This window comes from Cryptomeria japonica, chromosome 8 (assembly GCF_030272615.1).
Source record: "Cryptomeria japonica chromosome 8, Sugi_1.0, whole genome shotgun sequence".
Classification (NCBI taxonomy): domain Eukaryota; kingdom Viridiplantae; phylum Streptophyta; class Pinopsida; order Cupressales; family Cupressaceae; genus Cryptomeria; species Cryptomeria japonica.
The window spans coordinates 341,009,196-341,081,284 of record NC_081412.1 but is presented as its reverse complement, the minus strand read 5'-3'; the positions used below and the strand labels follow the sequence as shown (position 1 = coordinate 341,081,284).

At 36.4% G+C, this 72,089-nt stretch overlaps 1 long non-coding RNA gene across 1 annotated transcript; it reads right to left on the bottom strand.

Moving 5' to 3' along the window:
* Positions 1-21,392: 21,392 nt before the first annotated feature.
* LOC131079172 (uncharacterized) lies at positions 21,393-27,852 on the bottom strand. Its single transcript, XR_009113942.2, has 2 exons — positions 27,568-27,852; positions 21,393-21,828 (listed from the first exon to the last, which is right to left on the bottom strand). It is a non-coding gene; the product is annotated as an uncharacterized LOC131079172 (long non-coding RNA).
* Positions 27,853-72,089: the final 44,237 nt, after the last annotated feature.

Genomic DNA, 72,089 nt, shown 5'->3' with positions numbered 1-72,089 from the left:
ATACTTTTTACTGCAGAATCTGGAACAAACACCATAGAGTGAGAGTGCAGAATATAATACCTGAATTGTTTAACTGCTTTAACTATGGAAAAGGTTTTTCTCTGAGAGTGAATACTTAAGTTCATGTTTCTTAAGAGGGACACTCATGAATGCTATAGGTACTTCAGTCCCAGATTCATCTACCTGTAATAATATTCCCGACATTGTATGTTCTGAGGCATAATAGTATATGACAAAATTCTTTTTAAAATCTAGGTTGATGAGGGTTGGCGCATTGGCAACTGAGTTCTTTATCTTTTCAAAGGCTTCTTTGGCCTCATCAGTCCATTTAAAAGGATACTTCTCACTCAACAAGCTGATGATGTGCTTAGTAGTTTTTGCAAATTTGGGTACAAACCTTCTCAAGAAGTTTACCTGACCAAAAAATGACCTTACTCCAATCTGGTTTGAAGGCAAGCTGAGGTGTTGGATTGCATTGACTCTTTCTGGATCAATCTTGACACCTTTCAAAACGATGTGCCCCAATAATTTGCCCTCAGTTACACAAAAAACTGACTTTTTTGGATTCAAGGAGATACCATGTTCTCGACAAAGTTGTATAACTTCCCTCAGATCTTTGAGATGATTTTTCCTATCTTTAGAAAACACAGTCAAGTCATCTAGGTAAACACCAATAATTCTGTCACAGAAATCCCTAAAAGAAGAATCCATGGCCCTTTGAAAAGTTGCTCCGACATTAATCAAACCAAAAGGCATACGATTATATGCAAACGTTCCCCAAGGGGTGATGAATGTTGTCTCGTGCTGTTCATTTTCTACAACATCGATTTGATTGTAGCCGGAAAAACCGTCTAACATTGACATCATTTCTGATCTAGCTACTGTCTGCAGAATATGGTCCATATTGGGTAAAGCATAGTTATCCTTAAGACTTGCCTGGTTCAGATTACGAAAATCTACACAAATCCAAATTTCCCCATTTTTCTTCCTCACAGGTACTATGTTGGCCACCCAAGTAGAGTGATGAATTGGATATATAATTCTGGCTTTTAGCATTTTATCTACCTCCTTGAAAATTGTGTCTACCATCATGGGATTGAAATTTCTTAGTTTTTGTCTAAAAGGAGAAACACCAGGCTTCAACGAAATTTGATGTTGAAACTGACCATTCCTAAATTCCTTCAAATCATCATAAGACCAAGCGAACACATCAATGTATTCTTGCAGTAACTCATTGAGCATTCGTTTCTCCTTAGAAGAACAACATTTGTTGATTGTTACCATTTTGGGGTTAGATTCATCACCCAGATTGATCTTTTCACAACCCACCTTACTGTCATTATCAAGAACTTTCTTGCTAGTGAACACATCATTACGGGTGAAAAACCTCTCTAGGGTCACCAAACCTTTCAGGATTTTGTTTCCCTTAAGCTGAATGAAACTCTTATTAGAATCAATACCAGGATCTGGGCAAAATTCTTTACATATATCTTCAGAACCCTCAAAATATGATTGGACAAAGGAACAGGTACACTCCATGAAATCTTTAATCTGAGCATCTATATCAAATACTTGCCAATGATTCACATTGTCAGGGACACTAGGCCTATAAACCATTTCAACCCTATAAGAATCGTTCTTAAAGTCTGAGTGTGGTAACAAGAGAGAAGCAGAAACAACTAATGAATCCGCCCTAGTGTTTCTCTCTCTTGGTATAGCTTCAATTGAGAAAGCATCAAAAAACTCTATCTCATCCCAAAATCTATTTCTATAATGTTTTAGTCTATCATTTTTAACAAAATAAACATTTCTTACCTCTTTAACAATCAGCTCTGCATCACCTTTAACCCTAAGCAGTTTTATGCCCTTATATTTGGCTTCATTCAACCCTAAAAGTAATGCCTCATATTCCACAGTGCTATTTGTATTCTTGAAATCTAATTTAAAGGAAAAAGGGAAAACATTACCGTTAGGGGAAAGTAGAACTACACCTGCTCCTGAACCAGAGTTGGCACAACTTCCATCAAATTCCATTTGCCACAATTCATCTTGTTTATCAACTGCTTCTTCTAATTCTTCTTTATCAGGTGCAAGAATGAGATAATTTCCAAATTCACACTCTTGGAACAAAATCTGAGCTTTGGGATTATCAGAAGGAAAGACTGTATATTTTTTTTTCGATTCAGGTTCAAGTTTGATCTTCTGTTTTCCTAGAGGAATGATAGCTTTTGACCAATCCATCTTGATTTCACCTCCAAGATCTTTGCAGAAAGTCCTACTTAAAAGCTTCTCATAACTTGCAGGAATGCCAACAACCAAAATAGTCAGTTTCACCCTTTTATCAGGACATGCTGCAAGCACTGCTTGAACATCCTTTACCTGCCCAATGAGAGGGACCCGCTTCCCATCCATTGATTAACATCTCCCAAATGTTTTAGTAAGTGTTAAACCTAAAGCTCTGGCAACAGATGATGGCATTATGTTATCTGACGCCCCTGAATCTATAATACAATTGCTGAGCTTCTGACCGTTCAGGAGGAGAGAGATATAAAAAGGTTCGGGCTTCAGAACTTTAGTGTCAAGCTTATCTTCAGCATTATGAAAGGCACAGGGATTAATCGAATCAGAGGGATGACAAGAAGAAGATGTAGGTTTTTCAACAATAAACAAATCATTATCAACCCCACACTTATGCACTGAGGACTCTGAGGTGGGATCTCCTTTTACATCTTTGACCAACTTGTCTAATTCCCTCAGGTTCAGTTTCAAATATTCGGCAGTGGAAAGTTGAATAGTTGAAGCTTTGCAAAATTCAATTATGTCAAAGGGAGGAGAAAGAGAAGAATATATTTTTATGCCTCAGAACAACATTACCAAAAGTGAGTGCATATAATCTCTCAAAAGTGAGTGCATATAATCTCTCATGAGCCAAACGTTACCAAAATATTTCCACCTCTTTCTGAATCTGATTCATATTCAAGGTAAAAGGATCCAGAGTCGCTAGGTACTTCTTAAATATTCTCTGCTCCAACGAATTCTCCGAGTTCATCCTTAGTGCTTCCCATTTGGACATGCCTTATCATATCAGGACAAGAATTCCCATCATGATCTGAGGTAAGGTGAAAAGAGCACATAACACCTTTATCAAGAGGAGCCTCTATTTGCAATCTTTGTGGGGCAGCGGGAAGTTGCAAAGTTCTCCCATAATTATATTGGTTTGGTTGTTCTCTACTTATATCTTGATATGGTTGTGGGTAAGAACCTCAAGTTTTTGGAATTTGCCTTTTCAAGGCAATCATATCGTTGACTAATCTTTGGACAACTGGATTAGTCGAAGAAGTGGAAGCTTGAGATTGACCTTGAGAAATTTGCACGTCTTTTCTCCACTTCCCTGCTATTATTAGATCATCTGCAAGCTCTATAGCCTGGTTTTGTGCAGTATCAAGATCAAATGGCCTATTCCTTCGGAGATGGAAACCAACATCAGGAGGCATAGAGTTGATGAAGAAACATTGTTGGTTATTAGCAGTTGGTCTTTTAGCCTAGGGAATTTTATGAATAATCTTATTATATCTAGCTACATAATCTCTCATTGGCTCATGGATCTCTTTCTTCATTTGTGTGAACTGAGCCAAAAGTGAGTGCTCATTATCAACACTCTTGAACCATTTCTCAAAAGCAGTTTTCATTGTTTTCCAATAAGTTACAGATCCTGCCTGCAGATGACTAAACCAATCTACTGCTCCCTCGGTAAGAGTTTGAGCGAAAAGCTTGACAACCACATCCTCGTGCTGCACTGCCAGTATCCCAGTAGCTACATTAAAGGAATTCAAATGTTCTTCAACTGAGATTTTCCCATCTCCATTGAACTTAGGTAAAACATCCCTAGCCCCTTTCAGAAGAGAATTATGAGCACCAAGAGCAAGAGGCCCGATTGCGACACCCCATGGTTGGGCCATGATGAAAACAGGGTAAATAGTTACAAGAGGAGGAGCTTGAATTCCAGAAAGCATTAATGCTTGCCAGTGGCTAGAAGAGAGAGGTACTTTGGGAGTAGTTTTAGTAGGAGAAGGTCTGCTTTTAGTGTTCCTCTTGGGAGTGAAATTTGTGGAAAAAGATAACCCCTGCAATTCTTCAAAATAATTATCAACAACTCCCTCTCTCCTTTGTGATCTGGTATAAGGACGAGAATCCAGTGCTAGTCCTTGTAGGGTCTCTAAATGACTCTTTCAACCACAACAACGTTCTTAGGTTATGGGAATTTCTCTCAATCGTTCACCTTTTTTTTTCTTTCCTAAACAAAGCAATCTTGTTGATACTGTTGGTTGAGTTTCAGTTCTAACACATATGTAACATACTAATCTATTGAATGTTGACGTTCCCCCAGTAGAGTTGCCAAAAATCTGTTAGTGAACAGATTTTGTCTTTCTTTAAATTGAATTGATTCTAAGCTCTGTTACCCCTTTGAAAGACAAAATTTCAACTAAACAATTGGGCAAGTGTGACATACATCACTTCCCTCTGAATTTTAGATAGGTAGAACTCCCTCCATTAGTTATTTAGGGAATAATCTAACTAAATAAACTGATATGCTTTTAACCTGAAAGCACGTAAGGCCGCCTACTTCATTCTTTGATGAGAAGCCAGGTAATATGTAAAATATTTAAGGATAACTTTGTACAAAATGCTTCACCATAGATTATCAGAAGAAATTAAAGAAAAGTTTAATAACACTGATTTCTCACTTCTTAAAAATGAACAAGAGAAGCAAAGTCCCTTTTCAGCTAAATATCTTTTCAAACAACATAGAAAGAAGCGCCAAATTGATAACAACATCTACCATCAGCACAAACATTTTGATTAGATTAATATTTGCAAAGAAATACCACTTCACAGATTCAAAGTCAAAGATTTTCCTCCTCAAAATGCATATGATCTTTATATATATATATTTCATGCAACAAAGACATAACAATACATGCATAAATTATTTCCAAGTTCAAAATCTGAAAAAAAACTTGATCACTTCTTTCTGGCCAAAAACAAAAACTTCTAAAAATCTAAGTATACGATTCTAACCCTTTCACTATGTATCTTTATCTAATTTATAGTAGTCTTTAAAGAATAGAGGAGGTCTCCCGCAAAACTCTACCTCCTCTGAAGAAGTTATAAAAACCAACAAAGTATTTAGGGGACAAATGTCCCAAAGTCATTGCAAGATTATGAAAAGCATATAAAATAAAAACAAAGCATTAGCATCATGCTATGCCTCTTCTCCATCGTCATCCTCTCCTCCACTTTTTTGGGCATCATGGGCGGTTGCAAGCTCTTGAATTATAGACTGACTTAGATTTTTCATGGCATTGATCTTTGCTTTTGTGGCTTCCTTGTCCCACCTGCGTTTCACTATTTTCTCGGCATGCTTAGGTAACTGATCGTTACCAATGAACGTCATGGACTCTATTCAGGCGATTTGTGTTATATCTTTGGGAGTAAAGTTGCCTTTGGCCTTAACTTTCTCCATGTGCAACCTAAATGCCTTTACCGCGTCCTGTGTGTTCAGCCCACAAAGTCCTAGTTGCCAATAATGCTATGCGTTAACCACTTTATTGTCATTGACCAAGCTACACTGAAGTTCTTGAAGCTCATAAATAGAGGCCCTGACATCAGAAATCACAGACTTGAATGTAATTACCTGCCATGCTATAGTTTTCTTTAATACAAAAAGCTGGCACTCATCAGTTACCAATTTGATTGAATTTTCTGCTAAAAATTTTGTAGCTCCGTATTCCTCTATCTTGGTGAGCATGGGTAATACATTTTCCCATTTATGCTCTTCTTTTTCCCATGGCACAATCTGATTCTGAATCTCCGCAGTGAGGTTTTGCATTTCATCGCATACCTTCCTAGAGTTTGTAATATATTTTTCACCATCTCTAATCACTCCTTCAATCCATTTCTCTACGGCCTCTGCGATGCTCTTGGCTTGCTGAACTTGATTCATCAGTTTCTTGTTCTCTGGTGAAGTAGGGTCAAATTTTTTTGAAGCATGCGATATGGAAGTGCTCCAAAACAGCCTATGCTATCAATGAATTGAGCTAGAATCTTGATATGCCGTTTCAGTTCTCTTTTCTCCTGTCCATCTTTTTCTGACCTGGTGAGCATCTTCTTAGCCAACACTTGGAAAAGGTGATTATCAGAGTCCCTGCTCATGTTCCCGAGATCCACTTTGGTGACCTCAAAATCCTCTGCATTTACTTCCTTATTCTCATCTTTGGGCTTATAGGAAGCAATTTCGGCAACGCACCTCCCAGTCTTTTCATCAACATCCAATCTGGCAGTTGTTTTGAACTTCTTTTGTTTGGGACCCTTCTCCATGTATTTAACCACCATGTCTTGAATTGGGATGGACACTGGAATGAAGCTCTGTTTCTTGCTTACTGAAGTGGTTAGCCATTTGGGAGTTGTACTTGAACTAGTTGTTCCTCCGGTTGCTTTCAGTGGGGGTGTCATGGCTACAGTGTGTTGGGTCTCAAATCAACAGATTGGATAGGTTCTAAGGAAATGCCAACTTCTATGATCAAACCCTCCAATTGACTTGGCCAACATGTAGAGTGAACCTGTTTGGTTGCTAACTCTCTCACTTTAGGCTCTGCAGGACCTAGGCGGGTATACCTATTCACTGAATGTCCCCGATAACCAGTGCTTTTTATAGCAGATGTGTTATCCTAATCTGATATCTCCTGATCTTTGAAATGGCATGAGTTCCTTGGATGGAGATATAGCAGATGAGTTCAAGATTGTTGTTGTAGAAGCTATTCGATCTATGTTTCCTAACTACTTCTGTTTGCTTTTTGAAATAACAAATGGTGAAATATAATGATGAGTGTAATCTCTTTTGACCAGTGCCTTCTTTGCTGTTTGGGCTACAGAGTCATTGCACTTTCTTCAGGACTTATTATGCGAGCCTGTGAGACAGTTTTTTAATCCACCCTTTTGTAGACCTGTCGGTTATTATTTCTTTTGAGATCAATCTGAATGCTTATATCATGTGTTGATTGAATAAATTTTAACCCTACCTTTAAGGGACCAATCAATGAAGTACTGCAAGGAACAATTACAATTCGCAAGCAAAACTTTTGTTTCAACGTTATAACATGAAGCACAGATTTGATTTCAAGAATATGAATAACCTTATCACCTTAGATAATATCACAGACGATTGCCAAAACAAAGTGAGATAATCCACAGCACATACGCAAAGAAAAGCAATAGTTCATAGCATGTATTCCATTGAAATTTGTAAAACTTACAGGCTGTCATACATCGCCATCTTCCTCTTATCTAATATATCATTTTTTTTTACATTACAAAAATCATTCTCATATATATATGAGGATGAAGGCTTTTCACGAAGAGACACGACTTTTCAAAATACTAGTCGTTAACTAAAGTGTTTCTAAACTTAAGCAAAAAGAGATTTAGAAGTCCTAGATGATGAATATAGTCGTCGTCTCTGAAGGTTTTGATTCGAGGAGTTTGTTTTTTCAATTCATCTCCCAGCGACAAATATTTGAATATTATCTGGTTGACAGTAGGGGCCATATCTTTACTTCGATCTATCTCTGATAAGGCCCAATCCTTGACGCTGGTAAGCTCTTTTCGCAAATCCTCCAAAGATATCACTTCTCCTTCTTTGTAGACGGAGGGCATTCCAACAGGTTTCTCATCATCTAATTCTTTTAAGTCTCTTCTCAGCGTATCTTCAAGTTTGACATGATTTTCTATATACGCATTCCCCTCAGCCTTTTCCTCTGGTGTCATGGTATCGACATTGTTTAGTACTTCCTGCAATCGTGCTCTTAACCTTTCATGCTCTGTTAGCGCTTTTATCGTTCCGTTGTATACTATCCAATATGGTTCGACCTGTAAGAGCATGGTGTTAAACCGATGTCCTATGATGTCAATGACCAATTTGTCCATCTTTTGTTGGATATTGTCTGCGCGTTTATTGGCCTTTTCTGCTTGATACTTCCAGTACAGAGCATTGGAGACATCGTCCAAGCTGCGTCCCGCGGGGTATGAGGTATATTCGCTGATAGGAGTCCCCGTCTCTAGTTGCAATACTTTTGCCTGCAGCTTCTGATTTTCCTCCTTAGTTTTTTCATACAGTCCTTTATATGTGACGTTCTCTCTGATCAAAAACTCTGTCTGGTCCAGGTTCAATCTTGCAACATCCAATTTGAGCTTTGTAGTGACCCTAGGATCAATTTTCCCAACTTGATGAACCATGAGGTGTCCAAAAGTTTCTTCAATGTCTACAATGATAGGCCTCTTCCCCTTTGGATATAGTGCCCACTGTAGGAGAGCTTTCTTGTCTGGATCATATCCAGAGCCTAGGAACAATTTATCTACCTCCTGGGGCAACACCTGTTGATTCAAATCTTGTCTCTTCAGGAAGCCATCAAATAAGAGTGCTGAGTTAATATCCCAACCGGAGAAGATGATTACACCGGCCTCTTTTAATAGTCTCCTCCCTTTCTCAGGAGTCATGTCTTTCATGAGGACATCAATTTCATCCTGTAATCTCTTCGTCTGTTCCTCCTCTGGTCTTCCAGCCATGCTTCATTTTACATGAGCTCCTTTGTATTGGTACAAAAATGAGAGGAACTCCCTAGAAGAGGCAAATCCATCATCAGCAACGAAGTCTTCATGCTCAGTCATTCTGATATCAACAACATCCTTGATGTCAATCTCGCCAGTGTCCATATTCATTTCTGCTTCAAAACCAGGGGGATAATCTTCCCTAGGAGAATCAAGTGGGATACTACTGGCAGTCGACTTTGGTGACATGTGAGCTAGGGGCTGACTGTCCTTCTCAGTATTAATAAAATGAAGGAATTGCGAAGGCACTCTGTGCATAATTTCTGCTTCATGTTGAAGCAGCCTTTTAGCTACTTCCAGAGGATCTTGGAGATTTCCAATTAGGTCTCCATCTATCATTCCCCTTGCCCTTTTCCATTTGTAGGCCTCCCAAACTAACTCACTCTTTCCTTTTAAAGCTTTGGCCTCCTCTCGTTCAAGGTTCTTGATTAGGTCATCTGGCATTTTGGCCACATGTATTCCAGCTTTGAGTTTCTGTGAGGCTCTGGCGGCTCTTATATATCCTTCAGGATCAAAATTCTCCCTAGGCTCACCCAGAGTCATACCATAATAGTCTAATTTATTCTGAAGTAAATGATAACTTTTTGAACTTTTGACAATGAAATCAGAAAAAACTAATAAACCTGGAACAATAGATTGTTTACCGAAATCAGTTAAGTGTTTAGCACTGGCAATAGACAATTGCCTTATAATCTCCAAGCTAGCCACTCTGTTTGGTACCGTAATTGGAAGCATATGGGGTTGCCCTTCATATCCAAACACCCTTATTTCTGTGTGATTATCATGGCAATACCAATCACCCCAATTATGTTCAATCTGTGACTCTGGAGAGAAGTCCTTTGGTCTGAGAAATCTCTTGATTTCAGGAGACAAAGTGTAATCCCTGTGTTGCCCAAAAGCTGCACTGAGAGGTTTCACAAAGTATTCTTGAAAATGCCAATATTGGTTATTCATGAACCTCTGGTCCCATGCTGATACCCATAACTGAACCGGCTTCTTCAGACCATTCTTATCATAAGATCTAATGCTGAACTCATCTGGCCAGAAGTTAATTTCTTGTCCACAATAAAGAAGGATATGCATTAACATGGAGTATAATGAAAAATGAACATTCACAAGGTCTCCTTTCAATTTCTCCAGCCCATGATTCAAGGCATCTGCAACATAAGTGGCAAAATCAAATGACCTAGGGTCTTTTGATTGCAAGTCGGCACACAGAACCATAACCCCAATATCCATGAGTGGATGAGCCTCTAGGCCTAGTACTTGGGCTGCAGCATAATATGTATACTTGAAATAGGGATGAAAGTGGTTGACATCAAACGACACCTTGTCATCTTTGCCGAACTGAACAAATGACCCACCCACTTTTGGCCTGTGAACAGGTAGTCTCCAAGTTCTGTAGATATTTTCCAAACTAAAGAATTCTTGTGAAAGTTTCTTCATATCGATACTCTCCTCTACTTCCCAGTCCAAATCAAAAACCATATCAATAGTCTGTTTGTTAATTACTACTAATGTATTCCCTCTGTAATCACATATGGTTTTGGTTCTTGGGTTGTAGCAATCTACCAGAGCTTTCATTAATTCTACATCTACAAACACATTTGGGACTACTAATTTGCCTAAGTTCTTCTTCCATAGATTGCTTATGGGTTCAGGTGCATCCCTTCTTTTGTAACCAAACAAAAATAATTCATGCCCTCTTATCTCAGTCCAAATGTCTCCTAGATTTTCAAATCTGTCCTCTAATCCTTCTTCTTCACTTTTAATCTTCTTGGACCTCACACTAGACGATGGACACTGGTCTAACAAATCCTGAGTTAGAGCTCTCCCTTCTTTCTTCTGTCTCTTGGGCTTCTCTTCAGGGTTCAGCTCTTTTCCTTTCCTACTCTTTTTAGAAGAAGAAGACGAAGGTTCCATAATCACAGTAAATAAGAGAGACAACACTTACTTGGTGGAATGCTCAATTCTTCTGGTTATCGTTCGCAAGTCTCTGCAAGTTCTTTGCAATTTTCAATCTTTTAGCATCGATCTGGTTCTTACGAAAATTCACTCAGTTCAACTGTAATTGTATGGGCAACTTGTGTACAGTTAATGTTCTGCATCTATAACGGCTACTCAAGTGTTTAAACTTAATTGCAGATGTGACACTCTTCAACTGGGCCTTTAACTCTTTCGCGGGAAGTACAGTTCGCTCAAAATGCTCATATCTCAAGTTATCGATGAAACCCTTGTCTTCAGCCGAGTGTTTAAATCTTCCATCGAAAGCTCATTTTCTTCGATACTATTGTTTCGGTGCAAAGCTTATGTCGAGAAGCCGCTTTTAAGACTCATCGAAATCACTCTTTCATCGATAGTCCCCTTTTTCGATAAGTCACATGTAATTTCCATCGAAATCATTCTTTTCGGTGAGTTTCTTTCTTTGGTGAAGGCCTATGTATGTTCATCGATATCCCTTTTTCATCGATATCTCTTTATCGATGAAACAATTTTGCCTTTGCTCGACGTCATGTTCATCGATGAAAACTTGTATTTCGATGAATGCCTCTTGAGTTTCTTCGGTAATGATATTCCTTCGAAATCACCTTTTTGCCTTTTGTTTTCACTTTTTCGATGAAACTTAGAGTATCGATGAGTGGTTTTCTACGTTCATCGAAGGTAACCTTTTGTCGAAATACCTTTGCTTAGTGCTTGTGTCGATGAAAACACTTCTTTCGATGAAACTTCCTCTGCAATGCTCGATACAATTTGCTGGTCGAAATATCCATTAGTCTTCATGCTTATGGAAACATACATTTTTTTAATATATTTTTATTTTTAAATATAGTGCTCAACACAGTGATTGCATGAGAATCGATGGCGTTGACAATGTCACTGTCAAGGTCCTCAACCTCAAAAATCTGAGTATCAAGGATTTTATCTTTTACCTTTGTGTCTTTGACCTAGTCCATTTTCCTCTATGCAACACTCCGTGATCTTGTATATCGAGGGGCAAGAAAGTTCAAGGCAGGATTAGGCTCGTGCTTGGTGTGAGATGACTTCTTATTTTTACCTGCATGAATAGGCATAGAAGTGGGGTTAGAAATTTTTTTTGGGGAACGTAGAGAAACCACATTATCTCTTGCAGGATCAATCTTGATCCCTAATTTCATTGCTCTTTTCCTATTAACCCAATCTGCGGTTCTTTCCAAGACTCTATTTGTTCTAAGCTGTATATCATCCTCTTCTTCCACATCGTAATTAATGCGGGACATTTCAGGTTCAACTTGGTCTAGATATCCAGGTTCAAAAAGCTCCAGATAATCCTCTTAGATCCCACTTATATCAAGTTTGACCTACAGTGAAACTACCTATTCCAGAACCATTCTCATATTTGCTCTTTTGAACAGTTCAAGTTCATCACCGTAATCTTCCCAAAAGTCCTCCAAGTGTGGGATTGGAAGATGTGGCATCAAACCAAGACTCCGTGAGAAACCTTTATTATCAAAACCCTTCCTTTCATGATATAGTGGAAAATTGAAATTCTTCAAGTCAGCTCCTATGCTCAACGCATCTGACATTGAATTACAAGATAAAATTCCCAATTGAATAGGAAAATGATTCCCCATTTATCTCTGGGTTGAGCTTTTTTAATTATGGTAGACAACTGCCTACAGATCTCAGCAAGGACAAAACTATCTGAACAAAAACGAGGAAGTCTGAAAGGCTCTTCTTCAAAACCACCTACCCTTATATAACAGAAACGAGGAAACTGAACATAGAAACTACCATATCTTTTCACTAATGCCTGGGCATCTTCAGACATCCTCTTAGATTTCATGTTCTTTAACTCATAACACAAATCTCCCAGGAAAGCATTATGTACTCTCCTAAAATCTTGCAATGCATTATCTTTTTGCAACATGGGGTAAATGTCATACACAGAAACATCTCCTTCAGCAAGCTGCCTAGGCATCCCCATTATTTCTTTAACACATGCCAGACAATATATCAAATACGAGGACATAAAGATATTTTGCTTGAACTTCTTGGCCATGCTCAGTTGTTCCCTCATGGAGTCAGCAATAAGCTCTGCCCAGTCAAGATATTGCTTTCCTTCCAACACCTGTTGCACATAACAGTAAATCCAATCATCGAAGCTGTAGGCCTCAATTGAACCTCTAACTCGGTGTAATAGTAACATAACATCATGGATGTGGGGAAGTATGTGATTTTTGTTGGGATATTTAGGTAACTTGGAGCCACCCCTCTAAGGAGATTTCAACCAATGCTTCGCTATATTATTCTGGTATCTAGTTTTATCTGCATTGAACACAGTGACTGATTGGGCGGGAGAAAAATTTGAGAACTTATAATCAGGCAATTTGAAAACAAAAGAAATTACTTCCCTGTTAATCGTGAGGAGGGTTTCACCATTATCTCTCTTGATAGTTTCTGAAATAGGATCATACCTTGCAATGCATTTCCTAATTAATTCTAGGCAAGGGATAGCAGGAGGAAAGGCTACCGCTTCTATGAGGCCACTACTTAGAATTTATAAACCAAAAGAATCCTCAATTCTTTTAAACATCCTTTCCTTCAAAACTTCCAAATTCTCTCCTTTAAGGTCTGTATCACTGACAATGGGTTCTGTGCAAGCAAGACTGAAAACATTTCTGAAAAGGTGCACAATGGACTTCATAATTCATAAATAACAACCCTTATTTCCCCCAGCAAATTTTATTACGAGAGAGATAAACAGCTAAAAATCACTAGAGAAGATAGGAATCAAAACTCACCTTCACAATTGAAACCAATCGAACGATTACCAGCAAACAAACCTTCTATCAAACACTCCGCAGCAATGAAGAGCAAGTTTTAGAAATTAATCACTTCATACCTTATAGCAAATAAAGTGATAAAAGCTCATTTATTGCATTAATTTTGGCTGTCAACTCAAATGTGCCGAGCATTGGGATTTGACATCACACGTGTGCATTGAATGCATGGCCGCGTTTTTGGGGTAACCACCAATTCCCAAAAATGATTACTTACCTTCAAAAATCGGCCAGTTGACGTCACCCGAGATATGGTTCAATCTTCATCCTACTTAGCAATAAATGCACCATCATGTTGTTTAGTCTATGGGACCCAACTGATTTGAACATGCACGAATAATTTGAATTGACTTCATGAGGGTTCAAGTAGTTCAAAACGTATGCTGTGCCCAGGAAATTTAACTTTGTTAACTATCGTTGGCCTTTTGATCTTTACCGAATATGTTGAACATCATTGAACTGTTTGAACTAGGTTCAAACGGTTCACGGTCTGGAGAAAGAGGATATAAAACATCATCTGCGACCATGAAATAGAACTGCTGCAAAATACTTGAGTGAACGTTAGCCTGGAAAATTTTTAGACAACTTAGAACCTGCAGTACCTAAATGAACATTATGAACTTTTTTCAAAATGGTTTAAGGGGTTCATGAGGTTCAAACAGACCATTGAAACTTAACACTACAGATTAAGAGATAATTTACAACTGAATTAAGGATTGAACCAAGGAATTTCTAAAAAGATAAAGACTCAAATAAAATTTTGTAAGGCGGCTTACTCTTGTTATGAGGGATGAATGACAGGATAATAAAATCGAAGACATAATCACTTTTGTCAACATGATGATGGGTTTAGAACATTCTAATGTTTTTAAATCATGGATGTATAATTTCATCATGCTGATAAGGCAGTCTCAACACATCTCTTAGGGCAACATCATCAGTGATACCCTTTGTGAACAACTTGCAACACTTCCTTCCACTCTGACATTCTACATGAACTCATATTTGGTATATATAGCGGCATCACTCAGACACTTCCCTGGTCTTTCTACCAAGGGTGATCACTCACTTATACCAGTGTGAGATTACTATGACCAATTGCCTTTGAGACCTAGTAGATTGCACTTCAGGAGGGTCCAGGATGTCTTTTTTGGTCATTATATGTGCCTGTTTGATAATACATTGAAAAACAGAAGAGTGTCAGATGCCGCCTGGGAGAAGGTGAATGAATATGGCTGCTTGTTTCTTAAATTCCCAACTTTCACTTACATGAGAGTTGGATGTTATAGCAGCCAGCCATATATGCTTCCTAGATATCCAACTGATAAGATAATTCTTATGGAGTTGGGAAGACAGATCATGGCTGTTCATGCACATTAATCTATTAAGCATAAGGTTGGAATGAAAATTTCTACAAATAACCCATTGAAAGTTGGCCAGTATTCCCTCATCCACCAAAGCCAAGGCCATGGAGATCGAAATGCAGGAAATAAAACTCAAAAGGTTCAAGCCAGGAGTAGATTTTGATTACCGAGGCATGAAGGAGAAGATCAAAAATTCCTTCACGCATGTGCATCGAATAGAAGACATTTGGGTTGATCCCCGTACAAAAAATGAGGTTCGTAAGATGGATTATTGTAGATTTACTCTTGAGCAGATTCTTGACCTGAACTTGGTAAACATTCTCGAAGGAATGATTGATCATGGAGAGATACTTGATCCTGAATATGTTGAAAAGAGAGTTGATGAAGCACCACTTTCATAAATTCAATGGTCGCATAAGGAATGCACTTCCATTCTTGATAGATTTCAGCCTATCTTAGCTAACACCAATACTTGGCTCAAGGGTAATGGTGTTAGACTCATCAAGATCAAGGTTGGAAAAGAAGATGATTCTACAGGAGTTGTCGGACTCAAGTTTGAAATCAAAGTAAACAACAAGGAAGGTGCATCATCTTCAAGCACATGAATCAAGTTGAAGGTTAGCAGAGCAATGGTAATTCCTCCTGAAGAAGTGACAGGTCAAGGGAAAGAAAAGCCTAAGCTTCATATTCATATAATTGATGCTGAAAATCTAGAGGAGGAACTACAATCAGATAATGCTCCCGAGTCACCTATTTCAAAGTCACCTCATGAAGTTCCCCCTCAAATTCCTTTAGATTTACCTTTATCTTCTCTTGACACGAATGTGGATGTTTTTCCCACTATTCATATTGTTCTTGTTTCAGTTGAGGAATCTCCTTGGTGATTCATTTTGATTTTAGCAGCAGAGCCACCTCTTGATCATCCTCAAGAGAATTTGATGAATATCTTTGAGGATAATCCTGCATATGCCCCTTTGTCATAGATTGATACTTCTACTTGTAGTTTTGATGAGTTCATGATGCAATCATTAGGACCTTTGGTTAATGAGTAGTCTATCGTTGTTGTTCAAATAGTAACTTTTCCCAGGATGATGAGTGTTGTTCAAACAGAAACTGCTTCTCCCTCATTTTCAGTCGTTGCTCAAGGAGAATTGATGGTTTTACCTCCATGGTTTAGTTCTTTTACACCTAAAAGAAAGAAGCAATACATCTCTCCTGACATATTTGATTTCTATCATCTCAAGCAATCAAAACTCAAGGTTGCCAAAAGGGCTAAGACGATTTTAAGAGTAACAGTTGATTGTAACATGATGAAGGTGGCTGAAATTGTTGAGTCAATCGTAGACAAGCCACGAGAAGAGATGCAAGTTGTTGATTATAGGATCACAAGGTTGGAGTTGGGGAAACAAACGCATGAAGTGGTCAAACATGATGCTCAACATTTGGTAGCCTCATTGGTGCAGCCGTATAATGAACTTCTAGCAAAGAAGGATAATTTAGAAGAGGAAAATGTTCAAGTTGTTGACGAAATTCAAAAGATCACCAATTCTTCTAATGAAGGGGACAATCCTTCAATTTCGTCAAATGCAAAATAATCAGTTCAAGGAGTTGAAAGAGCTTCTCAAAAGGTACAAGCACTGGATTCTTGGGTAAATCAGCTTCATGATTTATGTACTCAAGTATTGAAAGATGTGTACCAAATGATGATCAAGTTGGAGATCGTTAAAGAAAAATTGAACAAGGTTTATAATGTTTTCAAATAGAACTTGGAAAGGGTTGAAGGCAATTTGATGGTTTGGTACAAGATGCCTCAAGAAAAGTTGAATGTTCTCCAAGAACATGACATTATTCCTTCCAGAGTCATGTACCTAGAATTTCAAGAACTTTTGGAGAACAAAGTCCTTGTTCTCAAGTCATTCATTGAGGATATTGATGATGCCATGAAATTACACACTGAAGCATTGGGAGATGTTGTTTCTTGTTGTGAGAAAGCCTTTTGTGATGTTATGGATCAGAATGGGGAATTATTGCTAGAAAAGGAAGTTCTCTCAGATCTACAGATGAAGATTCACCATGAATGGAGTAATGAACAATTTTCAGCTGTATCGATTCAAGCTTTGGTGAAATATCAAATCTTATTGCAGGAAATCCAGTCTTCTCTTGAGAAGAACAACATCACAATCCTTCGTTGCAATGATGTTGTTGTGAAAACCATGATCGTTGCGAAGAATACTCACGAACTAAATCCTGATAAACTGCAAATGATCATCCAGAAGTTTGAAGGGTTCATGGCCAAACATGTTGTAACATAAGTGTTTTTCAACACTTAGTTATAGTCTCAAATTTGTAATTTCAGTATTGTAGTTTCCTTGTTGACAAGCTTACTTGTAAAAGCAGTTTTATAAATTGCAAACTAAGTCATTACTTGCATTTTTGTAATTGCAAGTTAGTTGATTACAAGTCAAATTAGAATAGGACTTGTTATTTTGAATAAGTCTTAGTAGTTGAATAAGTCATGGTGGTTGAGAGAATTTCTCAAGTTAGTTGAGATCCTCCCACCTTTTTCTGAAGACTCCTCTCCTATAAATACTTGAGGGGGTCTATTGTAATTTTTTTCTTTTGAAAAACCAAGCAAGTAAACTCTACTAAAATTTACAGCAAGAAAGACTTTCTGTTTTTTATATGTAAATTGAAGTTGAAAGAAATAGAAGAAGATTGCTCAAGGATTCAGACTTTGTGCTAAATATCTTGAGTTTGTGTTCAATATTATATTTCTTGCTAGTGTTTCTATAAGAGCTTAATCAAATTTGATTTCCAGACTTTGTGTTGCAAGTATTGGAGATTAATATCAGTTAGAGTAGATATTTTGTTGAGAGAAGTTGTAGAACTTTGTGTCTACTCTTGTTTTTGAGAGAAAGTAGAAGTAGATTTTGTGATAAGAAATAGTTGGGAGACTTTGAGCTCACACTAGTTCTTATTGTTTTATGTAGAGGAGAATAAGATATTTCAGACTTTGTGCTGCATATTTTGTTCTTGTTATCATTAATTTATAAAAGGGGATATGATTTCACATATTCAAGACTTTGAGCTTTCTATTGTTGTCCCGTCCCGAAGGAAGTGATGAAAGTCTTTGTGCTTTCAGGAAAATTCATTTCCTTTCTCTCACTTTGTATTATAAGTTGTTACTATTGTTATTTTCAATTGCTATCACTTTTCTGTGAAGAGAAAATGATATATTTTTTCTTGAAGGAAAAAGAAAAAACAGTTATCTCATTTGTTTTTAGTTTAAGAATAGTTTATAGGTAGGGGGAGCCTTCCTTTTATTAGGAGAGTATCATACTCACACATTGTGGCTCAAACCACAATTTTGTACATTCCCCAGGTGTACAAAATTTTCAACCAACACCTTGCTACCTTCTTTCCTTGCATTTGAAGCATAATCCTTTTCTTATGCATTCTTTCTTTTCTTGGTGAGATAGAGGGAGATAAGTTTTTTATTTTTCATCTTCTTTGTACAAAGGTTTATTAGAAGGTCGATTTCTTGTAAGGCACTTATCTTTTGATGAGGGAATGTCAAATTTCATTGCCTTTTGAATGGCTTCTTCCAAGTTTGTTGGCTCCATGGTACTTACTATGTTTTGAATTGATTCTTCCAGTCCCTCTACAAAAAGGTAAGTGAATCTCTGTTGAGATACTTTTGATACCATGATAGCCAATTTTTGGAATTTGGTGCCAAACTCTTCCACAATTCCTTGTTGCCTTAGTTGAGTTAACTCTTTGAAGTACCATTGTGGATGCTTTTGGTCAAACCTCTTGATGAGTCTTTGTGTAAACTCATCATAAGTGCTTATGTGTTGATGACCTTGGGCGATAAGACCATGGTGCCACCACTTGTGGGTGGTTCCCGTCAAGTGCAACACTGCAAATTTAATTGCATTTTCCTCTGTCATGGGGCTTAGTTATAGGTAAGTGTCTAGCTTTTGGACCCATGAACGTGCTGAATTTTTTTTGGAACCATCAAAGCTAGGGAGAGTTATTTTACTTATCCTTTCTTTAAGGTCCTTGTCAGAATGTCTTTTTCTTTTCATATTAGGGCTATTATGAGCAAACAAGAGAAAGTAAAAAAAATAATGAAAATTAGGATTAAAAGGAACAAGCAAGCAAGAACACATTGAAAAAATCTTTTAGATCTTCATGGCTTCTTTGAATTAGGTCACACATCCTTGAAAAACCTACAACAATGGCCTCCATGGAGGAGGCTAGGGTTAGAGAGCTTGAGAAAATGTCCAATTATAGGATAATAAATTCTTTTCTTTCCATCATAAAGATGTTAGGGTTTCCATTGAAGCCCTAAGACCCAATGGTAGAGATTAAAACAATCTAATGGATGTGATTCTTTGCACAACCTTAATGGGTTGTGGCTAGACGCTTTTTAAATGGAAATTAAAACAATATATATTAATGATATATAATATAAATGTATTAGTGAGTATATATATATATATATATATATATATATATATATATATATATATATATATATATATATATATATATATATATATATATATATATATATATATATATATATATATATATATATATATATATATATATATAAAATTGTTTTCCAAGCACAAATATGATGTTTAGTTGTAATAGAGGAGTAATAGTCATTTATTTAGTCATTTATAGTTGTTTTGCAAAAAATGACTATAATTTGGTTATTTTTACATGTCGTGAAAAGTTTTAGTCACCTAGTCATTTATTTACCATTTTATACTAGTGTCACTATATTTATTTTCTTGAGATGTAGAACTAGATGATGGTGTTTGACCAACTCTAAATAGCTTTCTAAACTTCTCTTCTTCAGTGGGTTCAACTGGTTCTCTGAAAGTTTTTGTAAGCTCATAGTCACTGGACAACTTGCCTGAACCTCATTCTCATTCTTTAGAGTCTGCAGAATAACATTTTTTTTTTTTGTTGGTCATTTGTGGAGGTACGATCCATAATTTATAATGTTGTCTGGGAATCAAGACCACCTAATCTCAATGGTGTAAAACCAAGTCCTTTTGTGTGTTGCTTCTTTGGTACCAACTTTGGTTGCAACGACTCAACAATACCTTTCTTTTGTAACCCAAGATGGCCTTTTCCATCATATCCCATCTTTTTTCACAACTTAAAACCTTTACCATAGTTCTCACATGGTATTTTGATGTTTTCTTGATTAGATTCTTATTTAGGTTCCTTATAAAACATTTCATAGAGGTCCTCTTCTTCCATCTCGCCCCATTTTTTGAATGCAGAGGGATCCCATTTTATAATAATTGTGAACACTTGCTTTGAAGGATGTGGTCGTCCAATATAGTCCTTAGGAGAATCCATTAATTGTCTTAGGTACATGGTTTGATTCAAGCTATAATCTCATACCTTTGTCCTTAAACTTTCCTTTGAGCTCTGCTTGTTTTGATGTGGAAGATTTTCAATGATTCTGGATCAACATATGAAGAAGATGGAGTCACCTCTCTATTTATTGGAGATGCGTCATCGACTTCTGTGAACATAAGGCAATGTGGAGTGGAAAGATTTCCCATCATGGCTTGAAATTGGTTTGCATTCAAATCAGTGGGAATATATGTTTCTCTTAAGATCTTGTCAGGAATAGCCTTATGTGAAGGTGAAATGCACAATAGCTCAAGGATGGAGATAAAGGTGGGTATCTTCCCTAATTGGTCTACAAGGTCATACTCATTCTTGGTAGATGATGGAGTTGTTGTCTTGGATGGAACACCTTGTAATGCAACTTTACCCCGTCAAGTTGTAACATTCACTAGTACAAAAACAACAATATATGACTAAAAAAACTACCAAAAATTACATATAAATGACTAAATTTGATGACATGACCATTAATAGTTTAATGCCAGTCATTAATCACGTGACCATTAGTAGCTTATTGCCAGTCATTAATCACGCGACCAAATTTATGACTAAACTATTTTAGTCATTTACTAGTTTTGATTGATAAATTTAGTCATCGATTTGGTTATTGATTTAGTCACTAATTTAGTCATTAATTTAGTCATTGATTGTTGTTATCTAGTCATTTATTTAGTCATGATAGTCACTAATTTAGTCATATATTTAATCATTAGTTTAGTCATTGATTGTTGTTATCTAGTCATTTATCTCATGATAGTCACTAATTAAGTCATATTTAATCATTAATTTAGTCATTGATTGTTGTTAAGCAATCATTTATTTAGTCATTATAATCATTAATTATCTTCAATTGGTAGTATATTTAGTCATTTTTATTCATTGATTTCCGTCCATTGGTAGTATATTTAGTCATTTTTATTTACTGGTTTCCATTAATTGATAGCAAATATAGTCATGATATAAATAACTTATTAAATACCATAAATTTTATAATACAAAAATAACATAATATTAAACTTGAACTAAAACATAAAAACAAATAAAAACATTACATATACGAACAAACTACAACATGCTAGAATTAAAAGATTGATTCAACATCTTGATAAATAAAGGTAACTTGCAATAAAAAAAAATAAGATGTCAAAGTTGTCTAAAAGTTTCCAACTCTTTCAAATACACCATGACCATTAAGCCCCACATTCAAAATATTGCATAAAAAAGTGAGTCAAGATGTCTAACAACTAGTACATGATAAACATGATCAACTATGTCATTTTTTGCAAATATTTTAATGGCCACCATGTGAAAGTTCCCTGTTTCTCTTTCAGATGGACAACTTCATCTATTTCATTTTCATAAGCAAGGGGTATGTTACTTGTGACCTTTAAAATATTTATGTTTGCATCTCTTGTTCCTTTCAATTTGACTCCATGTACAATAGGTAGGGAGTGAATCCGCTCAATGCCCACAACAACACCATCAAACAGATCCAACACCTTAACTTTATCCCTTTCTTTGAGTTTATCAATACATTTCTGCAAAAAGAAAAAAAAAGAAAAAATAACACGTTATATTACATAGGTAATGATTACCCTAGTTTGCATAATAAAACAACCATTATTTACTTAAATAGTACTTGCATGTGTGTTAAAATAATTGCAGAAATAAAATTTCAAAAATGATTGCAAAAACAAAATTTAAAAAATAATTGGAATGATTCTATAGCCGAAACAAAAGACATTGCAACAACTCCATGAGTGCTATAGAAAGTTGTTGAAACATTTACACAAAAGCTTTCACTACTAAATATTAATTTGATCAAAATATATTCACCATTCTGGAATATAAGTATTTCTTTGAGGTTGCTAAGATGTTAATATAGTTTTCTCAGAAGCATCTTGTTTTATCTGCTAAATGTTCTATGAACACGTATACAAGTGAATGTAGTGATTAATGAACAAGTAGTTAAGTTGTTCGTATCCAAAAGGTTACAGACCATGAATCTCGGTCAAAAAATCACCTAGGATAAAATACATTAAGCAATTATAACGATAGTAGAAGGATTTGTGGGTTGGTTTGAGAATGGGATTAAAGATCAGAACTTATGTTTATAAAGGCATTCTATAGAAGACAAGGCATTCTGTAGCAGCCAAAGATGTGATAACAGAGAAGTTCGAGGACAGATCCAATGATAAAAATAGAGACCATATGCATAGAAAACGGTTGTGAAAAGTTCTAAAAGGGCATCTGCAGTGTAAGCCATGAGAAAACACCTCAAAGAGTATTGTGCAGCAATCACATGACTGCTAAAGACACAAGAGGACAGTTAGAAGCTAGATCACTAAGCAAATAGAAGCAATGTTGAGTGTAGAGAATAAAAGAGCAGGAAAGACAATGAACAATCTATACAGTGAATTCAACAGAGGTGGAGCTTTTCTCCAAGTCCAAAGAAGCAATATCTCTGCCATAATAGTGAATGGAAACTCACAAAAAGAACAGAGCAATGGGACAAAGGTATAAATCTAAGAATAATGAAGAGCAGACCCTGGGATCAATGAAAGCAACATTCACGCTTTTTAGACATGGTTGAAAATATACTGATTTGAAACACAAATGGTAAAAGACACTTTTCTCTATCATGAGATAATCAACCATAAATATGAGCAGTCCCTTTGATTGTTATAGGTTAATAAGAAGATATAAAATGCAGATCTGTCTGAAGGGTGGTAAAATACACAGTGAGCAACAACTAAATGAAGTATTTAGCCTACTCAAGAAGGTAAATATTCTAGATTTGTGAACAAAGATAACAATGAATTCTTAAAGCCTAAAGGACAATCATTCACACTTAAGATAGTCATTGTGGAAAGGAAATGACAGTACCAAATATGTCAAAGATCAAGGTTTTGAGTGTTTAGAATAATGTTGATGATCACAATGATTACAACCTATTCAAGAAGGTATGAGTAGTCTTTAGAAGACAAAGGTCAACATGAGCATATCACAGTAAAAGATTGTCAAAGCGTGAATGAACTGATCTCAGTCTCTGTACAAGTCAATAAGATAGTCATAGTCTTATTTAAGAGCAGATCTCTTCATGAAGAGGTTGTTGATCAGAGCACAGCGTATGTTGCAATACATCTTTTCAAATCTTCTCAAGATAGTGGTAATTTGTTGAAGAAGACAGTTGTCGGTATTAAGAGGCCAGTCTAGAGTCAAAGCAACATTTTGGAAGGGAGTGAGCCCTCATGAAGAAAGTTTAGAGCTTCACAGTAAAGACCAGAGCATTGAGACGATGCGGCCATGATAGAGAACAAGGCATGAATATGTAGCGCACATATTTAATCAAGTGGAAAGTCATAGTCCTAAATGAGATGAAAGCATTCATTCTTGACAATGAAATAGATAAAGGACATTATCAAAAAGGATTGTGATAACATTTTGAGGCATTAATCCCCTTTTCTCTTTGGCAGCCATGTATTGTTTTTAAGAGCATTAATGACCTTGACTAAGAAAGAAAAGGTGAAAGTCTTGACATTGAAATTATTAGAAGGCTATTTACTATTAAAAAGTATGGTAAAACAAAATATTTATTCTGTAGAAGCCATGAGGACATAACAGTGACTATAGATGGTGCAAAGAAAAGTAGTCATAGTAGCCAAATGATAGTGATGAGGTCTGAGATAGTGTTTGAAACAAAGAATGAGTAACGATGAGCAGTCACTGTATTTCAACAAGTAACCTTATAGTAGTGAATTAAGAGCAGAGGACATAAGCTAAAATGCAGAAATAGAATGGTTATGATAGTCATTAGGGCTGTTGTTGCAGCTAATGAGGGAAGAAATGATGAGATAAGTCTGAGACAGAGTCACTATCTCTATCAAAACTGAGGACAATCCCTGAAAAGGTAGATTGATAGGGTTATGTTTCAAAATACAATCATATAAATCCTTGATAGCAGCCATAGCCACTAAAAGATAGTCAAAAGGCACAATCATAGCCCCAATGATGGTAGTCACATAACAGAGATTCAAGGAAGGCTTTCAAGGTGAATAATATATCATGCAATCTCTATCTTAGAGCAGTATGATAGTCTTAGAAAAAGATAAAGAATAGAGGTCTGCTCAAGTAGAGAAAGACAGTGTCCATAACACTCTAATTGGTTTTTATTAGCACAAGGAGCACAATGCAGTTCTATAAGATCTTGAAGCATTGTGATAAGAAAGATTAAGAGACAAATACAAAGTGTTCATAGAATAATAATAAAGGTGAAACCATATGATCATAAAGATAGAGATGCCTTGAGATATTTGATACAGTCTAAATAGAGATGCATATTAGACACAACCCTAACAATCAAAGAAGAGAAATCCTAGTTCTTCATGATATACAAAACATTAATGAAGCACTTTGAAGATTTTAAGTCTTATACAAAGCTATACAAGGGTCTTGACAACATGTTTTTTCAGCCTTTTTCATCTTAATACACGTGAAAGAGGAAGGTATGCCACGTTCTTCTCAGATACATCTGCTATTCTTTATCACTAGAGAAACTCTTAGTTGGTTCTTTCGTGTTTACTTATGAAAACACATATAGTAGGTGAGAAATATCAAGAGAAAGATGAACTTCCATAAAGCCATAGAAGCAGATCATTAATGAATCTCTAGTGTGCATGTCGCAAGTACAGAAAAACATAATATTTCCGGGTCTTTTCTTTCTAAATCAATTAGCTTTAAATAAGCCTAATAAGATCGTCGCTCAAGCTTCCTTTGTAATAGGATTTGTTCTTTATTTTTATTTTTATTTTGAAAGAAACATTGCTCCTTTTACTGCAATACCTCTAAGTTGCTTTGATTATTAGCCAAGGATATACAATTTTCTATCAAATATAGTTAATGAGGGTTTCAGTCTCATAAAAAGATCATTGCCTTTCTCAAAAAATGGAGAAAAAAGATCTTAAAAATGCATATGACTATAATAGTCCCTTTAAGGACAATATAGCAGTCCACTGAAAATACAAGAACCAATAAGACAATGACAGTCCTTATAATAGTGAGTTGGGGTCATAGAGATGCTGAGAAAAGGGTGTTGGTAAGGTTATTGAAGGTTTGAAATAATAAAAGAATGAAACGATAAGATGTAATAAAAAGTGCAACAAGGGTTATTATCTTGTAATGATGAATTAGTCAGATGCAAAGTTTTGACAGAGATGATCCATCAAGTGTATCAAAAAGATAGCATACAGTCCGAGCATAGCCTTTCACAGTCACAAAGCTGAAGCAGGCATGAAGAATAGAGAAAAGGTTTGTAACAAGGGTTTGGAGATATAGACCATCCTGGGATTCTTACCTCATCAATTAGAAATGATTGGTTAATTTGAAGAGGGGCTTCTTGACACTCTTGTTTGGAGAACAATTTGATATTGTTGAAACATAACTACAAAGAGATTCATTCACAACCTAGAGACAATTTGACAATGAAAGTAGTAATTGTATTCAACATATAAATGATGGTTTTCCCTTTCCCCTTCTAAGTTTTATACTTCTCATTATTAAGTTTTTATTAGGTACTATCATTTTATGCGTTTTTCAACTAAATTGTATTTTAATCTAATAACTTCAATTTTTTTATTAGGTTTAATTTTTAATTTTTTATATTAAATTCAATAGTTATTTCTGAGACTTGGCTGCTACCAGTCGGGAACAGAGGTTCTCAAATATGATGTAACCTATCTTGCCTTAAGTTGTATTGCAGTTTAGGACTTCATAATCTTTGATTACTATCTGAAACGATAGTTGGATTTATTGTTGAATATTACTTTAGGTTAGGCTAATATTCACATCCTTTAGTGACTTACCAATCAATCTATATCTTAGAGGTAGTTTCAAATCGTGAATTGACACTTTGATTTATTTATATGTTCAAATCTTTGGTATGTTTATAATATGTCAATAGATAATTTTGTCAAACCTTTGTTCATGTTTATAATATAAGACAACCAATGACCTCACTGAAACTTTGCCCACAAAACTTAAACAACAAAGCAAATGAAAGGGAAAACGGCTAATCCAAAATATCAATGCAAAAGCTCTAAGTAATAAATGTGTGATGAACTAAAATGATAATAACAAAAATAAAAATTACTGGGGTTTTAAAAAATACCTATAGATGACAAGGAGGGTTGAATTATATCTTCAGAACTCTTATTGTAGCTCTTACAACACGTGCAAACACCCATAATTCATTAATCAGGCTATAATTTTTTTTCAAGTGAACATGCTGTCTTAACTGAGAATAAAAGTTGTGCAAGAAATCTCTACCTTTAAGAAACTCTTGTATTGTTCAATAGTACTTTATAGTGATTGCCAGTACCCTAGCTTGTCATTTCCAAGTATTAGCAAAAGGACATTTGCAGAATGCATTAGAGAATTCACTAATTTCAAAAAAATCCGAGATTTCATGATTTAATATAATAAAATTTGTGATTTCAGGTTCCAATTTTTTCTTTTAAAACAAGCTTTTTAATCATGTTTTTACTAGGTGTCAAGCCAACAAAATCATTGTAGTTTGCAAAGGAAATACTTCTTGCAAAGTAATTCTTCCCTTGATATTATCTACATGAAAGATGAATCATTTAACAGTGCTGAGGATTTACTGAGAGATGAGAGTTAAAACATTTATTGGTGCTGAGGAGCTATTGAGAAATTGGATCAGAGATTGGGGAGGAATTCGTCACGATTCTGAAACAGTATATTTTGGTGAATGTTTAGTTGAAATCTTTGTGCTGATATAATTATCTTTGTGCAATTGAAATAGAAAAAATCAATAAATCTTTTATACTACATTTTTTATTTCAATCTTTCTAAATAAAAAATAAAACGAATGTAGCGAGATATTTTTGGTTGAAACTGGCAATGGAAAGAAGGAAATCTGTTGTAAAATGCCCAACAATATAAGAAGATGAAGAATTTGCCTTTTCAGGCAAGTGCATAAGGAGATTCAAAATATTATTTAGAGCAGCTGAAAGCTATTAATAATTAGTATTACTTAACCGCAAATCAACTTTTATTTGTAGAGATACAAACCGTAGATCTCAAATGCTAAAAAATAGTAAAATTTCTTCCCCCCAAAAAAAATAAACTAAAAAAATAGTTTTCTCTGTAAATGTGAGAAAAAATTAACAAATAATTTTTGTTAAATGGCATGTACACAAAACCAGAGGTATGTATCAACCAAGAAAACTTTGACCTTGCTAAATTAGATAAAAAAGTACCTTTTTCCAAACAGTTTCAAAACTGTTAGCTATCGAGCCATGCTGCTAAAGTCTCATTCCATACAGGAATGGTAATCTGTTCAAAATTCACCAAGCTTAACTATTTCTTGAAAAAAAATATGCCTTTCCATGGATTTCATCTTATGAGATGAAAGTGCTAGATTAACTAGAAATTTTTACTTGGACCAACTTTTGCACAGATAGTTCTAAGACCTAACCATTTATAGGAGCAATATAAAGTGACGGGTGCTAGGAAAAAGAGCTTTAAGTTAATCTTCACAGTGGTTGCTCTTGAATATAATCCAGACAAAGTGTTTTTTGAATGATTGGAATGCATTGAAACTTATATGAAAAAATATTAACCTTCCATAGGTTCAATACCATGAGATAGAAATATTAGAATAACAAAAAGAAAATTGATTCGAAGACCCATGATCATGTAAAATTAGTGTTGCAAAGTAGTTTGAATGAGAACCTCTCTGTTTCTTTGAGTACAACCACTATCATTTGAATCTGTCGTTCCTAAAGATAGCCTCTCATAATTAACTGCAACAGTAAATACTTTCATTAATAACATTTTGCGATGGATATTATTACACTTTACTTAAGTTAACTTAGGATAATGCATATCTTCGTAGTTTGGATATGAGATACTTAGGGAAGTGTGCACATAAGGATATAGCTCGTAGGAGAAATTCCACCTTTTGTGGTCTTATTTTGCTGTTACATTCCACATTCGGTGGGTCATCCACCTCTTGTGGAATATTATATTATTTCTCCTACCTACCCCTAGTTTTTCTTACCTACCCTTGTTTCTCATTGAGCTACATGTCATGATTGTGTGCTCGTATATCCATATGACCTTGCCTATATAAGCAGGCTCATATTCATTGTATTGGTTATTCCAGTTGATCATTTGTATATTGATGAGAATACAGTTTGTTCTTGTCATTCTATTGTTTCTCTTTATGCTTTTCATTGTGCCTTTGATCTTGGCAAAATCTCACATGATATCAGAGCTATTGGGGCTTCATTGATTGGTTTTGGGAGACATCTTGGAAGGCTTCTATTTTTGGATCTGAGGTACTACGCATTTTAGAGGCATCCTAGAACGTTTTTGACCTCACCATTGCGTCTGAGAGGCCATTTCCATAACAATCGAGTATAAACTCAACCTATTTTGGCGAAAGTCGAATTTTGGGTGTTGGAGATTTTTTTTGCCCAATTCGGACGGTACGGTATAGAATTTTCAGATTTTTTCAAAAAATTAAAAAAAAAAATTTCTGAAAAATTATTTTCCATTTGAAAATCTTATTTTTTTGAATTTTTTTTTTTTTTTTGGAAATGTTTTTTTTGGAGTCCCTACCTTCTGCCCAGTCAATTACAACGCATAGTTAGCGCCTAGTCAACTTGGTCTAGGGGTGCGAGGGCCATTTAGACGGTCAGACGACCGTCAAATTTAGCACAGTGTTTTGCTGACGTCAACATTTTTTGAAAATTTTAGACCCCTCTCTGTTGAGCAGTTTGGATTTTTGGGTCAACTTTGGAGGCTCATAACTTGCTCAATTTTGCTCCTTTTTGGGTGCAATGGTTTTTGATTTGGGCTAATTTTTTGTGCTCTTTGCAGTGGTGTGGTTATTTTATGATTTTGGTGAATAGGTTTTTCAAAATTTTTGGATTCTCTCAGCTGTACCTATCCAATCCTCAATTTTGCAACTTCAAAGGCTTCGTTTTGGCTTATACGACCTCCTTTTTAGGTGCCGTTTTTTTTTAAAGTGCATAATTTTTTGCCTACTTTCATAATATATGATTATTTTTTGGAGATTTTGAGTGGATATTATACTTTCAGATATTGGTCTTTTTTGGCCTATTTGGTACTTGTAATTTTCTTGGATCTTAGTTTAGATCTCTTACATTATTAGTTTGAGTCTCCTTTGGCCTCATTGAGGTAGTTGTCAAATCATTTTTTTTTTTTTTTTGGGGGGGGGGGGTTCTATGATTGAGTGAATTTGGGGGGGTGTCTTGTGTGATTATGCCTCTCTTTCCTTGTGCTCTTTCATTTTTGTTGCAATGAGTCCTCATAAATATAATTATGCATCTTGGAAAATTAAAACATGGAGCAAATTAATGGAAAAAGGACTCACGCATTACATAGATGGAACAATAGCAACACCACCTGATCCTAAGGCTGATCCTAATGCTCAGTTAGAATGGCTCACTAAGAATTGCATGGCTCTTGTAACTTTGCGTAAGTATGTATCAGATGATCTCATTTTTCACATTGAGAAGTGTACTACAATCAAAGAGGCTTGGGAAATGTTTCAAAAATTGTATGGTCAAGTTGACAAAATCAGAGGTTACAAGATTGACAATGAGCTCACCAACTTGGATCCCAAGAGTTTTGATAAAATCCAAGATTATGTCACCAAAGCAAATGAGCTAAGAGCAAAGCTTAAGGATTGTGGAATTGATAAAAAGGATGCTCAGTTGATATTCAATTTGTTGGACAAGCTTGCACCTGAATATGCAGCATTTGTTTCTAGCTTCCAAACTCATCGTTTGACAGTGGGGAGTTCCTACACTCTGCCTTCATTTGATGCTTTCACATAAATGTTGATATTGGAACAATCTAAGTTGTTTAACATGGGGCTTCTCAAGTCTTTAAAGTCCAAGGCTTTGGTGGCTAATCAAGGGAGTCAAGGAAAAGATTCCAAGAAGAAGAAGAAGTAATCTAAGTCAAAGCCACAACAGAAAAAAGGACAATCATCCTCTCCATCACAAGGCGATTTTTCATCCTCTTCCAAGAAGGGGACTCCACCTAAGAAGGATAAACCAACTTGTGCTTATTGCAAGAAGTATGGTCATGATGAGCCTCGATGCCACACCAAGCAAGTTGATGAGTTGAAAAATCTTCTTAAGAAAAACATCAACTTTCCATCCGCCTACACAAAGAAGGATTCATCTCCTTCCTCTTCCTCACAGTCTAAGGGAAAAGGGCAAGCATTTGTGGCAACAATAGGTTCTTCACAACAACAGATACTTGAATCGGGTGCCTCTTATCACATGGGTTCTACAAAGGAGCAGTTTTCTTCATTGGAGCCATCAAAGCTACCTCACATTTACATAGGTGATGATACACAAGTTGAGGTTGAAGGGAAAGGTTCAGTTGACATGGATGATGGAACATTTGAGAATGTTCTCTATGTTCCTAACTTGTCTACCGACCTTCTCTCTATCTACCAAATCACTCACTATGGGAATGGGAAAAAGGTTGAGTTTACACCTGATTCAGTTATGATAAAGGAACTTGATAATGATGCCTTGGTAGCAGTGGGACAAGTCAATGACAACTCAAGTCTTTATTCATTCTCCCACTTTGTGCCAAGTTCTCCTTCTAGGGCCTTTCTTACTCATTCAAATTCAAAAAGTAAGCTATGGAATGAGCGGTTTGGTCACCTCAACTACCGCCATCTTTAGCAGCTCAACACTAAAGACATGGTCACAGGTCTACCTCGAATCAGTTTTTCAGAGGGTGTATGTTCAGGTTGTTCCATGGGCAAGCATCCCGAGGAGAAGTTTGATAAGGGGAAAGCTTGGAGAGCTTTGGAAGTTCTTCAACTTGTTCACAACGATGTAGCAGGTCCATTTCCATCACCTTCATTTAGTAAGGCCCGCTATGTCCTCACCTTCATTGAAGACTACTCTTGCTTCACTTGGGTCTACTTTCTTATTCATAAGAGTAAAGTATTTGATAGATTTCAGGACTTCAAGGCTCGTGTGGAGAAGCAATCCAAGAAAGTGGTCAAGATTCTTCGTACAGATAATGGAAGGGAATATGTGAACAAAAGACTTGAGGATTTTTGTACATTCAAGGGGATTGATCTTTAGCATTCTATTGCATACACTCCACAATAGAATGGAGTTGCAGAGTGCAAGAATAGAACTCTCAAAGAAATGGCTAGCTATATGATACATGCACATTCTCTTGATCTCACCTTTTGGGCAGAGGCTAGTAGTTGTGCCACACACATCAAGAATCGGGTTCCTCATAAAGCTTTGCAAGGTATTATTCCTTTTGAGGCTTGGGCTAGTAGGAAACTGATTGTGAGACATTTCAGAGTCTTTGGGTGTCCAACATGGGCTCACATACCTTCGCAGAAACACAAGACATTGGAACCTTAGAGTAGGCCTTGCATATTTGTTGGATATCCTAAGGGTGTTAAGGCATATCGATTGATGGATCCTAGGACACATGAGGTGTTCATTGAGAGGAGTGTTCATTTTGAGGAAAGCTCTCCTAGCTTAGCCTCGCTACCCCTTCTACCTTCCTCCATTGTGGACAGTGATTCTAGTGATTCAGATGATGAGACTCCTTCAACTCCTACTCACAGGGTTGCACCTCTGTAGGGTCCACTTGCAGTTGAGGAGCCTCATTCTCCACCTCCACCTAGATCTCGTTGGGCTCGATAGACACTTGAGTCAGTGAGTTCTCTTGTTGGAGATCCTTTAGACACACAGAGGACTCGATCACAACATCAGGACCTTCCACATGCATTTATTGCTACCGCTTCCGATCCACATACATTTTAGGAAGTATCAGGGGTTCCTGAGTGGGACCACGCTATGGAGGAAGAGTATAGTTCCTTGATGAGGAACAACACATTGGATTTAGCCACCTCCCTAAGGGGAGAAAGATGGTTTGATGTAAGTGGATCTATTGGACCAAGTTTGCAGTGGATGGTAGTGTGGATAAGTATAAGGCTCGACTTGTTGCGAAAGGTTTCTCTTAGGTTCCAGGTGTTGACTATACTGAGACCTTTGCACCCTTAGCCAAGATGAACTCCATTCACTTGACACTTGCTATTGTCGCAACTCATGGTTGGGTTGTACATCAGATGGATGTGAAAAGTGCTTTTCTTCATGGGGAGCTTGAGGAGGAGATTTATATGGAGCAGCCACAAGGTTTCATCCAGGATACTTCCTTGGTTTGCAGACTAAGGAAATCTCTTTATGGCCTTAAGCAGGCCCCCAAGGCTTAGTACGCCAAGATGGATTCCTTTCTTCTCTCAGCAGGGTTCACCAGGTGTCATTCCGATCCGAATGTCTACATTTTGCGACAAGATGACTCTCATTTGATACTTGTGCTCTATGTTGATGATTTAATTATTACAAGGAGCACCACATCCAACATTAGCAGGGTCAAATCTGCTTTGCATGACATGTTTGCTATGATTGACTTGGGTCTTTTGCACTACTTTCTCGGGATAGAGATTTCACAGTCACCTTCTGGGATTACACTATCATAGCCCAAGTATGCCCTTGATCTACTTGGACGCTTTCATATGGCTGATTGTAAGCCTACCCCGACTCCCTTTCTTTCAAGAGTCAAGCTTTAGGCTCAGTGCTCTTCTCCACCAGTTGATGCCACATTGTATCGTCAACTTGTGGTTAGTCTTGTCTACTTGACTCACACATGCCCTGATATTTCATTTGCCGTTGGCATGGTTTCCCGCTTCATGCATGAACCACATGAGCTTTATTGGAAAGATGCTAAACACATCCTTCATTACATCTAGGGTACACATCACTATGGGATTCACTATGTAGTAGTCACAAGACTTCGCTTGGTTGGTTACATAGACTCCGATTGGGCTGGCGATCTTCATGATCATAATTCTACTTCAGGTTACAGTTTTCACCTTGGTTCAGGCCTCATTTGTTGGTAGAGCAGGAAGCAACATGTTGTTGCTCTCTCTTCAACTGAGGCTGAGTATCGAGGAGTTGTTAACGCAACGACTGAGATCATTTGGCTTCAGAAGATTCTCACAGAGTTTGGGTTCACCATTACACCGCCGACAGTTCTACATTGCGACAATCAGAATGCTATTGTAATCTCGAAGAGCCCGACCCAGCACCAGCGGACCAAACACATCGAGATCCATATGCACTATATCCGAGAGCTGATTTAGGAGCAGGTCATTGATTTGCAGTATTGTCCTACAACAGAGCAAGTTGCTGACATCTTTACCAAACCTTTCACCGAGAGTAAGTTCCAGCAGCTGCAAGCTCTCTTGGGGGTGTGGGATGTCTCATTAGGGGGGTCAATTGACTTCTCCTTCCTCTCTTATGGGGGACTTTTTCCTCTTTGAGGTTTTGTCCTTCTTCTTAGAGGTTCTTTTGTACATTCATCTCTCTTTTGGGGGGGAGTTTTTCCCCACTGGGTTTTCTCCCTTTCTTCGTTTGTGAGAGATTGCATTGCATAGTTTTGTTTGCATTTCGTACATGGGTACCTATCATGGCCTAGTAGCTGGGACCCATCTTGCATTGTTGACTTGAGTCTTCATTCCCCTAAGTTGCACTTAAGGGGGGGTGTTGGTGTAAATAAATATTCATCATGGATATTATTACACTTTACTTAAGTTAACTTAGGATAATGCATCTCTTCGTAGTTTGGATATGAGACACTTAGGGAAGTGTGCACATAGGGATATAGCTTGTAGGAGAAATTCCACCTATTGTGGTCTTATTTTGTTGTTACACTCTGTTGGGGCTTCAAATTTTCAAATAATTTCAAGCACCCTACTATTAAAAATGGTGGTCACTTCATGGAAATGACACATAATGGATGATTAATGATTTGAACAACTAGAGTAAAGGAGGATATGAATAAATTAATTCCAATGGACCCCATGAAAGACTAGTGTTTTTGATCTTTAGAAAATATGATATGAACAAAGAATTAAAATGAATGAAACATGAAAATATAAGAAATACCCATTTCAAAAAATCAAGTTTCCAAGCTCAAGCAAAAATATTAGATCTGTACAATGTGTTTTTGGCTGTAGACCATACAGAAGACCGTAAGAAGGCTGAAAAGCCTGTAATTTTGACCTGCATGAAAGAATATGTGGACTTGGAATGAAAATGTATGCAAATATCAAATCTGATGATGACCCATTTTAGAAGTGGATGTTTCCTACCACCACAAAAATTTTCAAATTCGTATCTGAAGTTGAAGGCAGCCGACCAAACAAAAACCCAAAAGATAGCTTAAAGAAAGGTTATTGACTAACTAGTTTGCATATTAATTTCAAAGGGTTTTGTTAATTTTAATGTAAAATGGTGACTTTTCACCCCAAAAGGGGTATGGTGCCCATTCAACCACATATATGAGTGGTTAAAAAAAATATAGATATGGGGGGGAGAGTCATAAGAACAACATAATGCTGTAAGGATTGAATATCATTTTGTATTAGAGAAGTCTATAGGAAGAAGAAGTATCATTTTGTGCAAGCAATCTGTAATGAAGTATTTACAAGTGCAGCTTATGTATGCAATTATCTCGTGAAGATTAATATACAAGGTTCACTGTCTCTTTTTTCCAAATATTGTGTACACTTTTGTGTTGATGAGTTATCTTTGTCCTCTTGATAAATCTGTTTATAGATTTGCTATGATGTGAATCACATGTTGTTGTATTAGGTAAGAAGATTGAGTTCTTATTGTTTGTGTAATACATACTGAACCTTCATAGTTGATGAGAAATTGTCTCTTGAGTTGATAAGATATTCTGTCCACAAAGTGTCATATATATCCCTGGATAGAGGCACTGGTCTGTTATTGATTTTTCAAGGTTTTGATCTGTATGCATTCAAGGTCCTTGACACAAAAAACATTCTTCCCAAATCCTATATGAACTGATCTATGCATATGTCTTTTAGGTCCTAAAAGCAATCTCATTTTCAATATACATTCACAATCATTTCTTTTCAAAGCATTCAGTTAAAGCACATAATAAAGCATAATTGCAGACAACAATTTGCCAGTTTGTAATTTGCTAAAAGGTTTAAATCCACTTTAAATAATCTCTTTTGTGCTTGAGAGTGTGAGGTACACCCACCTAGGTTTAGTGGAGCCTAAAGTAAAGAGGGATTTAGTCTTTGACTATCCCTGTTCGTTGGCCAAGGCTGATTGGACTGCTTGAGGATTTGGCAAGTCTTTGGGTTTTCCAATATGTGGTTTTGGGAACCAACACACTCCACATTCGGTGGGTCATCCACCTCTTGTAGAATATTATATTATTTCTCCTACCTACCCCTAGTATTTCTTACCTACCCTTGTTTCTCATTGAGACACATGCCATGATTGTGTGCTCGTATATCCATATGGCCTTGCCTATATAAGTAGGCTCATATTCATTGTATTGGTTAATCCAGTTGATCATTTGTATATTGATGATAATACAGTTGTTCTTTTCATTCTATTGTCTCTCTTTATGCTTTTAATTGTGCCCTTGATCTTGGCAAAATCTCACACTATCATCTATTTTTGCAAATCCTTGATTTGTTGTTGCAAGTTATTACTAGGTGGTGTCTTATCTCTTTGAGTTATTCCCATTCTTGAGCCACCGGGTGGAGGAGGAAGGATATAATGCATGTAGGGATGATCTTGGTCAAGATATACTCATATGAAGGAGGAAAATAATTTTAGCTTGTATATGGGCCACTTGGTATTGTATTATAATGAGGATCACTAGGCCTAGGACGATTGTATGTGTCATGACCCTGAGGATGATGGATATTATATGTATGATCTTGAGTATTTCCCCCAAATCTAACATAGTGTCTCCTTGCATCATGAACTTATGTATTCCCTTGGGTATGGGTGTCTGTATTGGTATTCCTTTGCCCTTGGATCTAGGACAAGTACAAGTTTGCTCATGTGTATTTTTAGCAAAATTGGTATAGGCATGAGTAGCAGTCACGTCGGGTCTTCAAAAAAAGGACGAGGGTATCTCAGGCACAAGATGTTCTCTCCTATTACAACCATCATTACCACTAGGATTTGCATTAGCTTGATTAACTTGATTGGGATCATCTTCCAAGATTTATGACACATGAAAATCATGGGGTAATCTTGAACCACTTTGCATAAACATTTGCACAAGGTATTGATGATCTCTTCTCATAATTTCCTCAATCATTATATTAAATTGCACATCAGATATAGTGTGGTGAATATCATCAGAAGTAATGATCTCATTCTTATTGTCATTGTCAATTTGTGGTGGATTACGACAATTTTCAAAAGCTTGTGAGTTGTAAAACTCATCTCCATCAAATTCATATGTACTCATGTTCAAATTCTCTTCTAGACCTTTGTGAGTGGGTTTCAACGATGAAATAACCTTGGCTAAAATGGAGGATGAAAGAAAAATGTGAAGACTATGGAAGACCAAGAGGATTGAATGAAAAATGAAAGAATCTAGGGTTGTCTTGTAATGTCCAAAAGTGTAGGTCCAAGAAAAATGTGATAATCTACAACAAGGTGTGGTTTCCAAAGAGATGATAGACTCTTGATGAGGTAAGTTGACCTTAGCTAAAGATAACCAAATGATACCCAAGATGATAAATCTGATGTGGGAATAACCTAGTGATGTGAGATAATGTGATTGCAAGATAGGATGAGGACTACTAAACAACCTTCTGACTCTAGTTGGAAAAGTGTGTGTGAGGGGATTTCAAATGATGAATGAAAATGACTAAAATTTATGACAAAAGTTGGGACAAGTGATGGTTGACTCAAAATGAAGCCCTACGAAAGTAGCCTTAGAAGATCTCTTGATCTCAAAATATAGATGTGATATGAGCTCACATACATGCCAAGATTACACCTAAATGTAGTTTCAAATCTCAAATACGTAAGTCACAGTTGTAATGTACTTCTCAGTTTTGCTTAAATTTTGAAATTGTTGAAGGTGGCCAGATCTCAATGTTGATTGTTTTGTGGCAAGAAGACACAACACACAAGAAGACACAATGTCTGAGGGTATTTTTGTCAAAATTTTTAGTGCAATGTGTATATTCAATAGGCCAAATCATCCCAACTTCCATGACTCTAAACACAATCAAAGACACATCAAACACTTCTTAGCCTAAGGTCAATGTTCTCATGGCAATAACCTCAACTGACAACCTCGAATCTTTGTCGACTCAAATGTAGTGACACCTTAAGGGGTGTATACACTATTTTGTCTTTGCATGAGAGGATAGTTAGGGGCCTCCAAAACTAGAAGGATGGCCCAAATCACTCTCTCCCAGGAAGACTACAAGTAGCTTATGCTAAGCCAAGGATTCATGTCGCATCTCACGAGAGCCTTGTGGTGATTATCTTGGGGGGAAGACCAACTATTCCCTTGCATTGAAGCTATCACGATGTTTGAACAAAAATAAGGGTGGGCCACTACTCTAAGGTGTCTAGTGGGGGAAATTCAATGGTCCTTGGTGTCTATAATGCAGCGGTGGTCCACTTAAGAACCTATCCTAGTACTCATAAGAGGATTTTTATGCATCTCACACAAGTGTCGATACCAAGGGAACCTATTGGATAGCCCAACTTCACCAAGTCGACGACTTTTGCCTAACATTTTAATTTATATAGTGGGCTGAAGAAAGTACTGCTTGGGTCATTCCCTCTCAGTTGGCCTTATAGGCTACTTAGGAGGCAGGTCCTTCTACTTAAAAAAGAAGATGATAACAATTTCTCTTACACCCAAGGTCCAATGGAAGGCGACGAGAGAAGATACTTTTGTTATCACCTTTAGGGATCTAAACACAAAGTGTGCCGAATTGGCTTGGACCTTTTGTTACTCTATGTTTCCAATTCAAGAAGAATCATGTTTATGGGGTTCCTTAATCTCCCTAGGGCAATGTTGTCACTACTTAAATCGCATTTACTTACAATTCACGATCAATTCATTACATTACCATCATCATAACAATGCACATATATGCACCTAATGTTCTCACTTATCAAGGAAAACCACTACATGTGCACCCAAGTGTACTATCTAACATAGAATCTTCACCCAAGAATATGCTACATATGCTGCCCTCTATTCTCCTAATGCCTCCTACCAATAATAAAGCTTAACAACTGCATACTAAGTATGATATACACATCCCTAATCCCATGCTCATCTAGGAACTAAAACCATACATTCCTACAAGCCAACCACTCACATATGCATATCACAACCTACTTACTATGACAACACTAATGAATTGATACACATAATCCTTTCGGTGCATGACGTGTAGTAAGGAGCTACCATAATATGTGTATTGCCTAAGAGAATAATATATCCCACTCAATGCATACCCTGTAACCTTTGTGCTTATGCTCTAACATGACATGTATGAACTAATACCATAATAATGTCTATTCTTATATCATTGTTCTCCTACATAATGCATCACATAAGTGCTATTCTCACTAACTCTACTCCCAAATGCATGCACACTAGCCTACTCATGCAACTATATGCGCCATGGTATTGTTCATATATTATTAATTTTATTGCAGCCATCACATTAGTACAAATATCCCATAAAGTCTTGAGGTTATCAATTCTCTACTTTTGTTATAGTTTTCAACCATCTCAATGAATGCGTGCATGACCATATATGTTCTTAATGATATCATTCTACTTGGTTTCATTATGACTTTTAGCCTTATGGCCGATTTAGTTCTCATGATGCTGTCTTTTGTCAACATTGTGTCTTGTGTTTTCTGTCCTACTATTGATATATTGATAAGGTCTCGTTTTAAGCATCTTTATTCAAGTCAAGAATCAAATAAATGAAATGCTAATATCTACTTATATTGCATCAACATTCTAATGAGAATACACCATTGCCATTTGCTATTTCATTTCCTTTGCTTAAGGCATAACGTAATGAAAGTAAATAAATTATTTTCCCTTTTATTGCATTATGATCATATCCACATACATATATGCATTTTCTACTTAACATATTGATGCCTTGTAAAGATCTACATTTCTGACCCAAACTAATCTTAACCATGAACTCTTACATTACAACTTACTAATCACTTTTCAACATAAGTAAAGTAATTCCATTACATAGTTTTGTGTTCTCTAATCTAGGTTACAGTTCTCCAAGTCATGAAATGCAATATACAAGAACATGATTACATAAGGAGTACAATCATGAGTTCTCACTTCCTTTCCAACATTCCTATCCTATTACATAATGAGAGCACCTCACAATAATGAAGTATACAATACATAAATCTTCTCCAAGAAACCATAGCCACCACGAAGGAAGATCCAATCCACACAAGAAGAGAAGCACCTACAAGAGGGAGAAACCCCAATGGAAAAAAGCTCCAACCATTCGACCAACGTGGAACCTACAAGGAACCACCCCCCGAGCTAAGAGATGTTGCTAGGTCCCAACTCCCACTCTACACCTAGGCTTATGCTTAGACCAAAGGACTAACATCAAGGAGAACTTCCACACACACACACACACACATGGACCAATCACAATGCAAGTCAACAATCAAGGAAACTCCTAGAGGCCGACACATTATCAATCATGAATGTGAATGCAAATCAAAGGGACACCTGTATGAAGGGAGTTTTATCACATACCAAACCAAAAGAAACTAGGCTCAAGCCTAAAGGCATGATGAGCCATCTCAACCTATGAGAGATGAAGGGAGATTGTCTTACCGTCTCCACGGCCTTCTCATGCTCATCCTAAAATATCCTCCCTAGGACTAATTAATGAGGCACAATCAATTTTTATCTTTTTAATTATCTAACTACCCAACACAATTCATTTATTTAATTATCACTTAATTGCAATGCCAAGTAAACTCCTGTGCACCCAAGGGGACTGAACTTCATGCATCCTTACAAGGAACCTCATGATAGTCCATCTCTCGTGACCCCCAGTCATCATAGAGGAGCCCACTCCCTCTATATTGACCCATAAACCAACACAAGAGGCTCTAATAAAAAATAAAATCTGAAATAAATCATCATGTCGTAGCATCCCACTCATAGACATATGCTCATGAGAAATTAAACATCAACATAACATAAGAGTGAGCCTCTTGACCAAGAAAAAGCATAAACCAAAACATTAAATTGCTGTAGATAACAACATAACCCAACAAGGTCTCCACACTTGTTGTCCTAAAATTAGCAGTATGCAATATTAATCCTCATGGCATCATGAGGGTACTCAAAAAACTATAAATCTTGCATCAATAAGTATCGAACTGAAAATTATGCAAATCAAGAACATAACAGCAATAAGACGGCCTCCGATACCATGACACCACATGACTTATGTGTGTGTGAAAAGTGGATAAGTATCTGTAAACTGTAAGACACAACACTTCAATTAAGTCATTGCATGCATGGTTAGACATATATAATCATGAATATGAAAACCATAACAAATCAACCTATTGCCTTTTAAAGATGCAAGTACAGACTTGCTCTCAGATTTGTCTAATCAATACCAGTGACTAGACTACACCAAGAAGAAGGATTTAATCTATATGAGCACAAGAATAAGCTAAATGGATGCAAGATTAAGCTAGATGAATGAATATTAAGCTAAATGAATGAAGACTAAGCTAAATGAATACAAGCAATAATGATTAAACTAAATATGCAAAAAGCTAAACTAAGATGCAATAATCTCAAAGAACAATATCTTCAATGACTCGAGAGCAAAAAATGCATAATAACAATAAATCTCCAGGGTATCTTGAATGAGAGACGAAGGATGAATTTATAGAGACTCAAAAGAGAGACTAATGGTCAACATCGACTAACAATGAGTAGTTTAGATTCCTTAAGAAAAAGCACAATCTAGGTTAATTAAAATAATTGGGAGATCAGATTAAGTTAATCTTGAGATAGATTCCAATTATAGCTTGATTGAATGCATTCAGATTATAAGTCTAAGTCTGTATTGGAGATAAAATTTAGTTGATTCCATGCACTTGAGATAAAAATAGTCGATTCCATGCACTTTTCTTTAATTTGGTCAAGATTTTTATTTAGAAAAAGCCTTTTCAATATAATTGAACTTCTTTCCTCAAGAAAAGCTTTAAGTTTTATTTTTAGAGAAAATGATTAATTCAATTTAATTGCTTTTCTGATTTCTCGAGTTATCTCAATTTTAGAAAAAGAAACATCTCAAGTTTGATTTCTTCTCTCAATTTAGTTCTTTTCTTTTGTTTTCAATTTAACTCTTTCTTTTGCAAATTAATTCCTCTTTTTGTGATAAATCTCTTTTTGTAAATTAATTTTTTTTTTTGTGATTAAATGACAAATTTATCTATTAATTAAATATGTTAGGATATTTAATTAAATAAATAGGATAATTGATCAAAATGATTTACTTGGAATGATTAATTAATTAAATAAATATTTAATTAATATAGAGTGATTTACTTGCCATGTAACATTAATGATTGAAGAATTAATTAATTAGGTGCTCAAGGTTGATTTAATTGCCTTTGGTTAGGACCTTGGTGATGTTGTCGAGATTAGGGGCCCATGGTTTAGGTGACCATTTTTAGGGTATTACATTTTTTCCTATTTTAATTAATGTTCGAGTAGTGCGTTGGTTCACAGAATAGTCATTGATGTCAAATACATATCAGTTCTGAACTTGATGGATCAAAAATTGATGAAGAGCGAGATGTTCAGCTTGATTTGAAGTGATGAAATTGAATAGATTGATTAAAGTGATACCAATCCTGAACTTGATTGAACTAGGACCGATGCAAAGGGAGATACTATTTTTGAACTTGATTGATCAAGAAACGAGCATCGATCTAGAACTTGATTGAACTAGATTGAGCAAGAGACGCAATCGATTCTGAACTTGATTGAACAAGAATCAACTGAGCAAAGCGATAAAACCGATTCCGAACTTGATTGAACAAGAACCGATTAACAAGAGAGAATGTCCAACTTGATTTGATGTGATGAAATTGAACACCGATTTGATGATTGATTCAGATATGGACAAAAAAAAAGTTATGCCCCTAGAGATTGCTTTATTTGACATCGAAGAATCTCAACTTAATATGACGTGATTTAGTTAAGATGCCCCTAGTAACAAGGTTTAGTTGATTTTCTTTGTTTCAAAAGATTTTTGCTCTTTAGATGAAGATTAGAAAAATTTCTCGACTTTTGATGATGATAATCACCGAAAAGATGTAATGAGTATGCCCCCTCGGGAGTGAAATCGAAAGATAGCGAGGGTACAACATTTTTAGGCAATTTTGAGAAGATGAAATAGATATAGGGATGATAATTATTTGATCACGAAGATTGATGTAAGAATTAATTTTGAGATCAGATTTGAATTGAGCACAAAATGATTCGAAAATTGACTTGAGGATGAAAGTGCTGAGTGGTGAACATTGTGAAATTTTGACTAGAAAAATGATCTCAGATTTCGATTTCGATCCCGAAAATGGACTCAGGATAGTCGATTTAGGCAAGGGTACAAATTTTATGTCCATCGAAGCAAGTTTAAAAATTAGGGTTTGGGCTATATAAGGGGTTCAATGTGTCATTTTCAATTCATTTTTACCTTTCAAAGTTTAAAAATTTGAAAAACCTCCTATGAAAAAAATGGCCATTTTGATTCAAGAGCATTGATTCGAGCACCAAAGATGACATAATCGACTGCGGAACTACGCCCCAGTAGTAAGTGATCGATCTTAAGCCTTTGCATTTCTCATTTTTAAAATTTTTTTGCGAATTTTTGTATTTTAAATTCCATTTAAAGTCATGGTTATCGTTTTATCGTGCGGTGTTATACTGTTTGTCGTACGAGTTTCTGTCGCTTTGTGTTTTGTTGTATGGTATTGTAGGGTTTGTCATCTGGTGTTCACCCATGAATCATACAATAGTGTTCTTATGAGACCATTTAGTCGTGTGACATGTTATTATTTGTTGTATGATAGTGATTAGTTGTGCGGGGTCGTAACGATTGCTCGTACGAGTTGTTGCTTGTCTGTGAAAACTCGTATGAGAAACAACAATTAGTTTTTTTAAGGTGTAAACAACATTTTTTGATTTTTAATGTTGTATATTTGGATCCTGTAGCATGTTTATCACATACTTAGCGCAAATTGTGCCACGTACTGACGATTTGTATGTTTGATTTTGCAGATTTAGTTTCCTGATATTCAGTTTCAGTGTACATTTCCACCGACGATGAGGCTAGTGCGAGATTTATCAGATGCAAAGAGAGGTCATATTGGTTTGTGTGGATTCAGATACCTGTTACAAATGCCTGATATCCGTGTGAATCATGATATGTTGACCACTTTAGTTGAGCAATTTCATTCTTAGCATAACACCTTTCATTTACTAGTTGGAGAGATGACCATCATGCTAGAGGATATATATAGGATATTGAGGATTCTGTTTGCTGGAGATAAGGTTGATTATGATTCTACTTCACAATCGGGTATTTTGGCATTGAGATGGATATTCCATGATGAGACTATCCTTGATCGCGCTATTACGTGGGATGATTTGATGAACATATATGGTGCGCAGTACCCTCTGGCTTACGTTTTGGCCGGAATGATTGGTTATTTTGTGATGCTGGATAGGGGACAACATGGCAGTATGACTGTTAGTTTTATAAATATAGGCATGGGAGCACATCCCAGTATGCAGACCAATTGTAGATGATTCTAGAGAGGCGCACTAGCCTATTGTATGCTGTTATTCGGGTTATGTTACCCAGCCCCACCTTGGCAAGACTGATTATTGGAGGAGGCAGTTAGATGATTTGATTGCTGTAGTATGGAGATTGTATAGGGGTTTAGAGTTGTGGGATGATTGGAGAGCACAGAGGAGGGATATGTTTATGACTCAACCTCTCATTGGCAGATTGGTGTCTATCATTGAGCGATTTGTAGTATCTAGGGTGATGAGAGAGTATAGGAGACCACAGAGTATATCCCAAGTGTTCACAACCTATGCTAGATATGGAGAGGAGGAGAGATGAGGATGGGCATCGAGACTGTCATATGCATTGAGCATGTAGGAGTTAGTGGGTTTACAACTGTAGAGATGGGATTATCTAGAGGATGTAGTAGATGCGGGAGAATTGCCCCAGTATAGAGATTGGTTTTAAAGACATCCTTTTCCTCGGTTTATAGATCTGGGAGAGAATACACTGCTTATAGAGGAGGTTGAGGAGGATGCACCAGCACAGGTATAGGTACCAGTTCAGGTATAGGGATGAGGGCAGGTACAGGGACAAAGAGCGGATGTACCTAGGCAGATAGGAGGTGATCCTGGTGCTAGTAGCACCAGGGCAACAACAGGAGGTCGACAACGATAGAGAGGGGAGGGTGGATCCTTAGGGGTTATTAGGGTTGAGGCTGGCAGTTCTAGGGTAGCAAAGGTTGGAAGTGAGGAGGAGAGAGTGGCTCCTAGGCAGGTTATGCAACAAAGAGATGAGTAGAGAGGTGGAGAGGGGGATGTTGGGAGAGAGCAAGCAGTACCAGACGTAGTACGGTCTTTGAGGTTGAGGTTGATAGGTTTGTAGTCATAGTTGATAGTGGCACAGACGCAGTTGGCAGAGCGAGACCGATAGATCATTGAGATTAGAGCTGAGCGCGATCAATAGCTTGCAGAGGTGAGAGCAAAGTGAGAGGTTTTGCATCAGACGAGTCATGCAACTTATAGTGTAGTGGTCCTAGTAGCGCAGTTGGTTATTCCGTATTCTCAGTATATGGCTCAATCTAAGGGAGCTAGGGCACCTAGATAGGATGTCGGTCAGTAGGCACCACCTCCTCCACTCGATGATGAGGGAGAAGTAGAGATATGGAATTGTTATATCTCCTAGATTTTGTTGTATACCTCTTTTTTGTAGCCTATACGATTCTCGCTCCAATGAGACATTGTATTTGATAGTTGATATCATTTGTACTCTTAGACTTTGAGATTATGATGAGATATATGAGCTCTTGATTTGATTTCATTGTACTTGTGGCGATTGATTATGAGATGTATTTCTATATGCTTTATTCTATATGTATGCATATCTTTTTAGTATGGATGTATGTAATGCACATGGATATGGATGTTGTTTTTTTGTTTCTTTATTTCATATACAAATAAATGATGAAAATGAGTAACTAGTAATGCAAATGTTTATTTTTCATGTAATAATATGAATGAAAATAAGTATATAATGAAATGTATGGATCTGTTCAAGATGCTTATGTATGCAGCTAAAATCTCAATACACAAGTACTTGATCGGAGAAACGGTGATGAAAAAGAGACCACTTAGCCAAGAAATGATGATTGCTTCAGACTCTCATTCAAAAGATAAAGAGATCATTGTTATCATACCGAAGTCACTTGAAATGCATAAAATTTAAAATGAATGCAACTTTAACTTAGTCACTGGATTTGGTATGCTTAATTTTCATCACTGAGCATTTTACAAACACAACAGGCAAAATAGAGTTCCTTTCTTTTCATATGCAATATTAGTTATCTTGTCCGCAATGACCCTTTTATTGTTCATATCCTTGGATAGATTATGCATGCATCCAAATTGCACATTAAATTATTTTCCTCAAAATAGACAAAGAAATGACTCCAACCTCCCTGTAGTATACAAATAAGTGGAGTCGAGGTATGTGTGGTGATTTCACCTTGATGTGAAGGAACTTATCACAAACATCCAATTCATTAGATGTTTCTAGATCTTCAGAATCATTCTTACAAGCAGAAAATAAAGAAAAGTATTATGCCCCCAATCCTCACTCCTCTTAGTAAAGATAGACTTCCTCGAGTTACTTAGAGGGAATAATAATCAAAAACCAATTTAGAAAACATCATACAAAGAAAATTTCAATCATATCTCAAATAGTTTAGTGATTGTTTTTTGTAGTCTTGTTTTGCTTATTTACTCAGTGATAAAACTCTTCAATAGTTTGGAGAGAGGTGACTGACTCAAATTGGATGACCTGGTACTACTGACAGAAAGATGACTTAGTTGATACTGCTTAGGACATATAAATTGATCAGTCAATTACCCTAAGACTAGTACATTGATCGATTTCAAGCCATGAGGGTTCTAAAACAACCGGGATGTCACAAAAGTGACTAAAAGATATGTAAAAGCGAAAGCGTAGATGCAAGAAAGTGGGAATGAAAACGGGAAATGCCAAATTTGCGTTGATAATTCTTTTTTTCACCAAGGCATTTGATTTTTTTTTTCAGGGCTTTATAGCTGTACAGGTTGTTGGAGCAGAGAATACTAAGTGAATACTTTCTTCAAGTGGATGGTGTTGATCGGTTCACGAAGTTGTTCTCCTTCTGATGTTGAGAGTTGATAGGCACCAAAGCCAAGACTGCAATAACGATGTAGGGACCCACCTAGTTGGGTTCAAACTTCCCTTTGTTGTCTTGAAACTATTGATTTTTAGGATTCTCTCTCAAAACAAGGTCACCAACCTGAAATTCTCTTTGCCAAACTTTCTTGTTATAAGCTCTAGACATTCTCTTTTGGTAGGCTCTTAGATGATCAAACACCACTTGCCGACATTCATCCAACAACTCGAGTTCTTGCAATCTATATATTTTGTAGTCTTCATTAGTAATAAGACCTTGCAAAGAAACTCTTAAAGAAGGTATTTCCACCTCAATAGGAAAGACTACTTCAGATCCATAGACTAAAGAAAAAGGTTTAGCCCCAGTAGACATTTTGATACTTGTTCTATAAGCCCATAGTGCAGGATTGAGCTACAGATGCCAATCCTTTCCAGATTTTTTTACCATTCTATGCAAGATAGTCAGCAAATTTTTGTTAGATGCTTCAACTTGTCCATTACCTTGAGGGTAGTATATGGATGACCAATGTTGTTTGATTTTGAAATTTTCACAAAGCTCATCTAGATATTTGTTTTTGAACTTCCCTCTATTGTTAGTCATAATTGAAGAAGGTATCCCATACCTGCAGATGATATAGTTAAGGATGAACAAAGCTACTTGTTTACCAGTTGCTTTGATTAGCGAAACCGCTTCTTCCCACTTAGTAAAGTACTCAGTGGAAGTTATGATAAACTTGTGTCCATTAGATAATGCAGGATATATTTGGCCAATGAGGTCAAACACCCATTGTTGAAAAGGCCAATGTGTGATGAAAGGTATTAGATCCGTTGTTGAAGCATGTATGAGGTTCCCATGTAGATGACACTTCTCACAAGTTTTAGCAAATTTTATAGCATCTTTTTTCATATTTGGCCAATAGTAGCCAACCCTTAGCAGTTTTTGAGCTAGAGTAAGACAATTTGAATAAGATCCACAAATACCTTCATGGACTTCAGATAACGCGTGTTGAGACTCTTCAATTTCTAGACACCTAAGAAAAGTACTATCTAAACCTCGCCTATACAAATCGTTAGCGTTGATGACATACCATGAAGCATTTCAAATAAGGTTTCTTTTCTCATTATAGGTAAGATTAGCAAGGATAATTTGGTCACACAAGTAAGAGTAAATGTGGCTATAACGATACAAATCATGTCCAATAATAGAACAGACCATGTGGGACTCAGGAGAATCATAAGCAGGATAATGTAACTCTTCCACCAGGAATTCAAAACGGAACTCAGATTCTTGTAGTTGTGGTACAGACGCCAAGGTAGCCATAACATATGCTGTGATAGTTCTGATACTTAAAGATAAGTATAGATGCCAAGCTAATAAGATGAGAGAGGGGGGGGGGTGAATCATACAAACTTAATCTTCCATAAAAACATCAGATTCAACCTTGGTAACATATGCTTCAGTAATATAACCAAAACTGCTAAACATGCAAACTCAAAAGCATATAAACATCATAATACTCATAACACCAGATTTAACGTGGAAACCCAAATAGGGAAAAACCACTATGGGATTTCGGACCCACTAAGAAATATACTCTTCTAGAGTATGCTCGGTTAAAAGCAAATCCTGTTAAAGATTACAAACACATTGCTAGATGTGACCCAGTTAAGGGATTTCCCTCAGATCTGTTAGGATCTTGAACTTGTTAGAAGTGACCTTGTTAAAGGATTTCAAACACTCAATCAGAATGTCACCTTGCTAGAGGGTTTTACAAATAAGACTGTTAAGTCCACTCGGTTAAGAGATTTTCTATCACTTCACTAAATAACAGTAATAAAAATCTATCTGCAACTTCACATCTAAAATGCTAAAGCATATTCTTATTTGCCCAATACAATTTAGGACTTATCTTGTCCATCTGCTGGGCTCTATACTCTGTTATTCAAATAGGTCTTCAAGCTTATGTGCTCGGTAATCACTATGTAGCATCCTTGTGCATACACTTGCCTGCATACATTGTTTATCAACAGTTCTTTATTTATAAACAATAGCTAACCGCTTAATCTCCTTGATCACATTTCCCATGATCAATCATAGCCATCAGATCTTCAAACTTTGACCAGGTTCAATGTATCCTTCGATCTGAAAATGTTTTACCCCGCCTTGGAACTTGCATACATTTCTTGGAACTTGTGCTAGGTTATTGCGGTTCAATCTGAGCTGTAGATCTTCCTGCCAATTTTCCTTTGCCATAGATTCTTTAACAAACTTCATTCACGGCATACCAATCATTTAATCATAGCCAACTCATCAACTTCCTTCATTAAATAATGCATGTAATCATTTAATGCATTCTGTTATTACTTGGTTGCAACTCGGTAAATACTAAACTTCACTCGGTAGACATTCTGCCTTCATTAATCGATAGTGATAACCTTAGGGTTTACCGACTAGGTTATTTGCTTGGTAACATAGTATAGTATTAACCTTACAATCAATAACATATGTATCATATCAAAACAATCTAAACATCATGATCTCATCATTGTCTAACTCGGTAATAGTTGCCCATTGAATAACTTATTCCTCCCCTTATTCATCATATTCTTTCTGTGTCTTTTACCGACATCTTTATACTCATCAAATCATACTTCTCAAGATATAGCAACATCATACTGAATTAGAAAATCAATTTCTTGACATCAATGAAAAAATAATAATATTAAGACAATAAAACATCCTTAATCAGTTATATCCATAATCATCAACAACCTTCTCAACATCCTTATTGAAATGCCAACAATCTCTCATTGCTTGTTATAATGCCAACATGTTGCTTTGTTTGTTGATCTGGGAATCTGTTGAAATGATACAAAGGTAAAGTATTTCTTGAGGTCATTAACCATTCTTTTATAGGGCATCCGTTTCTCATCCCGAGTCTGATATATATCATTGATTTGGTTGATAATCATAATACCCTAAAACTGGTCATCTAAACCATGGGCCCCTAATCTCGACAAACATCACCAAGGTCCTAACCAAAGACAATTAAATCAATCTTGAGCACATTATTAATTCTTTAATCATTAAATATCACATGGCAAATCAATTACTCAATATTAATTAAATATTCATTTAATTAATTGAATCATTTCCAAGAATATCATTTTGATCAATTATCCTATTTTAATTTATTAAATATCCTTGCATATTTAATTAATTAATAAAATTGCCATTTAATCATGCAAAAGGAATTAATTTATTACAAAAGAGGAATTAATTACAAAGCAAGAGTTGAATTGAAATTAAAATAAAAGAATTGAATTGAAAGAGAAATCAAACTTGAGATATTATTTCCTTTTCTAAATTTAGAACTTGAAATCATAAAAACAATTAAATTGAATTATTGAATTATTCTCTAAAATTGGAACTCAAATCTTTACAGAAAAAGAAGTTCAATTGCATTGAAAAGACTCTTTTCTTGAATTAATAAAAGAATTATCTATTTTTATCACAAATGCATGGAATTAATTTATTATTATTTTCAATGCAACTTGGACTTCTAATTTGAATGCATTTCAATTAAACTATAATTGGAATCTATCTCAAGGTTAACTAAACCTGATTTCTCAATTATTTTCAATTAATCTTAAATTGAGCTTTTTCTTTTGTAATTCTCTATAAATCCAGTCTTCAACTCTCATTCCAATTTACCCCAGAGATTTTTGAGAACACGCTTGGAGATTATTATCACGCTAATTTCGCTCTGGAGTCATTGAAGATTATTGTGCTTTTTAGATTATTTGCATCCATATTTAGTTTTACTCACCCATGTTTGCTTGAATCCATTATTGCTTGAATTGATTATTTGCCTGAATTATTCATCCATTTTGCATCCATATAGTTAATATCATATAGATTAAATCCTTCCCCTTGGTGTAGTCTAGTCACTGGTATTGCTTGTAAAAATATGAGAGCAATCTTATACTCGCATCTTTTAGAAGGCAATTAGTCGCTTTGTTATGGTTTATTTATTGATTGATTATTATTTACTAACCATACATATAATGACTTAATTGAAGTGTTGTGCTTGCAGCTACAGACCTCTTAATTGAGTTTATACCTCGATGCGCCGAACGGATCCCTGACTAGTTCCAATTAAAATTAGAAGCTACCCGGTTCACCTCCGAAAGGGAGATAATCTTTGTGCAAGAGAGATAGTAACTCTCCCAAGATACTTGTCATTTGTGCCCCGATTAGCGTTTGGAGTTGGATAATACGGTGTTGAGAATCCATTGCGTGAGACTCAGTGGTCGTATTCTGATTAGCTATTGGGTGTGTATCTGAGTCTACAAGCAAAGGTTTTCTTTCCTCACCAAATTCCTTAGGGTTTGCATGCTGTGATTGGAGTCACTATACATACTACTTGTTTTCTGTGTTTTCCCAGAAACAAAAACTGAAATACCAAAATTGGAGAAGACAAGAAACCAACTCAGTCATTAGAAACTCTGTCCGTGTCAGAAACTAGTCCATCCTAATTCAAAACTCTATCCGTGTCAGAAACTAGTCCGTCCTAAGTCGAAACTCTGTCTGTATCAGAAACTAGTCCATCCTAAGTCAAAACTCTGTCCGTGTCAGAAACTTGTTTATCTTAAGTCAAAATTCTGTTCAAAACTAGTCTATCCTGGTCCAAAATAAGTCCATCTTAGAATTGGTCATACTCAGTTATCATACTCAGCAATTGAAAAAAAAAAACTCAGAATTTCTAGGCTCTGTCTTGTGAATAGTCGTACGAGTTTGATAATTTATCATGTTGAACCTGATCTTGTGTCATATGAGTCTTCTGATTTATCGTCCTATACCTGATCTTGTGTCGTACGAGTCATTTTCATCTGTCGTCTGGCTCTGTATCCTATGTCGTACGAAACAAAATTGCTCTGAGTATTTTGTCATCCTACACATACCCACCTGCCGTACGGTACAAGCCAACAACTCGTATGAAACAAAACTATTGTCGTCCTATACCTGCTAAATTGTCGTCCGGTTCAGAAAATCCTGTCGTATGAGTCTCTGGTTTTGTCAGAAAAGAACAGTCAAACTTGCCTAAAAACAATCTATAGTGAACATAATACTGGTTATCATCATCCTAAGCATAAAAAGATCAAGATAGTGTACCTCTACCATTTGCGTTGCACGATTTGGTCGATCATCTTTCAGCTAGTTCAATCAACTACCTATCAAATTTTAAGTCACTTAGATAATGTCTTATATAGGATAGATCATTCCTGAAACCAGACTAAATCTTACACTACTCTTAGAATCAACTTAGATAAACATCTTATACATGATAGATCGTTCCTGAAACTAGACTAAATCTCAGCTGTTTCTCCCAAACAATACTCTAAACAAAACAACTAGCTCTGAAATTGATCTTGACCTCTGCATCACAAACAACTTTAGGTCGCACTAATCCATAAAAATGCCTACACAAACCAGGAGTTCTCGTAAGAAAGAAGCCAAAGGCAAAGGAATACCCTTTTCATACATCGACAATCCATTTTACGAAGGGGATCCACTCACTGACATACCATCGTCATCAGGCAGACCAATTTTTGATGAGCCTAAATCTCCCACTATATATGAGACAGAACACAATGACGACAACAAGGACGATAATAACATTCTCAAAAATGATAATGATTCCTCATCATCAAGTGAGGCTGATGAAGACACTAAACCTCTAGAAAAAGAAATTCGTGACTGTCAAAAGGACAAAGACTTTAGAAAAATGATGAAAGCTATCATGACCCGAGAAAAGGAAGACTATTTCTTAGAACTAGCAAAACAAGGTGCTAAACTTCCTACTGGATATGATGTTCAGACACTCGTTACTAAAAAGAAAGAATCACCTATACTCATGGTACACAAACAATTACAAGCCTTACGAATGGAGGTCATAGAATTGAAAAATAAGGACAAGTCCCCAAAACAATATTCTCTGGAAACAATATGTCCCTTTCCATTTGACAAGAATCTATACATGCCTCCATTTTCCTCATGAGTGGAGATCCCAAAATTTGATAAGTATGATGGTACCTCAAATCCTCAAGATCATGTCAGAGAGTTTTGTGCCGCCTGCATGGAGTTCATGCACGATCAAACATACCTCATACACCTTTTCCAAAGGAGTTTAGGGGGTCAAGCAATGGAATGGTTCTCAAGTCTAACCAAGGGAATAAAAACGTTCGAAGAACTAATCCAACTATTTTTACAACAGTACTCATACAACATTTGACATCCTATGACTATGATCAAGCTTTGCAATACTAAAGAAAAAAAAGGGGAGCCTCTTCTTACTTTCCTCCAACGCTGGAGAAAGATGTTTTCTAGGTATTCTCGACCTATCCCAGACTCTGAGAAAATGGATATATTTTTCAATAACTTGGTCCCCGAATTGAAGTATAGTGTACAAATGCAAGTACACCCATCATTTAACAAAATGGTAGATAATTCCATTCAAATGGAAGATGTGCTCATAAAGAAGGGGGATATCAGACCTTGGAAAGAAACACAACCAGGATCTAGCTCTAAAAAGAAGAACAAGTATTGGAAATTTGGCAAAGACAACAACAAGAATGTTGTTAACAATGGAGTAGTAGACACTGTTCAAGCCAACTCAAAGCCCACAATATTCAACTTGGCTAGTGGTACACAAGCACTTAAAGCTGCTGAGGCTGCAACAGAAAATCCACCAAAGAAAACGAAGGAATGGTTCAAAGAAAAGCCTTGGCTTTCCAAAACTAAGCGTGATTTTACTCCTCTCGAAGAATCATATGAATCCGCTTTCAAAACTCTGTTGGCAAAAAACTTGATAACACTACCAGATAACTCCAGACCATATGATACAGAAGTCAAACCAAGATGGTGGAGAGAAAATGAATACTGTGACTGCCATCGGAATAAAGGTCATAACATAAACAATTGCATGAAGCTAAAACATGAGATTCAAGATCTCATAGACGCTGGTAAAGTTGTTGTTGGGAATCATCTGACCAATGTAGATCATAAAGCATTTAAGGGCCCTTTGCCTGTTTATGAACAAGGTGATTCTTCAAAGACCAAAGGAGGTGCCAAGGTAAATTATACTTATACCAGTCAGGACAACATTATCAACATGATTGAGCCTTCCCACTTGGAATATTGCAATGTGATTATAGTCCAAGATAAATCAAATGAATCACGATATGCAAGAGCTCTCACCCTTTCTCAGAAGAAAGTCACCCTTCAAGGAGCTAGTTCTTCCGACCCAACTCAAGCAACATGAAACCCACTAGCCTTGTCAAACAAACAAAAAGAATCAACCTTGGACAAATTTAAAAGGTTAACTTCATCATCATCTTCTGGATATAGTGTCGTTGCACAGTTGAAAAGGACAAATTCTCAAATCTCAATCTTTGAATTGCTAAAACTCTCATCTGCTCACAAAGAAATTCTAGACAAAGAATTGCTCACCACCAACGTTCCAAAAGATTTAGACATTGATTGGTTTTAGTCTATGGTGGATCATCTGACTTCACCTCACTATTTGAACTTCTCCGCAGAAGATGACAACTCACTAAATCATCCAAATAACTAGCCATTGCATATTGAAGCCATGATCCATAAACACAAAGTCAAACGTGTTTTGATATATGGAGGCGCGGGGTTGAATATCTGTACTTACAATCTGCTTACACAGCTAGGATTCTCTGAAAATGTCATTGATCCTGGCAAGAAAATAACAATAAAAGCCTATGATGAGGAAGAAAGGACTTCTAAAGGTCTGGTATCATTACCTATCAGAGTGGGACCAGTAGAAAGAGATGTCCTTTTCCAAGTACTTAATATTCCTTTGTCATACAATATATTACTGGGCAGGCCGTGGATTCATGAAATGAAGGCAGTACCGTCAACATACCATCAATGCTTAAAGTTTCCTTATAACGGAGTTGAAGTCAGTATTCCTGCTGATACAAATATCATCTGTAATGCATTGACAAAAGGTGCAGATACTTTTGTGCCTCATAATAGTGCAGCCTCTCCAAATGCAGATCCAGAAACAGTGATTAAAGACTTAGAAAAGAGATTGAAGATTACAAATACCGACATGGATGGCTACAAGAGAACTGGTACTTTCATTAGTTTCTCTCCCTCCATCACCAAAACAGTTGGGCAAGCCATCAGAGGCTATGAGAACACTAACTTCAGCTCCGAATACCATATATGATGGTCTCTTTGTACAGTCTTCTACCTCCTTGGCAGATGAAATAGAAGTGGATGCTGTTCTTAATTGGCTCTTTAAGGAAGATAGTCAAAATGAGGAGGTACGACATTGTGAGATTTCCTCAAACTAATATGGTCCTGGCTATAAAATGATTCAACGCATGGGGTACTCAGGTACTAATCCTCTGGGCAAACAAAAGGAAGGTATTACTAAACCAATTCAGCTACAAACCAAATCCACAAATGATAAGGCTGGACTGGGATACGATCCGAAAAAGACATCAGATCAAAAACATGTTTCTAAGTCTAAGTGGCAGAATAGAATATCGCCTTTAACATTATAGAAAGTAGACACTCAACAAACAAAAGTAGAGTGTAGAAAAGAGAAAGAGGAATCAACAGTCAAGAAAGAAGAAACAGTCAGTGCTCAAGCTTTGATGGTATCAGCTACAATAATACATGAAGTTGAGGTCCCCGAGGATATAAGAGATGAAGTAGTAAGAATCAGAGAATTGTTTGCACCACTAAAAGTGCCAGTCACATATACTGGCAGGCAGCAAGTAGACGATTCAGAGACTGATTCAAATGAGTATGAATGGGGTCCTCACCACCTCTCAGACACATCCACTACAGAAACTCCAGAAGAGTCTAGCGGTGTCATAGATGATACTCAAGAGCTGATGCACATAAAACTAGAGAAACAAATACAGGAAATTAGACAAAAGAGACAAGCAAATTATGAACAAGGACTGAAAGAAGGAAGAATACTAGAAAGCTTCTCATCTATGTACCCCTATCCTAAAATAGTTGAAATAAGGTGTAACACTACACAAGAAGAGTTGGAAGCTACAGAACAAGAACTAATTATCAACCCAGAAGGAGCTGAATGGAGTAGATGACAACAAATCATAGAAACATCAAGATCATGTCAACAGGTGTGTCAGATACAAATGACAAATGAACCACAACATGAAGGAACTTGTAGTATTAAAGATGTTGGTGTTGATACCATACATACACTTATTAAATCACTTGAAGAAGACTCAGAAACTTCACTTGATGACTCTGATGATGGTCCTATTCAGGACAATATCTACTCAACCTCGAATTCTGAATCAGCAGATACAAATAATGAAAATTTGTCTATTGATCTTATCACTGTTAAACCAAGATATGACGTCCAGTCTGGCATAGTGAATGGCGTTACAAGTATGTCTATCGGATTAGATCAACTAAATATTAACGTGAACTTTAATAATCATGATCTGACTCTTCCTGGTCTCGAGACACTTACGCAAGGTATTCTTCCGGAACTTGACTTTTCGATCCACCACTATGATAACAATACGGTGAACGCTCTTGAACCTATCCATAATTTATCCTTAGTACATCTCGAATTGATTGATTGTACCTTACAAAACCAGCCCATGAATATACCTACTTTTGCCAATGACTATACGTTAGCCTATTATCTCAATGCAGTCGAACCTATAGACTCTTTCGCCAGTGAACAAAGTGAAAATATGACTGAAGCAGATATCAAGTATCTTAGTCGCAAAAACAAGAAAAATAAAAATAAAAGATCTGATGGTGAAAACCACATTGTGGCAGTGTCAGAATCTAAAAAAGAGAAAATAAAGGACGTACCTAAAGGTGAAAACCTCTCTGAGGTGCTTGAAGGTGAGATACTTGATATACTGCCAAGTCATTTCTAGGAAAGGTCCTCCATATTGATCGAGCCAACTCAGCCAGTGAACATTGGGAGTTAAGAGACACCACACATCATTCATGTAGCTCAATCACTATAGGCAAAAGAATTGAAGGAGTTCACTCAGCTATTCTTAGAAAAGAAAAGAAACTTTGCATGGACGTACTTTGATATGCCAGGCTTGGATCTTGATCTCATTATGCACCATCTTTCAATTACACTAGGAGTAAAACCAGTTAAGCAAAAACTTCGTAAGATGCACCCGCATGTAGCACTATTAGTCAAGGCTGAGCTAGAAAAAACTACTAAAAGTTGGATTCATTAGAGCTATAGATTATGCCGAATGGATTTCAAACATAGTACCTATGTTAAAGGCAAACAAGTCTATCAAAGTTTGCACCGACTTCAGAGATCTTAACAAAGCTTGTCCAAAGGACGACTTTCCATTGCTAAACATTGATATGATAGTCGACATGATTGCTGGGTATGAAATGTACTCACTAATGGATGGATTCTTTAGATATAATCAAATCAAAATAGCTCCTGGAGATCAAGAAAAGACAACTTTCACCTATGCATGGGGAACCTTTTGCTGGAACGTCATGCCATTTGGGCTAAAGAACACAGGAGTGACCTATCAAAGAGTAGTTACAACCATTTTTCATGATATGATGCATAAGAATATGAAAGATTATGTTGTTGACACCCGAGTGAAGACTATGAAAAGATCAACACATATTCAAGAGTTAGGTCCTATACTCGACAGAATGGAAAAGTTCAAACTCCGATTAAATCCAAAGAAGTGTGCATTCGGAGTGACATCTGGTAAACTACTTGGCTACATCATTTCAAAGAAGGGAATCGAGGTCGATCCCAAGAAGGTCCAAGCCATAATGGAAATGCCACCTCCAAAGAACATCAGTCAAATGAGAAGTCTACAGGGACGTCTCCAATCCATCAGATGATTCATTTCTCAGCTAGCAGATAAAGCTCAACTTTTCACATAGGTATTGAGAAAAGGAGTAATTTACAACTGGGATCAGTAGTGTGAACAACATCTTCAACAAATCAAAGAGTACCCATCGAATCCACCAATATTGATGCCACAGATTCAGGGTAAACCACTAATTTTATATATATCAACAATTGATTCATCACTGGGGGCACTTTTGGCACAACATGATGACAATAAAAAGGAACGAGCTATTTATTACATTAGTAGGACATTGGTGTCTTATGAAATGAACTACACTATAATAAAAAAAAGTATGCTTGGTGTTAGTCTTTGCATCACAAAAATTGAGACACTACATGCTAGCACATTCAGTCAAGTTGGTGGCCAAAATTGATCCACTCAAGTATCTTCTCAATAATACAACACTTACAGGAAGATTGGCGAAATGGGTCATGATCCTTACAGAGTTTAACATTGAATATATGGAACGTAAAGCCATAAAAGGATAGGTAATTTCTGATCAACTTGCTGAAGCTCCACTTGAAGACTCTCAACCACTACACATAGAGTTTCTAGATGAATCTATAATGCACCTTACTCAACAACCTTGGAAAATATTCTTTGATGGGTCCTTTACTCAAATTGGTTCAGGTGTTGGCATATTATTCATTACTCCTCAGAATTATTCAATCCCAAAGTCTTATAAGATTCTATTCCCTTGCACAAACAACATTGCAGAATATGAAGCTTTGTTGAAAGGGATAAAACTAGCTATTGAATGGAAGGTTATAGAATTGTATATCTATGGAGATTCTCAGCTGGTGGTTAATCAAATCAATGATACATATCAGACTCCAGATGAGAAATTGATTCCTTGCAAGAGGATGGTTGATAATCTTAAGAAGTATTTTGCTTTTGTATCATTCCAACAGATTCCTAGATCTGCAAACAGAGCAGCAGATGCTATGGCCACCTTGGCATCTATACCTGAGTTATAGGAGTCCAATTTTTGCTTTGATTTCCTAGTGTAAGAGTTATATTACCCTGCTTATGATTCTCCTGAGACCCAAATAGTCTGTGCTATTATTGGACATGACTCATCCTGATACAACCACATCTATTCCTATCTATGCGACCAAATTATCCCTGGAAATCTTACCCGAAATGAGAAAAGAAACCTAACCCAAAATGCTTCATAGTATGTTATCATAACTAATGATTTATTTAGATGAGGTTTGGATGGTACATTGCTTAGATGTCTAGAAATTGAAGAATCTAAATGTATGTTATCAGAAGTTCATGAAGGTATTTGTGGATCTCATTCAAATGGCCTTACTTTAGCTTGGAAACTACTATGGGTTGGCTACTATTGGCCATATATGGAAAAAGATGCCATCCAATTTGCTAAGACTTGTGAGAAATCTCAACTTCATGGAAATCTCATACAGGCCTCGGCAAGGGACCTTATACCATTTATTACACACTAGCCTTTTCAACAATGGGCCTTTGATCTCATTGGTTAGATATATCTTGCTTCATCTAACAGACATAAACTCATCATAATTGCCACTGAGTATTTCACCAAGTGGGTAGAAGTGGTTCCACTCATTAAAGAAACCGGTAAACAAGTTGCCTTGTTCATCCTAAACTATATCATCTGCAGGTATGGGATACCTTCATCCATCGTGACTGATAATGGAGGATAGTTTAAGAATAAAGATCTGGACGCGCTTTGTGAGAAATTCAAAATAAAGCAACACTGGTCATCAGTATATTACCCTCAAGGTAATGGAAGGATTGGCATCTGCACAGGTAAGGAGAAGCTGAGGTGTCTAACAAAAACCTACTGACTATCTTGCACAAAACAGTGAACAAGTCTGGGAAGGATTGGCATCTGTAGCTCAATCCTGCACTATGGGCTTACAAAACAAGTATCAGAACACCTACTGGGGCTACACCTTTCTCTTTGGTGTATGGGTCCAAAGAAATACTACCTATTGAAGTAGAAATACCATCTCTAAGAGTTTCTTTGCAAGGTCTTGTTACTGATGAAGATCATAGAATATCTAGATTGCAAGAACTCGAATTGCTCGATGAGTGTCGACAAGTGGCGTTTGATCATCTTAGAGTGTATCAGAAGAGAATGTCTAGAGGATATAACAAGAAAGTTTGACAAAGAGAATTTCAGGTTGGTGACCTAAATCTGAGAGAAAATCCAAAAAATCAACTATTTCGTGACAATAAAGGGAAGTTTGAACCCAACTGGCTGGGTCCCTACATTGTTACTGTAGTATTCGGCTCTGGTGCCTATCAACTCTCAAACTCAGAAGGAGAACAGCTTCATGAACCGATTAACACCATCCACTTCAAGAAATTCTTCACTTAGCATTCTCTGTGCTATCAACATGTACAACTAGAAAAAGTCCTGAAGAAATACTAAAAATAAAAAAAATCAGAAAAATCATAAAATACAAAAAAATCAGAAAAAGAAAAAGAAAAAGAAAAAGAAATAATAGAGAGAGAAAATGCCCTGGTGAAAACCTAGTAAATAGGCACCTTGGTTAAAAAAAAAGTGAATCTCTGCCAAGCAGGTGAAAACCTGGCAAACAGACACCTCTTGTACTCAAGCACTCCATCTATCAATGCAATGTTGGCATTTCCCACTTTCATGCATCTTTTGCTTTTGCTTGTACATATTTTTTAGTCACTTTCGTGACATCCTGGTTCATTGAAACCCTCATGACTTGAAACTGATCAATGTCCTAGTCTTAGGTTACTCGACAGAGCACATTACATATCCTAAGCAGTGTCAAACAAGTCATCTTTCCGTCAGTGAATCAGGGTCGTCCACTCTGAGTCCGTCACCTGTCTCCTAACTACCAACAAGTTTTTATCACTGAGTAAACAAACATAACAACATAACGAAAAACAATCACTAAACAGTTTGAGCTATGAATGAAAATTTTCTTTGTGTGCTGTCTTTTATATTGGTTTTTGATTATTATCCCAATGATCTAAAAACATCTAAATTAGCTGGGTGTCTATGATAAGAGCCTTCACAACAAGGTGAAATCACCTCACATACCTCGACTCCTCTTATTTGTATGCTACAGGGAGGTCCATATCATTTCTTTGTCTATTTTGAGGGAATTTCTTTATGATGCAATTTGGGTCCCTGCGAAATCTGTCCAAGGATATGAACAAAAAAAGGGTCATTGCGGACAAGATAAAACATATTGCACATTAAAAAAGAAAGGAACTCTAACCTGCCTGTTGTGTTCGTTATGCTCAGTGATGAATCTTAAGTTTTTTAAATCCAGTGACTAGGTTTAGGTTGCATTTCGCATATCATTTTGCATATCATTTTGGATTTTTGTGAATTTAGAGTGATTTCAGTATGGTAATAATCTCTTTATCTTCTGAATGAGAGCTGAAAGCATCATCATTTCTTACGCTAAATGGTCTATTTATCATCATTTCTTCGATCGAGTACTTGTGTTTTGAGACATTTTAGTTGCATACATAACATTTAATATAGCTTCATACATTTCATTATTCACTCACCTGCATTCATCTTATTGCATATAAAAATGAAAACATTGCATTATTCATTACTTAGTTGCACATTCATTTATTTGCATATGAAAGAAACAAAAATAGACATCCATAATCATTTGAATTACATATATTCATATTGAAAAGAAATGCATACATATAGAATAAAGCATATAAAAGACATCTCATAAATGAATCAACACAAGAACGATGAAGTAAAATCGGATCTCATATATATATATATATATCATGTCAAGTCTAAAGGTAAAAAATGATGTCGAATGACATATACAAACTCCCATCAGAGCAAGAATCATATAGGCTACAAAAAAATGGGTGTGTCTACAAAAAATATATCCGAGCTACAAGAAGAATATCTAGCTCTGAGCCTCTCCCTCATCGCCTGGTGGAGGAGGAGGAGCCTGATGACCGGGATCCTGTCGAGGTGCCCGAGCTCCCTCAGAACGTGCCATATACAAAGAATAAGGGATCACCTGCAGCGCTACTGGAACTGCCACGCTATATGCTGCGACATAGTAGGCCGCCTTACTATTCTGATGCAAAACCTCCTACTGGAGGGTGTCTCGCTCTGCTCTAATCGCCGTGACTTGATGATCATGCTTTGCTCTCAGCTCCGTAAGCTAATGATCTCACTCCGCCATCTGAGTCTGAGCCACTATCAACTGTGACTGCAGCTCTACAAGATGTGCTCTCGTCGATCATCCTGTGTCTGTCCCCTGCTCTCTTGCCGGCTCTCCACCCCCATCTCCACCTCTAGTAAACCTAGGAAAAGGATGCAGCTAGAATCACTCTTTGTACTGGGGAAATACCCCTGCATCTGCTACATTATCCATTTAATCCCATCTAAGGCGCTGTAGACCAGTCAACTCCTACATGGCTAAGGCATAAGATAACCATGGAGACCATCCCTGTCTCTCCTCATTCGCGTAACGCGCATATGCTATAAACTCCTGCGAGATCCCCTGAGGCCGACCATACTGCCTCATCACTCGAGAAATGACGAACCACTCCACAATAGTCTGTGTTCTCCCAATAAGTGGGCGCGTGACAAAAAGGTCCCTGCAGACTAGCCGCCAGTCATCCTATGGATCCAAATATCTATAAGGTCTCCACACCACGACTATCAAATCATCTAAGTGTCACCACCAAAAATCTGTCTTGTCCAGATGGGGCTACGTAATATTACTGACATACCTATATATAATCGGCTTCCCGAGCTCTCTACTATCATCTACAATAGGCCGACAAACGGGAAGATGCTCCCAAGCCCAAACCTATAAAATATATACACCTGCGGCCATGCTCCTGCCATCTCTATATACAATCTCATGCATCTTGCGATACATGTGAGCCAACAAGCAAGAACCCCAGCCAAGCCTCTAAGGGGTCTCCATCAATCTCATCAATATCCTGCCCCAACCACACTAGAAACCCTGCTGCCCTTTATCTGGCATCAGAAAATAGCCTATAAATCTTGCTAGAACACACGCCAGAGGAAACTCCTCACTATATCTGCTCATCAATATGTCCCAACTAATAGAACAGGCCAAAATATCAGGATCTCTGAAGACATGCCTCACTGCCTGTAATCCTGGAAGGTGTCCTGAATCGTAATCCACCTTATCCCCAACAAAAGGGATATGGAGGATCCTATATACATCCTCGGGAGTGATAGTCAAATCCCCCACCAATAGATGAAACGTGTTATGCTCAGAATGGAAATGCTCTACCAACGTTGTGAGCATTCCGTGATTCACACGGATATCTGGCAAACTAAGAAGATGAGTCAAACCACATACATCAATATGAGCCTACTCAACCTTAGATAAGTGTCAAACTAATGCCATAGTGGGAGGATAAATGCATCTAAAGAGCACAGGAGGTAATCGAACCTGCAAAAAACCCAACAATGAAGCATCAGAAAACATTCCAAACGAGCCTACACGAGAAGTAAAACATCAAACAAATCCAACTAAGTCAAATGCAAAATCAAATTTTCACGTTTAGACCTTCAAAAATGCTCATTGTCTCTCGAACAACAAAACACAGAGGGACAGAATCTTGTACGAGTCAAGAATAGCTCCCGTACAACAAAAACAACCCCAAACGAAAATTTATTAGACTTAGAACGATAAAATGGTCTTTTTACAGACCTGTCATACGATACAAGGGTGCATCCCGAATGACAATTCTAATGACTTCAAATGACACAAGATAATTTACTAGTTACTCGTATGAGACAGAATCCTATCTCGCATGATAAAACATGAAACCCGACCCCACACATGCAAAAAACTTGAAAAATGAGCAAAAAAATCCAAAATTGAAAACATAAGAGGCGTAAGATCGATCACTTACCACTGGCTCATAGTTTCGGGGTCGATTATGATGTCTCTGGTGCTTGAATCAATGGTGACAAGTAGGGACCACCATTTTCTTCGTAGAAGGCTTTTTGAATTTTCAAACTTGGAGGGTTAAAATGATTTAAAAATGACACTTTTGTCCCATATATAGCCAAAAACCTAATTTTTCAACTTGCTCCGATGGACATGAAAATTGTACCCTTAGTTAATTTGACCGTTCTGATTCCATTTTCGGGATCGAAATCAAAATTTGAGATCATTTTGCTAGTCAATTTCACAATTTGGATCACTTAGCGCTCTTTTCATCAAATGCTCATTTTTTCTTCCAATTGCGCTCAATTTCAACGCTGAATATCAATTTCAATTCTACACATCAACTTTACGATCAACTCTGTGCTTAACTCATCAATCAATGCCAAATTTTTCAAATATTCCTCACAATGAATTTGTGCTCAAATAACTTATTTTCCCCACATAATTGCCTATGATCAAGTACCCTCGCTATTTTTTTGATTTCGTTCCCGAGGGGGCATACTTACGACCTTATGACCTCACATCTCACATGTCGAGAACATTTTTTTTCAAATTTTCATCAAAAGTCGAGCAAAATATTTTCAACTAAAGAAAATCAATCAATTCTTATTGCTAAGGGGCATCTCAGCTTCATTGCTTCACATCAAGGTGAGTTCTCTCGATCATCTGAATCGAATCAATCGCTAGGGGCATCTTAGCTTCATCACTTCAAATCAAGATGATATTTGTCTTTCATTTAAATCAATCTCTTAACGTTAATCAATTTCATTGTTTCAAATCAAACTAATTATTTGTTTAAACTCAATCAAAAGTTTAAAGAGTATCTTTGATCACACTCAATCTAAGCAGGTGTTCAATATTTGTTTCTTGATCAAGCTGGACAGTTTATCTTCATTGTGTCTTGATCAATCAAGTTCAAGATCGATTTTTATCATCACTCACTGTGTCTAGATCAATCAAGTTCTAGATCAGTAATATCCACTTTTTGATCGATCTAGTTCAAGTTTGGTATCTTTTGTTTCTATCGTTCCTCAGTTCAATCAATTTCGGGAATGGTATCGCTTTAATCAGACTTCATTCAGCTTTATCGCTTCGAATCAAGCTAAACACCTTGCTCTTCATCTAGTTCGTGATGATTCAAGTTCATAACTGGCATCTTCTAGATATCACACGTTCTTTGAACCAATGCGCTGCTCGCACATTAATTCAAAGAGGGGCAAATGTAATACCCTAAAAATGGTCATCTAAACCATGGGCCCGTAATCTCGACAAATATCATCAAGGTCCTAACCAAAGGCAATTAAATCAATCTTGAGCACATTATTAATTCTTTAATCATCAATTATCACATGGCAAATCAATTACTCAATATTAATTAAATATTCATTTAATTAATTGAATCATTTCCAAGAATATCATTTTGATCAATTATCCTATTTTAATTTATTAAATATCCTTGCATATTTAATTAATTAATAAAATTGCCATTTAATCATGTAAAAGGAATTAATTTATTACAAAAGAGGAATTAATTACAAAGCAAGAGTTGAATTGAAATTAAAATAAAAGAATTGAATTGAAAGAGAAATCAAACTTGAGATATTATTTCTTTTTCTAAATTTAGAACTTGAAATCATAAAAACAATTAAATTGAATTATTGAATTATTCTCTAAAATTGGAACTCAAAGCTTTTCAGAAAAAGAAGTTCAGTTGCATTGAAAAGACTCTTTTCTTGAATAAATAAAAGAATTATCTATTTTTATCACAAATGCATGGAATTAATTTATTATTATTTTCAATGCAATTTGGACTTCTAATTTGAATGCATTTCAATTAAACTATAATTGGAATCTATCTCAAGGTTAACTAAACCTGATTTCTCAATTATTTTCAATTAATCCTAAATTGAGCTTTTTCTTTTGTAATTCTCTATAAATTCAGTCTTCAGCTCTCATTCCAATTTATCCCAGAGATTTTTGAGAACACGTTTGGAGATTATTATCACGCTAATTTCGCTCTGGAGTCATTGAAGATTATTGTGCTTTTTAGATTATTTGCATCCATATTTAGTTTTACTCACCCATGTTTGCTTGAATCCATTATTGCTTGAATTGATTATTTGCCTGAATTATTCATCCATTTTGCATCCATATAGTTAATATCATATAGATTAAAACCTTCATCTTGGTGTAGTCTAGTCACTAGTATTGCTTATAAAAATCTGAGAGCAATCTTATACTCGCATCTTTTAGAAAGCAATTAGTCACTTTGTTATGGTTTATTTATTGATTGATTATTATTTACTAACCATACATATAATGACTTAATTGAAGTGTTGTGCTTGCAGCTACTGACCCTTTTTCACACACACAATAATCAGCTGAGAGTCTTCATAAATGTGTAGCTCAACAACCTTCCATTCAATAGCTAGCTTGATTCCATTTACCAAAGTTTCATATTCTATAATATTGTTTGTGCAAAGAAAGAGAATCTTGTAAGCCTTTGGGATTGAATATCTTTGAGGAGTGATAAAAAGTATTCTAGCACCATAACCATGTTGAGTGAAAAACCCATCAAAGAACATTTTCCAGGATCATTGAGTAAGGTGCATGATGGATTCATCTGGAAATTCTATGTGCAAAGGTTGATTGTCATCAAGCGGAGCATCAACAAGTTGATCTATAATGACTTGTCCTTTGATAGCTTTGTGTTATATATATTCAATATCAAATTTTGTAAGAACCATCACCCATTTAGCCAATCTCCTTGTAAGTATTCCTTTGCTGAGAAGGTATTTGAGTGGATCAATCTTAGCCACCAACTTGATAGAATGTGCTAGCATGTAGTGTCTTAATTTGTGTGATGCAAAGACTAATGATAAACAATATTTTTCTATGATAGTATAGTTCATCTCATAGGACACCAAGGTTCTACTTATATAATATATAGCTCTTTCCTTTTTATTCTCATCCTATTGTGCCAAAAGTGCCCTCAGTGATGTATCAGTAGCTAATATGTAGAGAAACAATGGTTTGCCTTGAATTGGTGGCATCAATATAGGTGGATTAGAAAGATATTCCTTGATTTGCTTAGGTGTTGTTCACAATCTTTATCCCAGTTGTATGTAACTCCTTTCCGTAATGCCTTTGTGAATGGTTGAGCCTTATCTTCTAGCTGAGAAATAAAGCATCTTATTGAGTGGAGGCATCCTTGTAAAGTTCTCATTTGACTGACATTCTTTGGAGGTGACATTTCCATGATAGCCTTAACTTTTTCTAGATCCACTTCAATTCCTTTCACTAAAACAATATATCCTAGGAGCTTACCAGATGTAACCCCAAATGCACATTTCTTAGGATTTAATCTGAGTTTGAATTTTTCCATCCTATCTAATATTGGACCTAGTTCTGATAGGTGTATTAATCTTTTCATAGATTTAACTAGAGTATCATCAACACAATCCTCCATGTTTTTGTGCATCATATAATGAAAAATTGTTGTTACAACTCTTTGATAAGTAGCGCCTGCATTCTTTAAGCCAAAGGGCATTAAATTCTAGCAGAAGGTTCCCCATGCGTAGGTGAATGTTGTTTTCTCTTGATCCTCAGGTGAAATTTTGATCTGATTGTATCCAGAAAAACCATCCATTAAAGAGTACATTTCATAGCCAGCAGTCATGTCCACGATCATGTCTATATTTGGTAGTGGAAAATCATCTTCGGACAAGCTTTGTTTGTATCTTTGAAATCTGTGCAAACATGTATTGATTTGTCAGGTTTGGAAACATGTACAATATTAGATATCCATTCGGCATAATCAATTGCTCTGATGAATCCAGCTTTTAGTAATTTTTCTAGCTTAGCCTTAACAAGTAATGCAACATGAGGATGCATTTTTCAGAGTTTTTTCTTAACAGGTTTAACTCTAGAAGTGATAGAAAGATGATGCATTATGAGGTTAGGATCCAGACCTGACATATCAACATATGTCCATGCAAAATTGATCTTTTTTTTTGTGAAGAAATCAACAAATTATTTTAATTCTTCGTCTGACAAGGATTGAGCTACATGTATGGTGTGTTGAACTTCTTTTGTCCCAATGTTTATTGGATACGTAGGTTCAATTAGCACTAATGATCTCTCTTGAAAGTGATCAGGCAAAATGTCAAGTATCTCACCTTTAGGCACCTCAAAGAGGTTTTCACCGTTAGGTATGTCCTTTATTTTTACTATTTTTGATTTTGACATGGCCACAGTGTGGTTTTCACCATCATAACTCTTATTTTTCTTTTTTTAAAATTTTTGTGACTAAGATACTTGACATTTTCTGCTATCATGTTCTCACTTTGTTGACTGGTGGAAGAGTCCATTTGTTCAACTACATTAAGATAACAGGCTAATGCATAGTCATTGGCAAAGGTAGGTATATTCAAAGGTTGATCTTGGAGAGTACAGTCAATTAGCTCAGGATGTACTAGGGATAAATACTTAATAGGTTCAAGGGAATTCATAGTATTGTCATCACAACCTCGGACCGACAGGTCGAGTTCCAGAAGACTACCTTGCGTAAGCATCTTGAGACCAGGAAGAGTTAGAACACAATTATCAAAGTTTACATTAGTATTTAGGGGACCTAACCCAATAGACTTATGACTAGCCCCATCTTCTACTTTGAACTGGACTACATATTGTGGTTCGACAGTAACAGGTTCAGCAGACAAAGATTCGATATTCATGACGAAGTAGTCATAGTTTGGTGTCGAGTAGGTAATGTCATAAATAGAGCTTATGTCAGAGTGATCAAAGTCAGAAGATGAATCTTATTCAAGTGGCTCAGTGATAGTATGTATAGTATCAATGTCTACATCTTTGATGTTGCAAGTTCCTCTATGATTTGGTTCAATGATCACTTGTAGTTGACATACCTGTTTTCATAACCTTGATGACTCTGTTAGTCTCTACCATCTTTTCCATTCAACTTCATCTGGACTAATGATCGACCCTACTTCTGTAACCTCCAATTCTTCATTTGTAGTCGCATACTTGATTTTATCTATCTCATTAGAGGGAGATATAGTAGGTGAAGAATTTTCTTATGTTCTTTCTTGTTTTAGCTATTGTTCATAGTCTTCTTGTCTTTTTAGTTTGATTTCCTCTATTTCATTTTGTAGTTTCAAGTGCACTATCTATTTTGCTTCATCTATGATATCACTAGGTTCTTCAGGAGTTTTTTTAGTAGATGCATCTAACAGAGGCTCTGGACCCCATTCATACTCATTCAAGTCATTTTCTCAATCATCTACTTGCATTCTACCTATGTATGTGACCAGAATGTTCAGTGGTGCAAACAATTCTTTAATTCCTCCCATTTCTTCTCCCATATCTTCTGGGATTTCTACTCTGTGTAGTGTTACTACTGATACAGTTGGAACTTTATTACAAGCTACTTCTTCTCTCTTGATTGCCAGTTCTTCTTGTTCTTTTTCATACTCTTCCTGAGTTTGCTGAGTATTTATTTCTTGTAATGTTGACGGTAGTATCTTTTTCCTCCACTTATATTGACGATGAGAAGTATGTTTCTGATCTGACGACTCCTCTAAATGGTATCCAAGTCCAGCTTTGTCATTTGTAGACTTACTTTGTAGCTTAATAGGTTCAACAATACCTTCTTGAGGCTTTCCTAGAGGACCAATACCTGAATATTCCATGCGTTGAATCATCTTATAGCCTAGACCATATTGTTCAGGGGAAATTTCATAGTGTTGCAGTTCTTTGTTTTCACTATCTTGTTTGAAAAGCCATTTGAGAACAACCTCCTCTTTTGTTTCATCTGCAAGAGAAGTAGAGGATTGTACAAAAATACCATCATAAATGAGATTTGGAGTTGAAGTTTGTGGCTTCATAGCGACAGATGGTTTTCCAGATTGTCTTGGCGATGGAGGAAGAGACATTAGTGAAAGTATGGGTTCTATCTTGTATCCATCCATGCCAGTATCTGTGATTTTTAATTTTTTTTCTAAATCTTTCATCATAGTTTCTAAACTTTCAGCTACAAAGGCTGCTCTTTTATGAAGAACACAGGTATCAATACACTTCTTTAATGCATTACAGGTGTAACTTGTATCAGCAGAAATACTGACTTCAACCCCATTATAAAGAAATTTCAAGCACTGATGATAGGTAGATGGTACTGCTTGCATTTCGTGAATCCATGGCATGCCCAACAAGATGTTGTATGAAAGAGGAAGATCAAGCACCTGAAAAATAACATCTCTCTCCACAGGTCCTACCCTGATCGGTAATAGTACTAGAACTTTAGAGGTTCTTTCTTCTTCATCATAAGATTCGATTGTTATTTTCTTTGTTGTATCAATGACATGTTTAGAAAATCCCAATTGTGTCAGTAGATTGTAGGTATAGGTATTCAACCCAACGCCTCCATCTATCAAAACATGTCTGACTCAGTGTTTATGGATCATAGCTTCGATGTGAAATGGCTGGTTATGTGGGTGATTCAATGAATTGTCATCTTCTTTAGAGAAGGTGAGGTAATGACGAGAAGTCAGGTGACCCACTATAGATTGAAACTGATCTACATCTAAATCTTTAGAGACATTAGTAGTGAGGAAAATCTTTGTCTAGAATCTCTCTATGAGCAGAAGAGATCTTAAGGAGTTCAAAAATGGAGATTTGAGCGGTAGTTTATTTCAATTGTTCGACAATGCTATAATCTGGAGAGGATGATGAAGCTAGCTTCTTAGATTTAGCTGTGAATGTATCTGATTGTCTGTTTGAAGAATTCGGTAGGTTTAGTGTTGTTTGCTCGGGAGTTGAGGAACTAGCTCCTTTTAGAGTAACCTTCTTTTGAGAGCTGGTTACAACATTTGCAGTTTGCTTTTTATTTTGTTTATCTTTGACTATGATCATGTTGCAATACTCAGATTGGAAAGATTCAATTATGTTGATCACATTGTCATTGTTAGCATAGGTGTAATTGACTTTGGCATCTCCCTTGGATTTTGAGGAATCACCTTGTTCATAAGTAGGCAAGGGATCTTTAAAGGCTTTGTTATCAACATTAGTCGTGTGATTTCCAACAACAATTTGTTCAACATTGATGAGGTCTTGAATCTCATGTTTGAGTTTCATGCAGTTGTTTGTTGTATGACCCTTATTTCGATGAAATTCACAGTACTCATTTTCCCTCCACCATTTGGGTTTAAATTTTGGATCATATGGTCTAGAATTGTCTGACAATGTTATCAGATCATTTGCCAATAAATTCTTAAGAGTTGATTCATACGATTCCTCCAAAATATTGAAATCGTGTTTAGGCTTTGAAAGCCAAGGTTTCTCTTTAAACCACTCTTTTGATTTCTTCAGAGGGTTTTCCGCCACAATTTCAACTACTTTGAGTGCTTGTGTGTCACTACCAGATTAAATATTGTAGGTTTTGATTTTGTTTTAACAATGTCCACCACTCCATCATTAACAATATTTCTGTTGTTATCTTTGCCATATTTCCAATATTCATTCTTCTCTTTAGAACTAGAACCGTGTTGTGTTTCTTTCCAAAGTGATATATCTCCTTTCTTTATAAGCACATCTTCTATTCTGAGGGCACTATCTTCCATTTTGTTGAATGAAGGGTACACTTTCATTTGGATATTGTATTTCAATTAAGGGATCAGGTTATTGACAAAAATGTCCATCTTCTTAGAATCTAGAATAGGCCGTGAATATCTAGAGAACATCTTTCTCCAACGTTGAAAAAAAGTGAGAAAACGTTCTCCTATTTTTTGTTTGGTATTGCAAAGATCGATCATAGTGACTGGATGATGAATGTTATAGGAGTATTGTTGGAGAAACAATTTGATTAATTCCTCAAAAGATTTGATTCCCATAGGTAGGCTTGAAAACCATTCCATATCTTGTCCTCCTAAACTCCTCGGGAAAAGGCACATGAGATATGTTTGTTCGTGCATGAAATCCATACATAAAGCACAAAATTCTCTAACATGGTCTTGAGGATCTCCATTACCATCATATTAGTCAAACTTAGGAATCTCCACTCTTGAAGGAAATGAAGGCATGTTGTGAGATTTTGCCAAGATCAAGAGGCAATGGAAAGCACAAATAAGAGAGAACAAAATAGATGATAGAAATAAACTGTATTCTATCAAGATGAAAAATATGATCAATTGGATCATTAAGCATTCGTTACATACAATGAATATGAGCCTGCTTATATAGGCAAGGCTATATGGATATGTGAGCACACAAACATAAAATGTGGCTCAATAAGAAACAAGGGTAGGTAGGAAATAGGTGTGGGTAGGTAGGAGAAACAATATAATATTCCACATGAGGTGGATCACCCACTGAATGTGGAGTGTAACAACAAGAT